The sequence below is a fragment of the Balaenoptera borealis genome (genome assembly GCF_965194805.1).
Source record: "Balaenoptera borealis genome assembly, chromosome: 6".
Lineage (NCBI taxonomy): Eukaryota > Metazoa > Chordata > Mammalia > Artiodactyla > Balaenopteridae > Balaenoptera > Balaenoptera borealis.
This window is the reverse complement of record NC_138863.1, coordinates 110,127,921-110,200,009: the sequence shown is the minus strand read 5'-3', so window position 1 is coordinate 110,200,009 and position 72,089 is coordinate 110,127,921.

The window sequence follows — 72,089 nt, the reverse complement described above, 5'->3', positions numbered from 1 at the left end:
TGGGTCCAAAATCTCCAGGTTCAAGGGCATCTTCCTACATCGAAAACATGCATGAGAAACCCAGAAGATGGTACACCGTGTGATCGGGAAAGGTTTCTAAAACGCACCTCATTTCTCATCTCCTTGTGCTCGAGCTCGCCATTCCAGCCGCTTTACTAGCAATCTCCCTCCTTGGAGAATGAGCACCTTTAACCTCCTGTTCTGTACAGGTTGCAAATTTGTCCTGAGGATGAACGGGAAGAGGGGGAACCAATGAGAGACTAGGTCTAGGTGTGGGGACAGGCACAGGTCACTCTATTTTCCCATCAGGAAGAAGAATTAACCACAGGCTCAGCCTGCCGCCCAGAACCACAATAGGGCCTGAAGCAATCCTTCGCTTTTGCGGCCAGCTCCCAAGAAAGCGAGTTGAAAAATGGAGCTCAGGGGCACTGCAATTCACAAACCTGCAGATTTAGAAATGATAACTCTCGTCCACAAATATATTGAGGGAAGGCAACAAAGAGGATTAGAAAGCAAGGCAGAATTGCAGGAAACAGATTTCAGGAGGTAGATTCGAATCGCCTTTAAAGCACAGGAAAAGCGGCAAAACCTCGACCATGATGCCCTTGGCCAAAAAGGGCGTATGCGTTTTTTCCTGAATATATTCAGGAAAAAACGCATACGCCCTTTTTGGCCAACCAAGCAACCTGGAAAGGCAAATCAGCGCTACAAAGAAGTCTCGCTTCCCATCGGTCAAAAGGGCCATGCTGAATAAAGTGTCAAAACCAGAAATGCAGGACAGGCCATGGAGAAATGGGAGGCTTGCTACGCTGATGGGCGGGATGTAAATTGCCAACAGCCACTCTGGAGAAGTGTACGGTGTGTCCTGAAACATCTAAAACACTCAGCTTAGAGAGCATAGGGCACTTCCACTCATGGGCGTATAAATTGGGAAAACTAAAAATCAGCAAGACACAGGCACCCCAAAGTTTAGGGCTGCTCTGTTGACAAGAACCTCCACTTCATTACACCTTAAATATCCCAGGAAAGAGAAAAATGGATAAAGAAGTTGTGGTCCTTATGTACAATGGAATATCACTCAGGCATGAAATCAACGTCATAAGGCTAGTAGCAGCATGATGAGAGGATTTAGGTACGACGATTCTAAGTGAAATAAGTCACACAGAAAAAGACACTTATCATAAGATATCACTTAGAGAGGGAATGTAAAAACCGCTACACTTGAACTGAATTACAAAACAGAACAGCGTCACACGTTTAGAAGACACACTATGGCTGCTTAACGGGAAAGGTGAGGTGGTGTGATGCATAAAACAAGGGTTTCAAATTAGCTCAGATACCGTTCCATAAACCCAATATGTAATAGACAAGACCTACTCCTTGCTCAGTGAACTGGACTCAACACCCCCTGTTCACCGCCCAAGAATATTTCTGACTAGTAAGACTCTTAAAACCAATGTATTGATATCCCTCTGTAAGTGAGTCAAGTGGGTGTAAAGCGGCATAAACACAGCAGTGAAAAGCAGCTAAACCCCATTATAAAAATCAATTACTTTTAAAAACCCGTGAAACAAAGACAGTGAAAGAGAGAGAAATTCATACAGAATTCGTTCAGGGGTAGGGATGCCACCTTTATTGACCATCTCTAGACCCACAGCTGATTGAGTCATAAGGGTGGACACTCTTGGGGCTGAGAGGTTTGGTGAGGTTGGGTGAGCAAACGCAGACCCTTTAAAGTAATACTGCGTGGTATCCATCCCATGGGTCCAAAATCTCCAGGTTCAAGGGCATCTTCCTACATCGAAAACATGCATGAGAAACCCAGAAGATGGTACACCGTGTGATCGGGAAAGGTTTCTAAAACGCACCTCATTTCTCATCTCCTTGTGCTGGGGTTGGCCATTACAGCCGCTTTATTAGCAATCTCCCTCCTTGGAGAATCAGCCCCTTTAACCTTCTGTTCCGTACAGGTTGCAATTTGTCCTGAGGATAAACGGGAAGAGGGGGAACCAATGAGAGACTTGCTCTAGGTGTTGGGACAGCCACATGTCACTCTATTTTCCCATCAGGAAGAAGGATTAACCACAGGCTCAGCCTGCCGCCCGGAAGCAGAACAGCGCCTGAAGCAATCCTGTGCTTTTGCGGCCAGCTCCCAAAAAAGCGAGTTGAAAAATGGAGCTCAGGGGCACTGCAATTCACAAACCTGAAGAGTTATAAATGGTAACTCTCGTCCACAAATATATTGAGGGAAGGCAACGAAGAGGATTTGAAAGCATAGCAGAATTGCAGGAAACTGATTTCAGGAGGTAGAGTCGAATCGCCTTTAAAGCACAGGAAAAGCGGCAAAACCTCGACCATGATGCCCTTGGCCAAAAAGGGCGTATGCGTTTTTTCCTGAATATATTCAGGAAAAAACGCATACGCCCTTTTTGGCCAACCAAGCAACCTGGAAAGGCAAATCAGCGCTACAAAGAAGTCTCGCTTCCCATCGGTCAAAAGGGCCATGCTGAATAAAGTGTCAAAACCAGAAATGCAGGACAGGCCATGGAGAAACGGGAGCCTTGCTACGCTGATGGGCGGGATGTAAATTGCCAACAGCCACTCTGGAGAAGTGTACGGTGTGTCCTGAAACATCTAAAAAACTCAGATTAGAGAGCATAGGGCACTTCCACTCATGGGCGTATAAATTGGGAAAACTAAAAATCAGCAAGACACAGGCACCCCAAAGTTTAGGGCTGCTCTGTTGACAAGAACCTCCACTTCGTTACACCTTAAATATCCAATGAAAGAGAAAAATGGATAAAGAAGTTGTGGTCCATATGTATAATGGCATATCACTCAGCAATGAAATCAACATCATAAGGCTAGTAGCAGCATGATGAGAAGATTTAGGTACGACGATTCTAAGTGAAATAAGTCACACAGAAAAAGGCACTTATCATAAGATATGACTTATAGAGGGAATGTAAAAACCGCTACACTTGAACTGAATTACAAAACAGAACAGCGTCACACGTTTAGAAAACACACTATGGCTGCTTAACGGGAAAGGTGAGGTGGGGTGTTGCATAAAACAAGGGTATCAAATTAGCTCAGATACTGTTCCATAAACCCAATATGTAACAGACAAGACCTACTCCTTGCTCAGTGAACTGGATTCAACACCCCCTGTTCACCGCCCAAGAATATATCTGCCTAGTAAGACTCTTAAAACCAATGTATTGATATCTCTCTGTAAGTGAGTCAAGTGGGTGTAAAGAGGCATAAACACAGCAGTGAAAAGCAGCTAAACCCCATTATAAAAATCAATTACTTTTAAAAACCCGTGAAACAAAGACAGTGAAAGAGAGAGAAATTCATACAGAATTCGTTCAGGGGCTGGGATGCCACCTTTATTGACCATCTCTAGACCCACAGCTGATTGAGACATAAGGGTGGACACTCTTCGGGCTGAGAGGTTTGGTGAGGTTGGGTGAGCAAACGCAGACCCTTTAAAGTAATACTGCGTGGTACCCATCCCATGGGTCCAAAATCTCCAGATTCAAGGGCATCTTCCTACATCGAAAACATGCATGCGAAACCCAGAAGATGGTACACCGTGTGATCGGGAAAGGTTTCTAAAACGCACCTCATTTCTCATCTCCTTGTGCTCGGGTTGGCCATTACAGCCGCTTTACTAGCAATCTCCCTCCTTTGAGAATCAGCACCTTTAACCTTCTGTTCCGTACAGGTTGCAATTTGTCCTGAGGATAAACGGGAAGAGGGGGAACCAATGAGAGACTAGCTCTAGGTGTTGGGACAGCCACATGTCACTCTATTTTCCCATCAGGAAGAAGGATTAACCACAGGCTCAGCCTGCCGCCCGGAAGCGGAACAGGGCCTGAAGCAATACTTTGCTTTTGCGGCCAGCTCCCAAAAAAGCGAGTTGAAAAATGGAGCTCAGGGGCACTGCAATTCACAAACCTGCAGAGTTATAAATGGTAACTCTCGTCCACAAATATATTGAGGGAAGGCAACGAAGAGGATTTGAAAGCATAGCAGAATTGCAGGAAACTGATTTCAGGAGGTAGAGTCGAATCGCCTTTAAAGCACAGGAAAAGCGGCAAAACCTCGACAATGATGCCCTTGGCCAAAAAGGGCGTATGCGTTTTTTCCTGAATATATTCAGGAAAAAACGCATACGCCCTTTTTGGCCAACCAAGCAACCTGGAAAGGCAAATCAGCGCTACAAAGAAGTCTCGCTTCCCATCGGTCAAAAGGGCCATGCTGAATAAAGTGTCAAAACCAGAAATGCAGGACAGGCCATGGAGAAACGGGAGCCTTGCTACGCTGATGGGCGGGATGGAAATTGCCAACAGCCACTCTGGAGAAGTGTACGGTGTGTCCTGAAACATCTAAAAAACTCAGATTAGAGAGCATAGGGCACTTCCACTCATGGGCGTATAAATTGGGAAAACTAAAAATCAGCAAGACACAGGCACCCCAAAGTTTAGGGCTGCTCTGTTGACAAGAACCTCCACTTCATTACACCTTAAATATCCCAGGAAAGAGAAAAATGGATAAAGAAGTTGTAGTCCTTATGTACAATGGAATATCACTCAGGCATGAAATCAACGTCATAAGGCTGGTAGCAGCATGATGAGTGGATTTCGGTACGACGATTCTAAGTGAAATAAGTCACAGAGAAAGACACTTATCGTAAGATATCACTTATAGAGGGAATGTAAAATCCGCTACACTTGAACTGAATTACAAAACAGAACAGCGTCACACGTTTAGAAAACACACTATGGCTGCTTAACGGGAAAGGTGAGGTGGGGTGATGCATAAAACAAGGGTATCAAATTAGCTCAGATACTGTTCCATAAACCCAAAATGTAACAGACAAGACCTACTCCTTGCTCAGTGAACTGGACTCAACACCCCCTGTTCACCGCCCAAGAATATATCTGACTAGTAAGACTCTTAAAACCAATGTATTGATATCTCTCTGTAAGTGAATCAAGTGGGTGTAAATCGGCATAAACACAGCAGTGAAAAGCAGCTAAACCCCATTATAAAAGTCAATTACTTTTAAAAACCCGTGAAACAAAGACAGTGAAAGAGAGAGAAATTCATACAGAATTCGTTCAGTGGCTGGGATGCCACCTTTATTGACCATCTCTAGACCCACAGCTGATTGAGACATAAGGGTGGACACTCTTCGGGCTGAGAGGTTTGGTGAGGTTGGGTGAGCAAATGCAGACCCTTTAAAGTAATACTGTGTGGTACCCATCCCATGGGTCCAAAATCTCCAGGTTCAAGGGCATCTTCCTACATCGAAAACATGCATGAGAAACCCAGAAGACGGTACACCGTGTGATCGGGAAAGGTTTCTAAAACGCACCTCATTTCTCATCTCCTTGTGCTCGGGCTCGCCATTACAGCCACTTTACTAGCAATCTCCCTCCTTGGAGAATCAGCACCTTTAACCTCCTGTTCCGAACAGGTTGCAATTTGTCCTGAGGATGAACGGGAAGAGGGGGAACCAATGAGAGACTAGGTCTAGGTGTGGGGACAGGCACAGGTCACTCTATTTTCCCATCAGGAAGAAGAATTAACCACAGGCTCAGCCTGCCGCCCGGAACCACAATAGGGCCTGAAGCAATCCTGCGCTTTTGCGGCCAGCTCCCAAGAAAGCGAGTTGAAAAATGGAGCTCAGGGGCACTGCAATTCACAAACCTGCAGAGTTAGAAATGATAACTCTCGTCCACAAATATATTGAGGGAAGGCAACGAAGAGGATTTGAAAGCAAGGCAGAATTGCAGGAAACAGATTTCAGGAGGTAGATTCGAATCGCCTTTAAAGCACAGGAAAAGCGGCAAAACCTCGACCATGATGCCCTTGGCCAAAAAGGGCGTATGCGTTTTTTCCTGAATATATTCAGGAAAAAACGCATACGCCCTTTTTGGCCAACCAAGCAACCTGGAAAGGCAAATCAGCGCTACAAAGAAGTCTCGCTTCCCATCGGTCAAAAGGGCCATGCTGAATAAAGTGTCAAAACCAGAAATGCAGGACAGGCCATGGAGAAACGGGAGCCTTGCTACGCTGATGGGCGGGATGTAAATTGCCAACAGCCACTCTGGAGAAGTGTACGGTGTGTCCTGAAACATCTAAAAAACTCAGATTAGAGAGCATAGGGCACTTCCACTCATGGGCGTATAAATTGGGAAAACTAAAAATCAGCAAGACACAGGCACCCCAAAGCTTAGGGCTGCTCTGTTGACAAGAACCTCCACTTCGTTACACCTTAAATATCCCAGGAAAGAGAAAAATGGATAAAGAAGTTGTGGTCCATATGTATAATGGCATATCACTCAGCAATGAAATCAACATCATAAGGCTAGTAGCAGCATGATGAGAAGATTTAGGTACGACGATTCTAAGTGAAATAAGTCACACAGAAAAAGACACTTATCATAAGATATCACTTAGAGAGGGAATGTAAAAACCGCTACACTTGAACTGAATTACAAAACAGAACAGCGTCACACGTTTAGAAGACACACTATGGCTGCTTAACGGGAAAGGTGAGGTGGGGTGATGCATAAAACAAGGGTTTCAAATGAGCTCAGATACCGTTCCATAAACCCAATATGTAATAGACAAGACCTACTCCTTGCTCAGTGAACTGGACTCAACACCCCCTGTTCACCGCCCAAGAATATATCTGACTAGTAAGAATCTTAAAACCAATGTATTGATATCCCTCTGTAAGTGAGTCAAGTGGGTGTAAACCGGCATAAACACAGCAGTGAAAAGCAGCTAAACCCCATTATAAAAATCAATTACTTTTAAAAACCCGTGAAACAAAGACAGTGAAAGAGAGAGAAATTCTTACAAAATTCGTTCAGGGGCTGTGATGCCACCTGGATTGACCATCTCTAGACCCACAGCTGATTGAGACATAAGGGTGGACACTCTTCGGGCTGAGAGGTTTGGTGAGGTTGGGTGAGCAAACGCAGACCCTTTAAAGTAATACTGCGTGGTACCCATCCCATGGGTCCAAAATCTCCAGGTTCAAGGGCATCTTCCTACATCGAAAACATGCATGAGAAACCCAGAAGACGGTACACCGTGTGATCGGGAAAGGTTTCTAAAACGCACCTCATTTCTCATCTCCTTGTGCTCGGGCTCGCCATTCCAGCCGCTTTACTAGCAATCTCCCTCCTTGGAGAATGAGCACCTTTAACCTCCTGTTCTGTACAGGTTGCAAATTTGTCCTGAGGATGAACGGGAAGAGGGGGAACCAATGAGAGACTAGGTCTAGGTGTGGGGACAGGCACAGGTCACTCTATTTTCCCATCAGGAAGAAGAATTAACCACAGGCTCAGCCTGCCGCCCGGAACCACAATAGGGCCTGAAGCAATCCTGCGCTTTTGCGGCCAGCTCCCAAGAAAGCGAGTTGAAAAATGGAGCTCAGGGGCACTGCAATTCACAAACCTGCAGAGTTAGAAATGATAACTCTCGTCCACAAATATATTGAGGGAAGGCAACGAAGAGGATTTGAAAGCAAGGCAGAATTGCAGGAAACAGATTTCAGGAGGTAGATTCGAATCGCCTTTAAAGCACAGGAAAAGCGGCAAAACCTCGACCATGATGCCCTTGGCCAAAAAGGGCGTATGCGTTTTTTCCTGAATATATTCAGGAAAAAACGCATACGCCCTTTTTGGCCAACCAAGCAACCTGGAAAGGCAAATCAGCGCTACAAAGAAGTCTCGCTTCCCATCGGTCAAAAGGGCCATGCTGAATAAAGTGTCAAAACCAGAAATGCAGGACAGGCCATGGAGAAACGGGAGCCTTGCTACGCTGATGGGCGGGATTTAAATTGCCAACAGCCACTCTGGAGAAGTGTACGGTGTGTCCTGAAACATCTAAAACACTCAGCTTAGAGAGCATAGGGCACTTCCACTCATGGGCGTATAAATTGGGAAAACTAAAAATCAGCAAGACACAGGCACCCCAAAGTTTAGGGCTGCTCTGATGACAAGAACCTCCACTTCATTACACCTTAAATATCCCAGGAAAGAGATAAATGGATAAAGAAGTTGTGGTCCTTATGTACAATGGAATATCACTCAGGCATGAAATCAACATCATAAGGCTTTTAGCAGCATGATGAGAAGATTTAGGTACGACGATTCTAAGTGAAATAAGTCACACAGAAAAAGACACTTATCATAAGATATCACTTATAGAGGGAATGTAAAAACCGCTACACTTGAACTGAATTACAAAACAGAACAGCGTCACACGTTTAGAAAACACACTATGGCTGCTTAACGGGAAAGGTGAGGTGGGGTGATGCATAACACAAGGGTTTCAAATTAGCTCAGATACTGTTCCATAAACCCAATATGTAAAAGACAAGACCTACTCCTTGCTCAGTGAACTGGATTCAACACCGCCTGTTCACCGCCCAAGAATATATCTGACTAGTAAGACTCTTAAAACCAATGTATTGATATCTCTCTGTAAGTGAGTCAAGTGGGTGTAAAGCGGCATAAACACAGCAGTGAAAAGCAGCTAAACCCCATTATAAAAATCAATTACTTTTAAAAACCCGTGAAACAAAGACAGTGAAAGAGAGAGAAATTCATACAGAATTCGTTCAGGGGCTGGGATGCCACCTTTATTGACCATCTCTAGACCCACAGCTGATTGAGACATAAGGGTGGACACTCTTCGGGCTGAGAGGTTTGGTGAGGTTGGGTGAGCAAACGCAGACCCTTTAAAGTAATACTGCGTGGTACCCATCCCATGGGTCCAAAATCTCCAGGTTCAAGGGCATCTTCCTACATCGAAAACATGCATGAGAAACCCAGAAGATGGTACACCGTGTGATCGGGAAAGGTTTCTAAAACGCACCTCATTTCTCATCTCCTTGTGCTCGGGCTCGCCATTCCAGCCGCTTTACTAGCAATCTCCCTCCTTGGAGAATGAGCACCTTTAACCTCCTGTTCTGTACAGGTTGCAAATTTGTCCTGAGGATGAACGGGAAGAGGGGGAACCAATGAGAGACTAGGTCTAGGTGTGGGGACAGGCACAGGTCACTCTATTTTCCCATCAGGAAGAAGAATTAACCACAGGCTCAGCCTGCCGCCCGGAACCACAATAGGGCCTGAAGCAATCCTGCGCTTTTGCGGCCAGCTCCCAAGAAAGCGAGTTGAAAAATGGAGCTCAGGGGCACTGCAATTCACAAACCTGCAGAGTTAGAAATGATAACTCTCGTCCACAAATATATTGAGGGAAGGCAACAAAGAGGATTAGAAAGCAAGGCAGAATTGCAGGAAACAGATTTCAGGAGGTAGATTCGAATCGCCTTTAAAGCACAGGAAAAGCAGCAAATCCTCGACCATGATGCCCTTGGCCAAAAAGGGCGTATGCGTTTTTTCCTGAATATATTCAGGAAAAAACGCATACGCCCTTTTTGGCCAACCAAGCAACCTGGAAAGTCAAATCAGCGCTACAAAGAAGTCTCGCTTCCCATCGGTCAAAAGGGCCATGCTGAATAAAGTGTCATAACCAGAAATGCAGGACAGGCCATGGAGAAACGGGAGCCTTGCTACGCTGATGGGCGGGATGTAAATTGCCAACAGCCACTCTGGAGAAGTGTACGGTGTGTCCTGAAACATCTAAAACACTCAGCTTAGAGAGCATAGGGCACTTCCACTCATGGGCGTATAAATTGGGAAAACTAAAAATCAGCAAGACACAGGCACCCCAAAGTTTAGGACTGCTCTGTTGACAAGAACCTCCACTTCATTACACCTTAAACATCCCAGGAAAGAGAAAAATGGATAAAGAAGTTGTGGTCCTTATGTACAATGGAATATCACTCAGGCATGAAATCAACGTCATAAGGCTAGTAGCAGCATGATGAGAGGATTTAGGTACGACGATTCTAAGTGAAATAAGTCACACAGAAAAAGACACTTATCATAAGATATCACTTAGAGAGGGAATGTAAAAACCGCTACACTTGAACTGAATTACAAAACAGAACAGCGTCACACGTTTAGAAGACACACTATGGCTGCTTAACGGGAAAGGTGAGGTGGTGTGATGCATAAAACAAGGGTTTCAAATTAGCTCAGATACCGTTCCATAAACCCAATATGTAATAGACAAGACCTACTCCTTGCTCAGTGAACTGGACTCAACACCCCCTGTTCACCGCCCAAGAATATTTCTGACTAGTAAGACTCTTAAAACCAATGTATTGATATCCCTCTGTAAGTGAGTCAAGTGGGTGTAAAGCGGCATAAACACAGCAGTGAAAAGCAGCTAAACCCCATTATAAAAATCAATTACTTTTAAAAACCCGTGAAACAAAGACAGTGAAAGAGAGAGAAATTCATACAGAATTCGTTCAGGGGCTGGGATGCCACCTTTATTGACTATCTCTAGACCCACAGCTGATTGAGTCATAAGGGTGGACACTCTTGGGGCTGAGAGGTTTGGTGAGGTTGGGTGAGCAAACGCAGACCCTTTAAAGTAATACTGCGTGGTATCCATCCCATGGGTCCAAAATCTCCAGGTTCAAGGGCATCTTCCTACATCGAAAACATGCATGAGAAACCCAGAAGATGGTACACCGTGTGATCGGGAAAGGTTTCTAAAACGCACCTCATTTCTCATCTCCTTGTGCTCGGGCTCGCCATTCCAGCCGCTTTACTAGCAATCTCCCTCCTTGGAGAATGAGCACCTTTAACCTCCTGTTCTGTACAGGTTGCAAATTTGTCCTGAGGATGAACGGGAAGAGGGGGAACCAATGAGAGACTAGGTCTAGGTGTGGGGACAGGCACAGGTCACTCTATTTTCCCATCAGGAAGAAGAATTAACCACAGGCTCAGCCTGCCGCCCAGAACCACAATAGGGCCTGAAGCAATCCTTCGCTTTTGTGGCCAGCTCCCAAGAAAGCGAGTTGAAAAATGGAGCTCAGGGGCACTGCAATTCACAAACCTGCAGAGTTAGAAATGATAACTCTCGTCCACAAATATATTGAGGGAAGGCAACAAAGAGGATTAGAAAGCAAGGCAGAATTGCAGGAAACAGATTTCAGGAGGTAGATTCGAATCGCCTTTAAAGCACAGGAAAAGCGGCAAAACCTCGACCATGATGCCCTTGGCCAAAAAGGGCGTATGCGTTTTTTCCTGAATATATTCAGGAAAAAACGCATACGCCCTTTTTGGCCAACCAAGCAACCTGGAAAGGCAAATCAGCGCTACAAAGAAGTCTCGCTTCCCATCGGTCAAAAGGGCCATGCTGAATAAAGTGTCAAAACCAGAAATGCAGGACAGGCCATGGAGAAATGGGAGGCTTGCTACGCTGATGGGCGGGATGTAAATTGCCAACAGCCACTCTGGAGAAGTGTACGGTGTGTCCTGAAACATCTAAAACACTCAGCTTAGAGAGCATAGGGCACTTCCACTCATGGGCGTATAAATTGGGAAAACTAAAAATCAGCAAGACACAGGCACCCCAAAGTTTAGGGCTGCTCTGTTGACAAGAACCTCCACTTCATTACACCTTAAATATCCCAGGAAAGAGAAAAATGGATAAAGAAGTTGTGGTCCTTATGTACAATGGAATATCACTCAGGCATGAAATCAACGTCATAAGGCTAGTAGCAGCATGATGAGAGGATTTAGGTACGACGATTCTAAGTGAAATAAGTCACACAGAAAAAGACACTTATCATAAGATATCACTTAGAGAGGGAATGTAAAAACCGCTACACTTGAACTGAATTACAAAACAGAACAGCGTCACACGTTTAGAAGACACACTATGGCTGCTTAACGGGAAAGGTGAGGTGGTGTGATGCATAAAACAAGGGTTTCAAATTAGCTCAGATACCGTTCCATAAACCCAATATGTAATAGACAAGACCTACTCCTTGCTCAGTGAACTGGACTCAACACCCCCTCTTCACCGCCCAAGAATATTTCTGACTAGTAAGTCTCTTAAAACCAATGTATTGATATCCCTCTGTAAGTGAGTCAAGTGGGTGTAAAGCGGCATAAACACAGCAGTGAAAAGCAGCTAAACCCCATTATAAAAATCAATTACTTTTAAAAACCCGTGAAACAAAGACAGTGAAAGAGAGAGAAATTCATACAGAATTCGTTCAGGGGTAGGGATGCCACCTTTATTGACCATCTCTAGACCCACAGCTGATTGAGTCATAAGGGTGGACACTCTTGGGGCTGAGAGGTTTGGTGAGGTTGGGTGAGCAAACGCAGACCCTTTAAAGTAATACTGCGTGGTATCCATCCCATGGGTCCAAAATCTCCAGGTTCAAGGGCATCTTCCTACATCGAAAACATGCATGAGAAACCCAGAAGATGGTACACCGTGTGATCGGGAAAGGTTTCTAAAACGCACCTCATTTCTCATCTCCTTGTGCTGGGGTTGGCCATTACAGCCGCTTTATTAGCAATCTCCCTCCTTGGAGAATCAGCCCCTTTAACCTTCTGTTCCGTACAGGTTGCAATTTGTCCTGAGGATAAACGGGAAGAGGGGGAACCAATGAGAGACTTGCTCTAGGTGTTGGGACAGCCACATGTCACTCTATTTTCCCATCAGGAAGAAGGATTAACCACAGGCTCAGCCTGCCGCCCGGAAGCAGAACAGCGCCTGAAGCAATCCTGTGCTTTTGCGGCCAGCTCCCAAAAAAGCGAGTTGAAAAATGGAGCTCAGGGGCACTGCAATTCACAAACCTGAAGAGTTATAAATGGTAACTCTCGTCCACAAATATATTGAGGGAAGGCAACGAAGAGGATTTGAAAGCATAGCAGAATTGCAGGAAACTGATTTCAGGAGGTAGAGTCGAATCGCCTTTAAAGCACAGGAAAAGCGGCAAAACCTCGACCATGATGCCCTTGGCCAAAAAGGGCGTATGCGTTTTTTCCTGAATATATTCAGGAAAAAACGCATACGCCCTTTTTGGCCAACCAAGCAACCTGGAAAGGCAAATCAGCGCTACAAAGAAGTCTCGCTTCCCATCGGTCAAAAGGGCCATGCTGAATAAAGTGTCAAAACCAGAAATGCAGGACAGGCCATGGAGAAACGGGAGCCTTGCTACGCTGATGGGCGGGATGTAAATTGCCAACAGCCACTCTGGAGAAGTGTACGGTGTGTCCTGAAACATCTAAAAAACTCAGATTAGAGAGCATAGGGCACTTCCACTCATGGGCGTATAAATTGGGAAAACTAAAAATCAGCAAGACACAGGCACCCCAAAGTTTAGGGCTGCTCTGTTGACAAGAACCTCCACTTCGTTACACCTTAAATATCCAATGAAAGAGAAAAATGGATAAAGAAGTTGTGGTCCATATGTATAATGGCATATCACTCAGCAATGAAATCAACATCATAAGGCTAGTAGCAGCATGATGAGAAGATTTAGGTACGACGATTCTAAGTGAAATAAGTCACACAGAAAAAGGCACTTATCATAAGATATGACTTATAGAGGGAATGTAAAAACCGCTACACTTGAACTGAATTACAAAACAGAACAGCGTCACACGTTTAGAAAACACACTATGGCTGCTTAACGGGAAAGGTGAGGTGGGGTGTTGCATAAAACAAGGGTATCAAATTAGCTCAGATACTGTTCCATAAACCCAATATGTAACAGACAAGACCTACTCCTTGCTCAGTGAACTGGATTCAACACCCCCTGTTCACCGCCCAAGAATATATCTGCCTAGTAAGACTCTTAAAACCAATGTATTGATATCTCTCTGTAAGTGAGTCAAGTGGGTGTAAAGAGGCATAAACACAGCAGTGAAAAGCAGCTAAACCCCATTATAAAAATCAATTACTTTTAAAAACCCGTGAAACAAAGACAGTGAAAGAGAGAGAAATTCATACAGAATTCGTTCAGGGGCTGGGATGCCACCTTTATTGACCATCTCTAGACCCACAGCTGATTGAGACATAAGGGTGGACACTCTTCGGGCTGAGAGGTTTGGTGAGGTTGGGTGAGCAAACGCAGACCCTTTAAAGTAATACTGCGTGGTACCCATCCCATGGGTCCAAAATCTCCAGATTCAAGGGCATCTTCCTACATCGAAAACATGCATGCGAAACCCAGAAGATGGTACACCGTGTGATCGGGAAAGGTTTCTAAAACGCACCTCATTTCTCATCTCCTTGTGCTCGGGTTGGCCATTACAGCCGCTTTACTAGCAATCTCCCTCCTTTGAGAATCAGCACCTTTAACCTTCTGTTCCGTACAGGTTGCAATTTGTCCTGAGGATAAACGGGAAGAGGGGGAACCAATGAGAGACTAGCTCTAGGTGTTGGGACAGCCACATGTCACTCTATTTTCCCATCAGGAAGAAGGATTAACCACAGGCTCAGCCTGCCGCCCGGAAGCGGAACAGGGCCTGAAGCAATACTTTGCTTTTGCGGCCAGCTCCCAAAAAAGCGAGTTGAAAAATGGAGCTCAGGGGCACTGCAATTCACAAACCTGCAGAGTTATAAATGGTAACTCTCGTCCACAAATATATTGAGGGAAGGCAACGAAGAGGATTTGAAAGCATAGCAGAATTGCAGGAAACTGATTTCAGGAGGTAGAGTCGAATCGCCTTTAAAGCACAGGAAAAGCGGCAAAACCTCGACAATGATGCCCTTGGCCAAAAAGGGCGTATGCGTTTTTTCCTGAATATATTCAGGAAAAAACGCATACGCCCTTTTTGGCCAACCAAGCAACCTGGAAAGGCAAATCAGCGCTACAAAGAAGTCTCGCTTCCCATCGGTCAAAAGGGCCATGCTGAATAAAGTGTCAAAACCAGAAATGCAGGACAGGCCATGGAGAAACGGGAGCCTTGCTACGCTGATGGGCGGGATGGAAATTGCCAACAGCCACTCTGGAGAAGTGTACGGTGTGTCCTGAAACATCTAAAAAACTCAGATTAGAGAGCATAGGGCACTTCCACTCATGGGCGTATAAATTGGGAAAACTAAAAATCAGCAAGACACAGGCACCCCAAAGTTTAGGGCTGCTCTGTTGACAAGAACCTCCACTTCATTACACCTTAAATATCCCAGGAAAGAGAAAAATGGATAAAGAAGTTGTAGTCCTTATGTACAATGGAATATCACTCAGGCATGAAATCAACGTCATAAGGCTGGTAGCAGCATGATGAGTGGATTTCGGTACGACGATTCTAAGTGAAATAAGTCACAGAGAAAGACACTTATCGTAAGATATCACTTATAGAGGGAATGTAAAATCCGCTACACTTGAACTGAATTACAAAACAGAACAGCGTCACACGTTTAGAAAACACACTATGGCTGCTTAACGGGAAAGGTGAGGTGGGGTGATGCATAAAACAAGGGTATCAAATTAGCTCAGATACTGTTCCATAAACCCAAAATGTAACAGACAAGACCTACTCCTTGCTCAGTGAACTGGACTCAACACCCCCTGTTCACCGCCCAAGAATATATCTGACTAGTAAGACTCTTAAAACCAATGTATTGATATCTCTCTGTAAGTGAATCAAGTGGGTGTAAATCGGCATAAACACAGCAGTGAAAAGCAGCTAAACCCCATTATAAAAGTCAATTACTTTTAAAAACCCGTGAAACAAAGACAGTGAAAGAGAGAGAAATTCATACAGAATTCGTTCAGTGGCTGGGATGCCACCTTTATTGACCATCTCTAGACCCACAGCTGATTGAGACATAAGGGTGGACACTCTTCGGGCTGAGAGGTTTGGTGAGGTTGGGTGAGCAAATGCAGACCCTTTAAAGTAATACTGTGTGGTACCCATCCCATGGGTCCAAAATCTCCAGGTTCAAGGGCATCTTCCTACATCGAAAACATGCATGAGAAACCCAGAAGACGGTACACCGTGTGATCGGGAAAGGTTTCTAAAACGCACCTCATTTCTCATCTCCTTGTGCTCGGGCTCGCCATTACAGCCACTTTACTAGCAATCTCCCTCCTTGGAGAATCAGCACCTTTAACCTCCTGTTCCGAACAGGTTGCAATTTGTCCTGAGGATGAACGGGAAGAGGGGGAACCAATGAGAGACTAGGTCTAGGTGTGGGGACAGGCACAGGTCACTCTATTTTCCCATCAGGAAGAAGAATTAACCACAGGCTCAGCCTGCCGCCCGGAACCACAATAGGGCCTGAAGCAATCCTGCGCTTTTGCGGCCAGCTCCCAAGAAAGCGAGTTGAAAAATGGAGCTCAGGGGCACTGCAATTCACAAACCTGCAGAGTTAGAAATGATAACTCTCGTCCACAAATATATTGAGGGAAGGCAACGAAGAGGATTTGAAAGCAAGGCAGAATTGCAGGAAACAGATTTCAGGAGGTAGATTCGAATCGCCTTTAAAGCACAGGAAAAGCGGCAAAACCTCGACCATGATGCCCTTGGCCAAAAAGGGCGTATGCGTTTTTTCCTGAATATATTCAGGAAAAAACGCATACGCCCTTTTTGGCCAACCAAGCAACCTGGAAAGGCAAATCAGCGCTACAAAGAAGTCTCGCTTCCCATCGGTCAAAAGGGCCATGCTGAATAAAGTGTCAAAACCAGAAATGCAGGACAGGCCATGGAGAAACGGGAGCCTTGCTACGCTGATGGGCGGGATGTAAATTGCCAACAGCCACTCTGGAGAAGTGTACGGTGTGTCCTGAAACATCTAAAAAACTCAGATTAGAGAGCATAGGGCACTTCCACTCATGGGCGTATAAATTGGGAAAACTAAAAATCAGCAAGACACAGGCACCCCAAAGCTTAGGGCTGCTCTGTTGACAAGAACCTCCACTTCGTTACACCTTAAATATCCCAGGAAAGAGAAAAATGGATAAAGAAGTTGTGGTCCATATGTATAATGGCATATCACTCAGCAATGAAATCAACATCATAAGGCTAGTAGCAGCATGATGAGAAGATTTAGGTACGACGATTCTAAGTGAAATAAGTCACACAGAAAAAGACACTTATCATAAGATATCACTTAGAGAGGGAATGTAAAAACCGCTACACTTGAACTGAATTACAAAACAGAACAGCGTCACACGTTTAGAAGACACACTATGGCTGCTTAACGGGAAAGGTGAGGTGGGGTGATGCATAAAACAAGGGTTTCAAATGAGCTCAGATACCGTTCCATAAACCCAATATGTAATAGACAAGACCTACTCCTTGCTCAGTGAACTGGACTCAACACCCCCTGTTCACCGCCCAAGAATATATCTGACTAGTAAGAATCTTAAAACCAATGTATTGATATCCCTCTGTAAGTGAGTCAAGTGGGTGTAAACCGGCATAAACACAGCAGTGAAAAGCAGCTAAACCCCATTATAAAAATCAATTACTTTTAAAAACCCGTGAAACAAAGACAGTGAAAGAGAGAGAAATTCTTACAAAATTCGTTCAGGGGCTGTGATGCCACCTGGATTGACCATCTCTAGACCCACAGCTGATTGAGACATAAGGGTGGACACTCTTCGGGCTGAGAGGTTTGGTGAGGTTGGGTGAGCAAACGCAGACCCTTTAAAGTAATACTGCGTGGTACCCATCCCATGGGTCCAAAATCTCCAGGTTCAAGGGCATCTTCCTACATCGAAAACATGCATGAGAAACCCAGAAGACGGTACACCGTGTGATCGGGAAAGGTTTCTAAAACGCACCTCATTTCTCATCTCCTTGTGCTCGGGCTCGCCATTCCAGCCGCTTTACTAGCAATCTCCCTCCTTGGAGAATGAGCACCTTTAACCTCCTGTTCTGTACAGGTTGCAAATTTGTCCTGAGGATGAACGGGAAGAGGGGGAACCAATGAGAGACTAGGTCTAGGTGTGGGGACAGGCACAGGTCACTCTATTTTCCCATCAGGAAGAAGAATTAACCACAGGCTCAGCCTGCCGCCCGGAACCACAATAGGGCCTGAAGCAATCCTGCGCTTTTGCGGCCAGCTCCCAAGAAAGTGAGTTGAAAAATGGAGCTCAGGGGCACTGCAATTCACAAACCTGCAGAGTTAGAAATGATAACTCTCGTCCACAAATATATTGAGGGAAGGCAACGAAGAGGATTTGAAAGCAAGGCAGAATTGCAGGAAACAGATTTCAGGAGGTAGATTCGAATCGCCTTTAAAGCACAGGAAAAGCGGCAAAACCTCGACCATGATGCCCTTGGCCAAAAAGGGCGTATGCGTTTTTTCCTGAATATATTCAGGAAAAAACGCATACGCCCTTTTTGGCCAACCAAGCAACCTGGAAAGGCAAATCAGCGCTACAAAGAAGTCTCGCTTCCCATCGGTCAAAAGGGCCATGCTGAATAAAGTGTCAAAACCAGAAATGCAGGACAGGCCATGGAGAAACGGGAAGCCTTGCTACGCTGATGGGCGGGATTTAAATTGCCAACAGCCACTCTGGAGAAGTGTACGGTGTGTCCTGAAAACATCTAAAACACTCAGCTTAGAGAGCATAGGACACTTCCACTCATGGGCGTATAAATTGGGAAAACTAAAAATCAGCAAGACACAGGCACCCCAAAGTTTAGGGCTGCTCTGATGACAAGAACCTCCACTTCATTACACCTTAAATATCCCAGGAAAGAGATAAATGGATAAAGAAGTTGTGGTCCTTATGTACAATGGAATATCACTCAGGCATGAAATCAACATCATAAGGCTTTTAGCAGCATGATGAGAAGATTTAGGTACGACGATTCTAAGTGAAATAAGTCACACAGAAAAAGACACTTATCATAAGATATCACTTATAGAGGGAATGTAAAAACCGCTACACTTGAACTGAATTACAAAACAGAACAGCGTCACACGTTTAGAAAACACACTATGGCTGCTTAACGGGAAAGGTGAGGTGGGGTGATGCATAACACAAGGTTTCAAATTAGCTCAGATACTGTTCCATAAACCCAATATGTAAAAGACAAGACCTACTCCTTGCTCAGTGAACTGGATTCAACACCGCCTGTTCACCGCCCAAGAATATATCTGACTAGTAAGACTCTTAAAACCAATGTATTGATATCTCTCTGTAAGTGAGTCAAGTGGGTGTAAAGCGGCATAAACACAGCAGTGAAAAGCAGCTAAACCCATTATAAAAATCAATTCTTTTAAAACCCGTGAAACAAAGGACAGTGAAAGAGAGAGAAATTCATACAGAATTCGTTCAGGGGCTGGGATGCCACCTTTATTGACCATCTCTAGACCACAGCTGATTGAGACATAAGGGTGGACACTCTTCGGGCTGAGAGGTTTGGTGAGGTTGGGTGAGCAAACGCAGACCCTTTAAAGTAATACTGCGTGGTACCCATCCCATGGGTCCAAAATCCTCCAGGTTCAAGGGCATCTTCCTACATCGAAAACATGCATGAGAAACCCAGAAGATGGTACACCGTGTGATCGGGAAAGGTTTCTAAAACGCACCTCATTTCTCATCTCCTTGTGCTCGGGCTCGCCATTCCAGCCGCTTTACTAGCAATCTCCCTCCTTGGAGAATGAGCACCTTTAACCTCCTGTTCTGTTACAGGTTGCAAATTTGTCCTGAGGATGAACGGGAAGAGGGGGAACCAATGAGAGACTAGGTCTAGGTGTGGGGACAGGCACCAGGTCACTCTATTTTCCCATCAGGAAGAAGAATTAACCACAGGCTCAGCCTGCCGCCCGGAACCACAATAGGGCCTGAAGCAATCCTGCGCTTTTGCGGCCAGCTCCCAAGAAAGCGAGTTGAAAAATGGAGCTCAGGGGCACTGCAATTCACAAACCTGCAGAGTTAGAAATGATAACTCTCGTCCACAAATATATTGAGGGAAGGCAACGAAGAGGATTTGAAAGCAAGGCAGAATTGCAGGAAACAGATTTCAGGAGGTAGAGTCGAATCGCCTTTAAAGCACAGGAAAAGCGGCAAAACCTCGACCATGATGCCCTTGGCCAAAAAGGGCGTATGCGTTTTTTCCTGAATATATTCAGGAAAAAACGCATACGCCCTTTTTGGCCAACCAAGCAACCTGGAAAGTCAAATCAGCGCTACAAAGAAGTCTCGCTTCCCATCGGTCAAAAGGGCCATGCTGAATAAAGTGTCATAACCAGAAATGCAGGACAGGCCATGGAGAAACGGGAGCCTTGCTACGCTGATGGGCGGGATGTAAATTGCCAACAGCCACTCTGGAGAAGTGTACGGTGTGTCCTGAAACATCTAAAACACTCAGCTTAGAGAGCATAGGGCACTTCCACTCATGGGCGTATAAATTGGGAAAACTAAAAATCAGCAAGACACAGGCACCCCAAAGTTTAGGACTGCTCTGTTGACAAGAACCTCCACTTCATTACACCTTAAACATCCCAGGAAAGAGAAAAATGGATAAAGAAGTTGTGGTCCTTATGTACAATGGAATATCACTCAGGCATGAAATCAACGTCATAAGGCTAGTAGCAGCATGATGAGAGGATTTAGGTACGACGATTCTAAGTGAAATAAGTCACACAGAAAAAGACACTTATCATAAGATATCACTTAGAGAGGGAATGTAAAAACCGCTACACTTGAACTGAATTACAAAACAGAACAGCGTCACACGTTTAGAAGACACACTATGGCTGCTTAACGGGAAAGGTGAGGTGGTGTGATGCATAAAACAAGGGTTTCAAATTAGCTCAGATACCGTTCCATAAACCCAATATGTAATAGACAAGACCTACTCCTTGCTCAGTGAACTGGACTCAACACCCCCTCTTCACCGCCCAAGAATATTTCTGACTAGTAAGACTCTTAAAACCAATGTATTGATATCCCTCTGTAAGTGAGTCAAGTGGGTGTAAAGCGGCATAAACACAGCAGTGAAAAGCAGCTAAACCCCATTATAAAAATCAATTACTTTTAAAAACCCGTGAAACAAAGACAGTGAAAGAGAGAGAAATTCATACAGAATTCGTTCAGGGGCTGGGATGCCACCTTTATTGACTATCTCTAGACCCACAGCTGATTGAGTCATAAGGGTGGACACTCTTGGGGCTGAGAGGTTTGGTGAGGTTGGGTGAGCAAACGCAGACCCTTTAAAGTAATACTGCGTGGTATCCATCCCATGGGTCCAAAATCTCCAGGTTCAAGGGCATCTTCCTACATCGAAAACATGCATGAGAAACCCAGAAGATGGTACACCGTGTGATCGGGAAAGGTTTCTAAAACGCACCTCATTTCTCATCTCCTTGTGCTCGGGCTCGCCATTCCAGCCGCTTTACTAGCAATCTCCCTCCTTGGAGAATGAGCACCTTTAACCTCCTGTTCTGTACAGGTTGCAAATTTGTCCTGAGGATGAACGGGAAGAGGGGGAACCAATGAGAGACTAGGTCTAGGTGTGGGGACAGGCACAGGTCACTCTATTTTCCCATCAGGAAGAAGAATTAACCACAGGCTCAGCCTGCCGCCCAGAACCACAATAGGGCCTGAAGCAATCCTTCGCTTTTGCGGCCAGCTCCCAAGAAAGCGAGTTGAAAAATGGAGCTCAGGGGCACTGCAATTCACAAACCTGCAGAGTTAGAAATGATAACTCTCGTCCACAAATATATTGAGGGAAGGCAACAAAGAGGATTAGAAAGCAAGGCAGAATTGCAGGAAACAGATTTCAGGAGGTAGATTCGAATCGCCTTTAAAGCACAGGAAAAGCGGCAAAACCTCGACCATGATGCCCTTGGCCAAAAAGGGCGTATGCGTTTTTTCCTGAATATATTCAGGAAAAAACGCATACGCCCTTTTTGGCCAACCAAGCAACCTGGAAAGGCAAATCAGCGCTACAAAGAAGTCTCGCTTCCCATCGGTCAAAAGGGCCATGCTGAATAAAGTGTCAAAACCAGAAATGCAGGACAGGCCATGGAGAAATGGGAGGCTTGCTACGCTGATGGGCGGGATGTAAATTGCCAACAGCCACTCTGGAGAAGTGTACGGTGTGTCCTGAAACATCTAAAACACTCAGCTTAGAGAGCATAGGGCACTTCCACTCATGGGCGTATAAATTGGGAAAACTAAAAATCAGCAAGACACAGGCACCCCAAAGTTTAGGGCTGCTCTGTTGACAAGAACCTCCACTTCATTACACCTTAAATATCCCAGGAAAGAGAACAATGGATAAAGAAGTTGTGGTCCTTATGTACAATGGAATATCACTCAGGCATGAAATCAACGTCATAAGGCTAGTAGCAGCATGATGAGAGGATTTAGGTACGACGATTCTAAGTGAAATAAGTCACACAGAAAAAGACACTTATCATAAGATATCACTTAGAGAGGGAATGTAAAAACCGCTACACTTGAACTGAATTACAAAACAGAACAGCGTCACACGTTTAGAAGACACACTATGGCTGCTTAACGGGAAAGGTGAGGTGGTGTGATGCATAAAACAAGGGTTTCAAATTAGCTCAGATACCGTTCCATAAACCCAATATGTAATAGACAAGACCTACTCCTTGCTCAGTGAACTGGACTCAACACCCCCTGTTCACCGCCCAAGAATATTTCTGACTAGTAAGACTCTTAAAACCAATGTATTGATATCCCTCTGTAAGTGAGTCAAGTGGGTGTAAAGCGGCATAAACACAGCAGTGAAAAGCAGCTAAACCCCATTATAAAAATCAATTACTTTTAAAAACCCGTGAAACAAAGACAGTGAAAGAGAGAGAAATTCATACAGAATTCGTTCAGGGGTAGGGATGCCACCTTTATTGACCATCTCTAGACCCACAGCTGATTGAGTCATAAGGGTGGACACTCTTGGGGCTGAGAGGTTTGGTGAGGTTGGGTGAGCAAACGCAGACCCTTTAAAGTAATACTGCATGGTATCCATCCCATGGGTCCAAAATCTCCAGGTTCAAGGGCATCTTCCTACATCGAAAACATGCATGAGAAACCCAGAAGATGGTACACCGTGTGATCGGGAAAGGTTTCTAAAACGCACCTCATTTCTCATCTCCTTGTGCTGGGGTTGGCCATTACAGCCGCTTTATTAGCAATCTCCCTCCTTGGAGAATCAGCCCCTTTAACCTTCTGTTCCGTACAGGTTGCAATTTGTCCTGAGGATAAACGGGAAGAGGGGGAACCAATGAGAGACTTGCTCTAGGTGTTGGGACAGCCACATGTCACTCTATTTTCCCATCAGGAAGAAGGATTAACCACAGGCTCAGCCTGCCGCCCGGAAGCAGAACAGCGCCTGAAGCAATCCTGTGCTTTTGCGGCCAGCTCCCAAAAAAGCGAGTTGAAAAATGGAGCTCAGGGGCACTGCAATTCACAAACCTGAAGAGTTATAAATGGTAACTCTCGTCCACAAATATATTGAGGGAAGGCAACGAAGAGGATTTGAAAGCATAGCAGAATTGCAGGAAACTGATTTCAGGAGGTAGAGTCGAATCGCCTTTAAAGCACAGGAAAAGCGGCAAAACCTCGACCATGATGCCCTTGGCCAAAAAGGGCGTATGCGTTTTTTCCTGAATATATTCAGGAAAAAACGCATACGCCCTTTTTGGCCAACCAAGCAACCTGGAAAGGCAAATCAGCGCTACAAAGAAGTCTCGCTTCCCATCGGTCAAAAGGGCCATGCTGAATAAAGTGTCAAAACCAGAAATGCAGGACAGGCCATGGAGAAACGGGAGCCTTGCTACGCTGATGGGCGGGATGTAAATTGCCAACAGCCACTCTGGAGAAGTGTACGGTGTGTCCTGAAACATCTAAAAAACTCAGATTAGAGAGCATAGGGCACTTCCACTCATGGGCGTATAAATTGGGAAAACTAAAAATCAGCAAGACACAGGCACCCCAAAGTTTAGGGCTGCTCTGTTGACAAGAACCTCCACTTCGTTACACCTTAAATATCCAATGAAAGAGAAAAATGGATAAAGAAGTTGTGGTCCATATGTATAATGGCATATCACTCAGCAATGAAATCAACATCATAAGGCTAGTAGCAGCATGATGAGAAGATTTAGGTACGACGATTCTAAGTGAAATAAGTCACACAGAAAAAGGCACTTATCATAAGATATGACTTATAGAGGGAATGTAAAAACCGCTACACTTGAACTGAATTACAAAACAGAACAGCGTCACACGTTTAGAAAACACACTATGGCTGCTTAACGGGAAAGGTGAGGTGGGGTGTTGCATAAAACAAGGGTATCAAATTAGCTCAGATACTGTTCCATAAACCCAATATGTAACAGACAAGACCTACTCCTTGCTCAGTGAACTGGATTCAACACCCCCTGTTCACCGCCCAAGAATATATCTGCCTAGTAAGACTCTTAAAACCAATGTATTGATATCTCTCTGTAAGTGAGTCAAGTGGGTGTAAAGAGGCATAAACACAGCAGTGAAAAGCAGCTAAACCCCATTATAAAAATCAATTACTTTTAAAAACCCGTGAAACAAAGACAGTGAAAGAGAGAGAAATTCATACAGAATTCGTTCAGGGGCTGGGATGCCACCTTTATTGACCATCTCTAGACCCACAGCTGATTGAGACATAAGGGTGGACACTCTTCGGGCTGAGAGGTTTGGTGAGGTTGGGTGAGCAAACGCAGACCCTTTAAAGTAATACTGCGTGGTACCCATCCCATGGGTCCAAAATCTCCAGATTCAAGGGCATCTTCCTACATCGAAAACATGCATGCGAAACCCAGAAGATGGTACACCGTGTGATCGGGAAAGGTTTCTAAAACGCACCTCATTTCTCATCTCCTTGTGCTCGGGTTGGCCATTACAGCCGCTTTACTAGCAATCTCCCTCCTTTGAGAATCAGCACCTTTAACCTTCTGTTCCGTACAGGTTGCAATTTGTCCTGAGGATAAACGGGAAGAGGGGGAACCAATGAGAGACTAGCTCTAGGTGTTGGGACAGCCACATGTCACTCTATTTTCCCATCAGGAAGAAGGATTAACCACAGGCTCAGCCTGCCGCCCGGAAGCGGAACAGGGCCTGAAGCAATACTTTGCTTTTGCGGCCAGCTCCCAAAAAAGCGAGTTGAAAAATGGAGCTCAGGGGCACTGCAATTCACAAACCTGCAGAGTTATAAATGGTAACTCTCGTCCACAAATATATTGAGGGAAGGCAACGAAGAGGATTTGAAAGCATAGCAGAATTGCAGGAAACTGATTTCAGGAGGTAGAGTCGAATCGCCTTTAAAGCACAGGAAAAGCGGCAAAACCTCGACAATGATGCCCTTGGCCAAAAAGGGCGTATGCGTTTTTTCCTGAATATATTCAGGAAAAAACGCATACGCCCTTTTTGGCCAACCAAGCAACCTGGAAAGGCAAATCAGCGCTACAAAGAAGTCTCGCTTCCCATCGGTCAAAAGGGCCATGCTGAATAAAGTGTCAAAACCAGAAATGCAGGACAGGCCATGGAGAAACGGGAGCCTTGCTACGCTGATGGGCGGGATGGAAATTGCCAACAGCCACTCTGGAGAAGTGTACGGTGTGTCCTGAAACATCTAAAAAACTCAGATTAGAGAGCATAGGGCACTTCCACTCATGGGCGTATAAATTGGGAAAACTAAAAATCAGCAAGACACAGGCACCCCAAAGTTTAGGGCTGCTCTGTTGACAAGAACCTCCACTTCATTACACCTTAAATATCCCAGGAAAGAGAAAAATGGATAAAGAAGTTGTAGTCCTTATGTACAATGGAATATCACTCAGGCATGAAATCAACGTCATAAGGCTGGTAGCAGCATGATGAGTGGATTTCGGTACGACGATTCTAAGTGAAATAAGTCACAGAGAAAGACACTTATCGTAAGATATCACTTATAGAGGGAATGTAAAATCCGCTACACTTGAACTGAATTACAAAACAGAACAGCGTCACACGTTTAGAAAACACACTATGGCTGCTTAACGGGAAAGGTGAGGTGGGGTGATGCATAAAACAAGGGTATCAAATTAGCTCAGATACTGTTCCATAAACCCAAAATGTAACAGACAAGACCTACTCCTTGCTCAGTGAACTGGACTCAACACCCCCTGTTCACCGCCCAAGAATATATCTGACTAGTAAGACTCTTAAAACCAATGTATTGATATCTCTCTGTAAGTGAATCAAGTGGGTGTAAATCGGCATAAACACAGCAGTGAAAAGCAGCTAAACCCCATTATAAAAGTCAATTACTTTTAAAAACCCGTGAAACAAAGACAGTGAAAGAGAGAGAAATTCATACAGAATTCGTTCAGTGGCTGGGATGCCACCTTTATTGACCATCTCTAGACCCACAGCTGATTGAGACATAAGGGTGGACACTCTTCGGGCTGAGAGGTTTGGTGAGGTTGGGTGAGCAAATGCAGACCCTTTAAAGTAATACTGTGTGGTACCCATCCCATGGGTCCAAAATCTCCAGGTTCAAGGGCATCTTCCTACATCGAAAACATGCATGAGAAACCCAGAAGACGGTACACCGTGTGATCGGGAAAGGTTTCTAAAACGCACCTCATTTCTCATCTCCTTGTGCTCGGGCTCGCCATTACAGCCACTTTACTAGCAATCTCCCTCCTTGGAGAATCAGCACCTTTAACCTCCTGTTCCGAACAGGTTGCAATTTGTCCTGAGGATGAACGGGAAGAGGGGGAACCAATGAGAGACTAGGTCTAGGTGTGGGGACAGGCACAGGTCACTCTATTTTCCCATCAGGAAGAAGAATTAACCACAGGCTCAGCCTGCCGCCCGGAACCACAATAGGGCCTGAAGCAATCCTGCGCTTTTGCGGCCAGCTCCCAAGAAAGCGAGTTGAAAAATGGAGCTCAGGGGCACTGCAATTCACAAACCTGCAGAGTTAGAAATGATAACTCTCGTCCACAAATATATTGAGGGAAGGCAACGAAGAGGATTTGAAAGCAAGGCAGAATTGCAGGAAACAGATTTCAGGAGGTAGATTCGAATCGCCTTTAAAGCACAGGAAAAGCGGCAAAACCTCGACCATGATGCCCTTGGCCAAAAAGGGCGTATGCGTTTTTTCCTGAATATATTCAGGAAAAAACGCATACGCCCTTTTTGGCCAACCAAGCAACCTGGAAAGGCAAATCAGCGCTACAAAGAAGTCTCGCTTCCCATCGGTCAAAAGGGCCATGCTGAATAAAGTGTCAAAACCAGAAATGCAGGACAGGCCATGGAGAAACGGGAGCCTTGCTACGCTGATGGGCGGGATGTAAATTGCCAACAGCCACTCTGGAGAAGTGTACGGTGTGTCCTGAAACATCTAAAAAACTCAGATTAGAGAGCATAGGGCACTTCCACTCATGGGCGTATAAATTGGGAAAACTAAAAATCAGCAAGACACAGGCACCCCAAAGCTTAGGGCTGCTCTGTTGACAAGAACCTCCACTTCGTTACACCTTAAATATCCCAGGAAAGAGAAAAATGGATAAAGAAGTTGTGGTCAATATGTATAATGGCATATCACTCAGCAATGAAATCAACATCATAAGGCTAGTAGCAGCATGATGAGAAGATTTAGGTACGACGATTCTAAGTGAAATAAGTCACACAGAAAAAGACACTTATCATAAGATATCACTTAGAGAGGGAATGTAAAAACCGCTACACTTGAACTGAATTACAAAACAGAACAGCGTCACACGTTTAGAAGACACACTATGGCTGCTTAACGGGAAAGGTGAGGTGGGGTGATGCATAAAACAAGGGTTTCAAATGAGCTCAGATACCGTTCCATAAACCCAATATGTAATAGACAAGACCTACTCCTTGCTCAGTGAACTGGACTCAACACCCCCTGTTCACCGCCCAAGAATATATCTGACTAGTAAGAATCTTAAAACCAATGTATTGATATCCCTCTGTAAGTGAGTCAAGTGGGTGTAAACCGGCATAAACACAGCAGTGAAAAGCAGCTAAACCCCATTATAAAAATCAATTACTTTTAAAAACCCGTGAAACAAAGACAGTGAAAGAGAGAGAAATTCTTACAAAATTCGTTCAGGGGCTGTGATGCCACCTGGATTGACCATCTCTAGACCCACAGCTGATTGAGACATAAGGGTGGACACTCTTCGGGCTGAGAGGTTTGGTGAGGTTGGGTGAGCAAACGCAGACCCTTTAAAGTAATACTGCGTGGTACCCATCCCATGGGTCCAAAATCTCCAGGTTCAAGGGCATCTTCCTACATCGAAAACATGCATGAGAAACCCAGAAGACGGTACACCGTGTGATCGGGAAAGGTTTCTAAAACGCACCTCATTTCTCATCTCCTTGTGCTCGGGCTCGCCATTCCAGCCGCTTTACTAGCAATCTCCCTCCTTGGAGAATGAGCACCTTTAACCTCCTGTTCTGTACAGGTTGCAAATTTGTCCTGAGGATGAACGGGAAGAGGGGGAACCAATGAGAGACTAGGTCTAGGTGTGGGGACAGGCACAGGTCACTCTATTTTCCCATCAGGAAGAAGAATTAACCACAGGCTCAGCCTGCCGCCCGGAACCACAATAGGGCCTGAAGCAATCCTGCGCTTTTGCGGCCAGCTCCCAAGAAAGCGAGTTGAAAAATGGAGCTCAGGGGCACTGCAATTCACAAACCTGCAGAGTTAGAAATGATAACTCTCGTCCACAAATATATTGAGGGAAGGCAACGAAGAGGATTTGAAAGCAAGGCAGAATTGCAGGAAACAGATTTCAGGAGGTAGATTCGAATCGCCTTTAAAGCACAGGAAAAGCGGCAAAACCTCGACCATGATGCCCTTGGCCAAAAAGGGCGTATGCGTTTTTTCCTGAATATATTCAGGAAAAAACGCATACGCCCTTTTTGGCCAACCAAGCAACCTGGAAAGGCAAATCAGCGCTACAAAGAAGTCTCGCTTCCCATCGGTCAAAAGGGCCATGCTGAATAAAGTGTCAAAACCAGAAATGCAGGACAGGCCATGGAGAAACGGGAGCCTTGCTACGCTGATGGGCGGGATTTAAATTGCCAACAGCCACTCTGGAGAAGTGTACGGTGTGTCCTGAAACATCTAAAACACTCAGCTTAGAGAGCATAGGGCACTTCCACTCATGGGCGTATAAATTGGGAAAACTAAAAATCAGCAAGACACAGGCACCCCAAAGTTTAGGGCTGCTCTGATGACAAGAACCTCCACTTCATTACACCTTAAATATCCCAGGAAAGAGATAAATGGATAAAGAAGTTGTGGTCCTTATGTACAATGGAATATCACTCAGGCATGAAATCAACATCATAAGGCTAGTAGCAGCATGACGAGAAGATTTAGGTACGACGATTCTAAGTGAAATAAGTCACACAGAAAAAGACACTTATCATAAGATATCACTTATAGAGGGAATGTAAAAACCGCTACACTTGAACTGAATTACAAAACAGAACAGCGTCACACGTTTAGAAAACACACTATGGCTGCTTAACGGGAAAGGTGAGGTGGGGTGATGCATAACACAAGGGTTTCAAATTAGCTCAGATACTGTTCCATAAACCCAATATGTAAAAGACAAGACCTACTCCTTGCTCAGTGAACTGGATTCAACACCGCCTGTTCACCGCCCAAGAATATATCTGACTAGTAAGACTCTTAAAACCAATGTATTGATATCTCTCTGTAAGTGAGTCAAGTGGGTGTAAAGCGGCATAAACACAGCAGTGAAAAGCAGCTAAACCCCATTATAAAAATCAATTACTTTTAAAAACCCGTGAAACAAAGACAGTGAAAGAGAGAGAAATTCATACAGAATTCGTTCAGGGGCTGGGATGCCACCTTTATTGACCATCTCTAGACCCACAGCTGATTGAGACATAAGGGTGGACACTCTTCGGGCTGAGAGGTTTGGTGAGGTTGGGTGAGCAAACGCAGACCCTTTAAAGTAATACTGCGTGGTACCCATCCCATGGGTCCAAAATCTCCAGGTTCAAGGGCATCTTCCTACATCGAAAACATGCATGAGAAACCCAGAAGATGGTACACCGTGTGATCGGGAAAGGTTTCTAAAACGCACCTCATTTCTCATCTCCTTGTGCTCGGGCTCGCCATTCCAGCCGCTTTACTAGCAATCTCCCTCCTTGGAGAATGAGCACCTTTAACCTCCTGTTCTGTACAGGTTGCAAATTTGTCCTGAGGATGAACGGGAAGAGGGGGAACCAATGAGAGACTAGGTCTAGGTGTGGGGACAGGCACAGGTCACTCTATTTTCCCATCAGGAAGAAGAATTAACCACAGGCTCAGCCTGCCGCCCGGAACCACAATAGGGCCTGAAGCAATCCTGCGCTTTTGCGGCCAGCTCCCAAGAAAGCGAGTTGAAAAATGGAGCTCAGGGGCACTGCAATTCACAAACCTGCAGAGTTAGAAATGATAACTCTCGTCCACAAATATATTGAGGGAAGGCAACAAAGAGGATTAGAAAGCAAGGCAGAATTGCAGGAAACAGATTTCAGGAGGTAGATTCGAATCGCCTTTAAAGCACAGGAAAAGCAGCAAATCCTCGACCATGATGCCCTTGGCCAAAAAGGGCGTATGCGTTTTTTCCTGAATATATTCAGGAAAAAACGCATACGCCCTTTTTGGCCAACCAAGCAACCTGGAAAGTCAAATCAGCGCAACAAAGAAGTCTCGCTTCCCATCGGTCAAAACGGCCATGCTGAATAAAGTGTCCTAACCAGAAATGCAGGACAGGCCATGGAGAAACGGGAGCCTTGCTACGCTGATGGGCGGGATGTAAATTGCCAACAGCCACTCTGGAGAAGTGTACGGTGTGTCCTGAAACATCTAAAACACTCAGCTTAGAGAGCATAGGGCACTTCCACTCATGGGCGTATAAATTGGGAAAACTAAAAATCAGCAAGACACAGGCACCCCAAAGTTTAGGACTGCTCTGTTGACAAGAACCTCCACTTCATTACACCTTAAACATCCCAGGAAAGAGAAAAATGGATAAAGAAGTTGTGGTCCTTATGTACAATGGAATATCACTCAGGCATGAAATCAACGTCATAAGGCTAGTAGCAGCATGATGAGAGGATTTAGGTACGACGATTCTAAGTGAAATAAGTCACACAGAAAAAGACACTTATCATAAGATATCACTTAGAGAGGGAATGTAAAAACCGCTACACTTGAACTGAATTACAAAACAGAACAGCGTCACACGTTTAGAAGACACACTATGGCTGCTTAACGGGAAAGGTGAGGTGGTGTGATGCATAAAACAAGGGTTTCAAATTAGCTCAGATACCGTTCCATAAACCCAATATGTAATAGACAAGACCTACTCCTTGCTCAGTGAACTGGACTCAACACCCCCTGTTCACCGCCCAAGAATATTTCTGACTAGTAAGACTCTTAAAACCAATGTATTGATATCCCTCTGTAAGTGAGTCAAGTGGGTGTAAAGCGGCATAAACACAGCAGTGAAAAGCAGCTAAACCCCATTATAAAAATCAATTACTTTTAAAAACCCGTGAAACAAAGACAGTGAAAGAGAGAGAAATTCATACAGAATTCGTTCAGGGGCTGGGATGCCACCTTTATTGACTATCTCTAGACCCACAGCTGATTGAGTCATAAGGGTGGACACTCTTGGGGCTGAGAGGTTTGGTGAGGTTGGGTGAGCAAACGCAGACCCTTTAAAGTAATACTGCGTGGTATCCATCCCATGGGTCCAAAATCTCCAGGTTCAAGGGCATCTTCCTACATCGAAAACATGCATGAGAAACCCAGAAGATGGTACACCGTGTGATCGGGAAAGGTTTCTAAAACGCACCTCATTTCTCATCTCCTTGTGCTCGGGCTCGCCATTCCAGCCGCTTTACTAGCAATCTCCCTCCTTGGAGAATGAGCACCTTTAACCTCCTGTTCTGTACAGGTTGCAAATTTGTCCTGAGGATGAACGGGAAGAGGGGGAACCAATGAGAGACTAGGTCTAGGTGTGGGGACAGGCACAGGTCACTCTATTTTCCCATCAGGAAGAAGAATTAACCACAGGCTCAGCCTGCCGCCCAGAACCACAATAGGGCCTGAAGCAATCCTTCGCTTTTGCGGCCAGCTCCCAAGAAAGCGAGTTGAAAAATGGAGCTCAGGGGCACTGCAATTCACAAACCTGCAGAGTTAGAAATGATAACTCTCGTCCACAAATATATTGAGGGAAGGCAACAAAGAGGATTAGAAAGCAAGGCAGAATTGCAGGAAACAGATTTCAGGAGGTAGATTCGAATCGCCTTTAAAGCACAGGAAAAGCGGCAAAACCTCGACCATGATGCCCTTGGCCAAAAAGGGCGTATGCGTTTTTTCCTGAATATATTCAGGAAAAAACGCATACGCCCTTTTTGGCCAACCAAGCAACCTGGAAAGGCAAATCAGCGCTACAAAGAAGTCTCGCTTCCCATCGGTCAAAAGGGCCATGCTGAATAAAGTGTCAAAACCAGAAATGCAGGACAGGCCATGGAGAAATGGGAGGCTTGCTACGCTGATGGGCGGGATGTAAATTGCCAACAGCCACTCTGGAGAAGTGTACGGTGTGTCCTGAAACATCTAAAACACTCAGCTTAGAGAGCATAGGGCACTTCCACTCATGGGCGTATAAATTGGGAAAACTAAAAATCAGCAAGACACAGGCACCCCAAAGTTTAGGGCTGCTCTGTTGACAAGAACCTCCACTTCATTACACCTTAAATATCCCAGGAAAGAGAAAAATGGATAAAGAAGTTGTGGTCCTTATGTACAATGGAATATCACTCAGGCATGAAATCAACGTCATAAGGCTAGTAGCAGCATGATGAGAGGATTTAGGTACGACGATTCTAAGTGAAATAAGTCACACAGAAAAAGACACTTATCATAAGATATCACTTAGAGAGGGAATGTAAAAACCGCTACACTTGAACTGAATTACAAAACAGAACAGCGTCACACGTTTAGAAGACACACTATGGCTGCTTAACGGGAAAGGTGAGGTGGTGTGATGCATAAAACAAGGGTTTCAAATTAGCTCAGATACCGTTCCATAAACCCAATATGTAATAGACAAGACCTACTCCTTGCTCAGTGAACTGGACTCAACACCCCCTGTTCACCGCCCAAGAATATTTCTGACTAGTAAGACTCTTAAAACCAATGTATTGATATCCCTCTGTAAGTGAGTCAAGTGGGTGTAAAGCGGCATAAACACAGCAGTGAAAAGCAGCTAAACCCCATTATAAAAATCAATTACTTTTAAAAACCCGTGAAACAAAGACAGTGAAAGAGAGAGAAATTCATACAGAATTCGTTCAGGGGTAGGGATGCCACCTTTATTGACCATCTCTAGACCCACAGCTGATTGAGTCATAAGGGTGGACACTCTTGGGGCTGAGAGGTTTGGTGAGGTTGGGTGAGCAAACGCAGACCCTTTAAAGTAATACTGCGTGGTATCCATCCCATGGGTCCAAAATCTCCAGGTTCAAGGGCATCTTCCTACATCGAAAACATGCATGAGAAACCCAGAAGATGGTACACCGTGTGATCGGGAAAGGTTTCTAAAACGCACCTCATTTCTCATCTCCTTGTGCTGGGGTTGGCCATTACAGCCGGTTTATTAGCAATCTCCCTCCTTGGAGAATCAGCCCCTTTAACCTTCTGTTCCGTACAGGTTGCAATTTGTCCTGAGGATAAACGGGAAGAGGGGGAACCAATGAGAGACTTGCTCTAGGTGTTGGGACAGCCACATGTCACTCTATTTTCCCATCAGGAAGAAGGATTAACCACAGGCTCAGCCTGCCGCCCGGAAGCAGAACAGCGCCTGAAGCAATCCTGTGCTTTTGCGGCCAGCTCCCAAAAAAGCGAGTTGAAAAATGGAGCTCAGGGGCACTGCAATTCACAAACCTGAAGAGTTATAAATGGTAACTCTCGTCCACAAATATATTGAGGGAAGGCAACGAAGAGGATTTGAAAGCATAGCAGAATTGCAGGAAACTGATTTCAGGAGGTAGAGTCGAATCGCCTTTAAAGCACAGGAAAAGCGGCAAAACCTCGACAATGATGCCCTTGGCCAAAAAGGGCGTATGCGTTTTTTCCTGAATATATTCAGGAAAAAACGCATACGCCCTTTTTGGCCAACCAAGCAACCTGGAAAGGCAAATCAGCGCTACAAAGAAGTCTCGCTTCCCATCGGTCAAAAGGGCCATGCTGAATAAAGTGTCAAAATCAGAAATGCAGGACAGGCCATGGAGAAACGGGAGCCTTGCTACGCTGATGGGCGGGATGTAAATTGCCAACAGCCACTCTGGAGAAGTGTACGGTGTGTCCTGAAACACCTAAAAAACTCAGCTTAGAGAGCATAGGGCACTTCCACTCATGGGCGTATAAATTGGGAAAACTAAAAATCAGCAAGACATAGGCACCCCAAAGTTTAGGGCTGCTCTGTTGACAAGAACCTCCACTTCATTACACCTTAAATATCCCAGGAAAGAGAAAAATGGATAAAGAAGTTGTGGTCCTTATGTACAATGGAATATCACTCAGGCATGAAATCAACGTCATAAGGCTAGTAGCAGCATGATGAGTGGATTTAGGTACGACGATTCTAAGTGAAATAAGTCACAGAGAAAGACACTTATCGTAAGATATCAATTATAGAGGGAATGTAAAATCCGCTACACTTGAACTGAATTACAAAACAGAACAGCGTCACACGTTTAGAAAACACACTATGGCTGCTTAACGGGAAAGGTGAGGTGGGGTGATGCATAAAACAAGGGTATCAAATTAGCTCAGATACTGTTCCATAAACCCAATATGTAACAGACAAGACCTACTCCTTGCTCAGTGAACTGGACTCAATACCCCCTGTTCACCGCCCAAGAATATATCTGACTAGTAAGACTCTTAAAACCAATGTATTGATATCTCTCTGTAAGTGAGTCAAGTGGGTGTAAATCGGCATAAACACAGCAGTGAAAAGCAGCTAAACCCCATTATAAAAGTCAATTACTTTTAAAAACCCGTGAAACAAAGACAGTGAAACAGAGAGAAATTCATACAGAATTCGTTCAGGGGCTGGGATGCCACCTTTATTGACCATCTCTAGACCCACAACTGATTGAGACATAAGGGTGGACACTCTTCGGGCTGAGAGGTTTGGTGAGGTTGGGTGAGCAAACGCAGACCCTTTAAAGTAATACTGCGTGGTACCCATCCCATGGGTCCAAAATCTCCAGGTTCAAGGGCATCTTCCTACATCGAAAACATGCATGAGAAACCCAGAAGACGGTACACCGTGTGATCGGGAAAGGTTTCTAAAACGCTCCTCATTTCTCATCTCCTTGTGCTCGGGCTCGCCATTACAGCCACTTTACTAGCAATCTCCCTCCTTGGAGAATCAGCACCTTTAACCTCCTGTTCCGAACAGGTTGCAATTTGTCCTGAGGATGAACGGGAAGAGGGGGAACCAATGAGAGACTAGGTCTAGGTGTGGGGACAGGCACAGGTCACTCTATTTTCCCATCAGGAAGAAGGATTAACCACAGGCTCAGCCTGCCGCCCGGAAGCAGAAGAGGGCCTGAAGCAATCCTGTGCTTTTGCGGCCAGCTCCCAAAAAAGCGAGTTGAAAAATCGAGCTCAGGGGCACTGCAATTCACAAACCTGCAGAGTTAGAAATGATAACTCTCGTCCACAAATATATTGAGGGAAGGCAACGAAGAGGATTTGAAAGCATAGCAGAATTGCAGGAAACAGATTTCAGGAGGTAGAGTCGAATCGCCTTTAAAGCACAGGAAAGGTGGCAAAACCTCGACAATGATGCCCTTGGCCAAAAAGGGCGTATGCTTTTTTTCCTGAATATATTCAGGAAAAAACGCATACGCCCTTTTTGGCCAACTAAGCAACCTGGAAAGGCAAATCAGCGCTACAAAGAAGTCTCGCTTCCCATCGGTCAAAAGGGCCATGCTGAATAAAGTGTCAAAACCAGAAATGCAGGACAGGCCATGGAGAAACGGGAGCCTTGCTACGCTGATGGGCGGGATGGAAATTGCCAACAGCCACTCTGGAGAAGTGTACGGTGTGTCCTGAAACATCTAAAAAACTCAGCTTAGAGAGCATAGGGCACTTCCACTCATGGGCGTATAAATTGGGAAAACTAAAAATCAGCAAGACACAGGAACCCCAAAGTTTAGGGCTGCTCTGTTGACAAGAACCTCCACTTCGTTACACCTTAAATATCCCAGGAAAGAGAAAAATGGATAAGGAAGTTGTGGTCCTTATGTACAATGGCATATCACTCAGCCATGAAATTAACGTCATAAGGCTAGTAGCAGCATGATGAGAGGATTTAGGTACGACGATTCTAAGTGAAATAAGTCACACAGAAAAAGACACTTATCATAAGATATCACTTAGAGAGGGAATGTAAAAACCGCTACACTTGAACTGAATTACAAAACAGAACAGCGTCACACGTTTAGAAGACACACTATGGCTGCTTAACGGGAAAGGTGAGGTGGGGTGATGCATAACACAAGGGTTTCAAATTAGCTCAGATACTGTTCCATAAACCCAATATGTAACAGACAAGACCTACTCCTTGCTCAGTGAACTGGATTCAACACCCCCTGTTCACCGCCCAAGAATATATCTGACTAGTAAGACTCTTAAAACCAATGTATTGATATCTCTCTGTAAGTGAGTCAAGTGGGTGTAAAGCGGCATAAACACAGCAGTGAAAAGCAGCTAAACCCCATTATAAAAATCAATTACTTTTAAAAACCCGTGAAACAAAGACAGTGAAAGAGAGAGAAATTCATACAGAATTCGTTCAGGGGCTGGGATGCCACATTTATTGACCATCTCTAGACCCACAGCTGATTGAGACATAAGGGTGGACACTCTTCGGGCTGAGAGGTTTGGTGAGGTTGGGTGAGCAAACGCAGACCCTTTAAAGTAATACTGCGTGGTACCCATCCCATGGGTCCAAAATCTCCAGGTTCAAGGGCATCTTCCTACATCGAAAACATGCATGAGAAACCCAGAAGATGGTACACCGTGTGATCGGGAAAGGTTTCTAAAACGCACCTCATTTCTCATCTCCTTGTGCTCGGGCTCGCCATTCCAGCCGCTTTACTAGCAATCTCCCTCCTTGGAGAATGAGCACCTTTAACCTCCTGTTCTGTACAGGTTGCAAATTTGTCCTGAGGATGAACGGGAAGAGGGGGAACCAATGAGAGACTAGGTCTAGGTGTGGGGACAGGCACAGGTCACTCTATTTTCCCATCAGGAAGAAGAATTAACCACAGGCTCAGCCTGCCGCCCGGAACCACAATAGGGCCTGAAGCAATCCTGCGCTTTTGCGGCCAGCTCCCAAGAAAGCGAGTTGAAAAATGGAGCTCAGGGGCACTGCAATTCACAAACCTGCAGAGTTAGAAATGATAACTCTCGTCCACAAATATATTGAGGGAAGGCAACAAAGAGGATTAGAAAGCAAGGCAGAATTGCAGGAAACAGATTTCAGGAGGTAGATTCGAATCGCCTTTAAAGCACAGGAAAAGCAGCAAATCCTCGACCATGATGCCCTTGGCCAAAAAGGGCGTATGCGTTTTTTCCTGAATATATTCAGGAAAAAACGCATACGCCCTTTTTGGCCAACCAAGCAACCTGGAAAGGCAAATCAGCGCTACAAAGAAGTCTCGCTTCCCATCGGTCAAAAGGGCCATGCTGAATAAAGTGTCAAAACCAGAAATGCAGGACAGGCCATGGAGAAACGGGAGCCTTGCTACGCTGATGGGCGGGATGGAAATTGCCAACAGCCACTCTGGAGAAGTGTACGGTGTGTCCTGAAACATCTAAAACACTCAGCTTAGAGAGCATAGGGCACTTCCACTCATGGGCGTATAAATTGGGAAAACTAAAAATCAGCAAGACACAGGCACCCCAAAGTTTAGGACTGCTCTGTTGACAAGAACCTCCACTTCATTACACCTTAAATATCCCAGGAAAGAGAAAAATGGATAAAGAAGTTGTGGTCCTTATGTACAATGGAATATCACTCAGGCATGAAATCAACGTCATAAGGCTAGTAGCAGCATGATGAGAGGATTTAGGTACGACGATTCTAAGTGAAATAAGTCACACAGAAAAAGACACTTATCATAAGATATCACTTAGAGAGGGAATGTAAAAACCGCTACACTTGAACTGAATTACAAAACAGAACAGCGTCACACGTTTAGAAGACACACTATGGCTGCTTAACGGGAAAGGTGAGGTGGTGTGATGCATAAAACAAGGGTTTCAAATTAGCTCAGATACCGTTCCATAAACCCAATATGTAATAGACAAGACCTACTCCTTGCTCAGTGAACTGGACTCAACACCCCCTGTTCACCGCCCAAGAATATTTCTGACTAGTAAGACTCTTAAAACCAATGTATTGATATCCCTCTGTAAGTGAGTCAAGTGGGTGTAAAGCGGCATAAACACAGCAGTGAAAAGCAGCTAAACCCCATTATAAAAATCAATTACTTTTAAAAACCCGTGAAACAAAGACAGTGAAAGAGAGAGAAATTCATACAGAATTCGTTCAGGGGCTGGGATGCCACCTTTATTGACTATCTCTAGACCCACAGCTGATTGAGTCATAAGGGTGGACACTCTTGGGGCTGAGAGGTTTGGTGAGGTTGGGTGAGCAAACGCAGACCCTTTAAAGTAATACTGCGTGGTATCCATCCCATGGGTCCAAAATCTCCAGGTTCAAGGGCATCTTCCTACATCGAAAACATGCATGAGAAACCCAGAAGATGGTACACCGTGTGATCGGGAAAGGTTTCTAAAACGCACCTCATTTCTCATCTCCTTGTGCTCGGGCTCGCCATTCCAGCCGCTTTACTAGCAATCTCCCTCCTTGGAGAATGAGCACCTTTAACCTCCTGTTCTGTACAGGTTGCAAATTTGTCCTGAGGATGAACGGGAAGAGGGGGAACCAATGAGAGACTAGGTCTAGGTGTGGGGACAGGCACAGGTCACTCTATTTTCCCATCAGGAAGAAGAATTAACCACAGGCTCAGCCTGCCGCCCAGAACCACAATAGGGCCTGAAGCAATCCTTCGCTTTTGCGGCCAGCTCCCAAAAAAGCGAGTTGAAAAATGGAGCTCAGGGGCACTGCAATTCACAAACCTGCAGAGTTAGAAATGATAACTCTCGTCCACAAATATATTGAGGGAAGGCAAAAAGAGGATTAGAAAGCAAGGCAGAATTGCAGGAAACAGATTTCAGGAGGTAGATTCGAATCGCCTTTAAAGCACAGGAAAAGCGGCAAAACCTCGACCATGATGCCCTTGGCCAAAAAGGGCGTATGCGTTTTTTCCTGAATATATTCAGGAAAAAACGCATACGCCCTTTTTGGCCAACCAAGCAACCTGGAAAGGCAAATCAGCGCTACAAAGAAGTCTCGCTTCCCATCGGTCAAAAGGGCCATGCTGAATAAAGTGTCAAAACCAGAAATGCAGGACAGGCCATGGAGAAATGGGAGGCTTGCTACGCTGATGGGCGGGATGTAAATTGCCAACAGCCACTCTGGAGAAGTGTACGGTGTGTCCTGAAACATCTAAAACACTCAGCTTAGAGAGCATAGGGCACTTCCACTCATGGGCGTATAAATTGGGAAAACTAAAAATCAGCAAGACACAGGCACCCCAAAGTTTAGGGCTGCTCTGTTGACAAGAACCTCCACTTCATTACACCTTAAATATCCCAGGAAAGAGAAAAATGGATAAAGAAGTTGTGGTCCTTATGTACAATGGAATATCACTCAGGCATGAAATCAACGTCATAAGGCTAGTAGCACCATGATGAGAGGATTTAGGTACGACGATTCTAAGTGAAATAAGTCACACAGAAAAAGACACTTATCATAAGATATCACTTAGAGAGGGAATGTAAAAACCGCTACACTTGAACTGAATTACAAAACAGAACAGCGTCACACGTTTAGAAGACACACTATGGCTGCTTAACGGGAAAGGTGAGGTGGTGTGATGCATAAAACAAGGGTTTCAAATTAGCTCAGATACCGTTCCATAAACCCAATATGTAATAGACAAGACCTACTCCTTGCTCAGTGAACTGGACTCAACACCCCCTGTTCACCGCCCAAGAATATTTCTGACTAGTAAGACTCTTAAAACCAATGTATTGATATCCCTCTGTAAGTGAGTCAAGTGGGTGTAAAGTGGCATAAACACAGCAGTGAAAAGCAGCTAAACCCCATTATAAAAATCAATTACTTTTAAAAACCCGTGAAACAAAGACAGTGAAAGAGAGAGAAATTCATACAGAATTCGTTCAGGGGTAGGGATGCCACCTTTATTGACCATCTCTAGACCCACAGCTGATTGAGTCATAAGGGTGGACACTCTTGGGGCTGAGAGGTTTGGTGAGGTTGGGTGAGCAAACGCAGACCCTTTAAAGTAATACTGCGTGGTATCCATCCCATGGGTCCAAAATCTCCAGGTTCAAGGGAATCTTCCTACATCGAAAACATGCATGAGAAACCCAGAAGATGGTACACCGTGTGATCGGGAAAGGTTTCTAAAACGCACCTCATTTCTCATCTCCTTGTGCTCGGGCTCGCCATTCCAGCCGCTTTACTAGCAATCTCCCTCCTTGGAGAATGAGCACCTTTAACCTCCTGTTCTGTACAGGTTGCAAATTTGTCCTGAGGATGAACGGGAAGAGGGGGAACCAATGAGAGACTAGGTCTAGGTGTGGGGACAGGCACAGGTCACTCTATTTTCCCATCAGGAAGAAGAATTAACCACAGGCTCAGCCTGCCGCCCGGAACCACAATAGGGCCTGAAGCAATCCTGCGCTTTTGCGGCCAGCTCCCAAGAAAGCGAGTTGAAAAATGGAGCTCAGGGGCACTGCAATTCACAAACCTGCAGAGTTAGAAATGATAACTCTCGTCCACAAATATATTGAGGGAAGGCAACAAAGAGGATTAGAAAGCAAGGCAGAATTGCAGGAAACAGATTTCAGGAGGTAGATTCGAATCGCCTTTAAAGCACAGGAAAAGCAGCAAATCCTCGACCATGATGCCCTTGGCCAAAAAGGGCGTATGCGTTTTTTCCTGAATATATTCAGGAAAAAACGCATACGCCCTTTTTGGCCAACCAAGCAACCTGGAAAGGCAAATCAGCGCTACAAAGAAGTCTCGCTTCCCATCGGTCAAAAGGGCCATGCTGAATAAAGTGTCAAAACCAGAAATGCAGGACAGGCCATGGAGAAACGGGAGCCTTGCTACGCTGATGGGCGGGATGGAAATTGCCAACAGCCACTCTGGAGAAGTGTACGGTGTGTCCTGAAACATCTAAAACACTCAGCTTAGAGAGCATAGGGCACTTCCACTCATGGGCGTATAAATTGGGAAAACTAAAAATCAGCAAGACACAGGCACCCCAAAGTTTAGGACTGCTCTGTTGACAAGAACCTCCACTTCATTACACCTTAAATATCCCAGGAAAGAGAAAAATGGATAAAGAAGTTGTGGTCCTTATGTACAATGGAATATCACTCAGGCATGAAATCAACGTCATAAGGCTAGTAGCAGCATGATGAGAGGATTTAGGTACGACGATTCTAAGTGAAATAAGTCACACAGAAAAAGACACTTATCATAAGATATCACTTAGAGAGGGAATGTAAAAACCGCTACACTTGAACTGAATTACAAAACAGAACAGCGTCACACGTTTAGAAGACACACTATGGCTGCTTAACGGGAAAGGTGAGGTGGTGTGATGCATAAAACAAGGGTTTCAAATTAGCTCAGATACCGTTCCATAAACCCAATATGTAATAGACAAGACCTACTCCTTGCTCAGTGAACTGGACTCAACACCCCCTGTTCACCGCCCAAGAATATTTCTGACTAGTAAGACTCTTAAAACCAATGTATTGATATCCCTCTGTAAGTGAGTCAAGTGGGTGTAAAGCGGCATAAACACAGCAGTGAAAAGCAGCTAAACCCCATTATAAAAATCAATTACTTTTAAAAACCCGTGAAACAAAGACAGTGAAAGAGAGAGAAATTCATACAGAATTCGTTCAGGGGCTGGGATGCCACCTTTATTGACTATCTCTAGACCCACAGCTGATTGAGTCATAAGGGTGGACACTCTTGGGGCTGAGAGGTTTGGTGAGGTTGGGTGAGCAAACGCAGACCCTTTAAAGTAATACTGCGTGGTATCCATCCCATGGGTCCAAAATCTCCAGGTTCAAGGGCATCTTCCTACATCGAAAACATGCATGAGAAACCCAGAAGATGGTACACCGTGTGATCGGGAAAGGTTTCTAAAACGCACCTCATTTCTCATCTCCTTGTGCTCGGGCTCGCCATTCCAGCCGCTTTACTAGCAATCTCCCTCCTTGGAGAATGAGCACCTTTAACCTCCTGTTCTGTACAGGTTGCAAATTTGTCCTGAGGATGAACGGGAAGAGGGGGAACCAATGAGAGACTAGGTCTAGGTGTGGGGACAGGCACAGGTCACTCTATTTTCCCATCAGGAAGAAGAATTAACCACAGGCTCAGCCTGCCGCCCAGAACCACAATAGGGCCTGAAGCAATCCTTCGCTTTTGCGGCCAGCTCCCAAGAAAGCGAGTTGAAAAATGGAGCTCAGGGGCACTGCAATTCACAAACCTGCAGAGTTAGAAATGATAACTCTCGTCCACAAATATATTGAGGGAAGGCAACAAAGAGGATTAGAAAGCAAGGCAGAATTGCAGGAAACAGATTTCAGGAGGTAGATTCGAATCGCCTTTAAAGCACAGGAAAAGCGGCAAAACCTCGACCATGATGCCCTTGGCCAAAAAGGGCGTATGCGTTTTTTCCTGAATATATTCAGGAAAAAACGCATACGCCCTTTTTGGCCAACCAAGCAACCTGGAAAGGCAAATCAGCGCTACAAAGAAGTCTCGCTTCCCATCGGTCAAAAGGGCCATGCTGAATAAAGTGTCAAAACCAGAAATGCAGGACAGGCCATGGAGAAATGGGAGGCTTGCTACGCTGATGGGCGGGATGTAAATTGCCAACAGCCACTCTGGAGAAGTGTACGGTGTGTCCTGAAACATCTAAAACACTCAGCTTAGAGAGCATAGGGCACTTCCACTCATGGGCGTATAAATTGGGAAAACTAAAAATCAGCAAGACACAGGCACCCCAAAGTTTAGGGCTGCTCTGTTGACAAGAACCTCCACTTCATTACACCTTAAATATCCCAGGAAAGAGAAAAATGGATAAAGAAGTTGTGGTCCTTATGTACAATGGAATATCACTCAGGCATGAAATCAACGTCATAAGGCTAGTAGCACCATGATGAGAGGATTTAGGTACGACGATTCTAAGTGAAATAAGTCACACAGAAAAAGACACTTATCATAAGATATCACTTAGAGAGGGAATGTAAAAACCGCTACACTTGAACTGAATTACAAAACAGAACAGCGTCACACGTTTAGAAGACACACTATGGCTGCTTAACGGGAAAGGTGAGGTGGTGTGATGCATAAAACAAGGGTTTCAAATTAGCTCAGATACCGTTCCATAAACCCAATATGTAATAGACAAGACCTACTCCTTGCTCAGTGAACTGGACTCAACACCCCCTGTTCACCGCCCAAGAATATTTCTGACTAGTAAGACTCTTAAAACCAATGTATTGATATCCCTCTGTAAGTGAGTCAAGTGGGTGTAAAGCGGCATAAACACAGCAGTGAAAAGCAGCTAAACCCCATTATAAAAATCAATTACTTTTAAAAACCCGTGAAACAAAGACAGTGAAAGAGAGAGAAATTCATACAGAATTCGTTCAGGGGTAGGGATGCCACCTTTATTGACCATCTCTAGACCCACAGCTGATTGAGTCATAAGGGTGGACACTCTTGGGGCTGAGAGGTTTGGTGAGGTTGGGTGAGCAAACGCAGACCCTTTAAAGTAATACTGCGTGGTATCCATCCCATGGGTCCAAAATCTCCAGGTTCAAGGGAATCTTCCTACATCGAAAACATGCATGAGAAACCCAGAAGATGGTACACCGTGTGATCGGGAAAGGTTTCTAAAACGCACCTCATTTCTCATCTCCTTGTGCTGGGGTTGGCCATTACAGCCGCTTTACTAGCAATCTCCCTCCTTGGAGAATCAGCCCCTTTAACCTTCTGTTCCGTACAGGTTGCAATTTGTCCTGAGGATAAACGGGAAGAGGGGGAACCAATGAGAGACTTGCTCTAGGTGTTGGGACAGCCACATGTCACTCTATTTTCCCATCAGGAAGAAGGATTAACCACAGGCTCAGCCTGCCGCCCGGAAGCAGAACAGCGCCTGAAGCAATCCTACGCTTTTGCGGCCAGCTCCCAAAAAAGCGAGTTGAAAAATGGAGCTCAGGGGCACTGCAATTCACAAACCTGCAGAGTTATAAATGGTAACTCTCGTCCACAAATATATTGAGGGAAGGCAACGAAGAGGATTTGAAAGCATAGCAGAATTGCAGGAAACTGATTTCAGGAGGTAGAGTCGAATCGCCTTTAAAGCACAGGAAAAGCGGCAAAACCTCGACAATGATGCCCTTGGCCAAAAAGGGCGTATGCGTTTTTTCCTGAATATATTCAGGAAAAAACGCATACGCCCTTTTTGGCCAAGCAAGCAACCTGGAAAGGCAAATCAGCGCTACAAAGAAGTCTCGCTTCCCATCGGTCAAAAGGGCCATGCTGAATAAAGTGTCAAAACCAGAAATGCAGGACAGGCCATGGAGAAACGGGAGCCTTGCTACGCTGATGGGCGGGATGTAAATTGCCAACAGCCACTCTGGAGAAGTGTACGGTGTGTCCTGAAACACCTAAAAAACTCAGCTTAGAGAGCATAGGGCACTTCCACTCATGGGCGTATAAATTGGGAAAACTAAAAATCAGCAAGACATAGGCACCCCAAAGTTTAGGGCTGCTCTGTTGACAAGAACCTCCACTTCATTACACCTTAAATATCCCAGGAAAGAGAAAAATGGATAAAGAAGTTGTGGTCCTTATGTACAATGGAATATCACTCAGGCATGAAATCAACGTCATAAGGCTAGTAGCAGCATGATGAGTGGATTTAGGTACGACGATTCTAAGTGAAATAAGTCACAGAGAAAGACACTTATCGTAAGATATCAATTATAGAGGGAATGTAAAATCCGCTACACTTGAACTGAATTACAAAACAGAACAGCGTCACACGTTTAGAAAACACACTATGGCTGCTTAACGGGAAAGGTGAGGTGGGGTGATGCATAAAACAAGGGTATCAAATTAGCTCAGATACTGTTCCATAAACCCAATATGTAACAGACAAGACCTACTCCTTGCTCAGTGAACTGGACTCAATACCCCCTGTTCACCGCCCAAGAATATATCTGACTAGTAAGACTCTTAAAACCAATGTATTGATATCTCTCTGTAAGTGAGTCAAGTGGGTGTAAATCGGCATAAACACAGCAGTGAAAAGCAGCTAAACCCCATTATAAAAGTCAATTACTTTTAAAAACCCGTGAAACAAAGACAGTGAAACAGAGAGAAATTCATACAGAATTCGTTCAGGGGCTGGGATGCCACCTTTATTGACCATCTCTAGACCCACAACTGATTGAGACATAAGGGTGGACACTCTTCGGGCTGAGAGGTTTGGTGAGGTTGGGTGAGCAAACGCAGACCCTTTAAAGTAATACTGCGTGGTACCCATCCCATGGGTCCAAAATCTCCAGGTTCAAGGGCATCTTCCTACATCGAAAACATGCATGAGAAACCCAGAAGACGGTACACCGTGTGATCGGGAAAGGTTTCTAAAACGCTCCTCATTTCTCATCTCCTTGTGCTCGGGCTCGCCATTACAGCCACTTTACTAGCAATCTCCCTCCTTGGAGAATCAGCACCTTTAACCTCCTGTTCCGAACAGGTTGCAATTTGTCCTGAGGATGAACGGGAAGAGGGGGAACCAATGAGAGACTAGGTCTAGGTGTGGGGACAGGCACAGGTCACTCTATTTTCCCATCAGGAAGAAGGATTAACCACAGGCTCAGCCTGCCGCCCGGAAGCAGAAGAGGGCCTGAAGCAATCCTGTGCTTTTGCGGCCAGCTCCCAAAAAAGCGAGTTGAAAAATCGAGCTCAGGGGCACTGCAATTCACAAACCTGCAGAGTTAGAAATGATAACTCTCGTCCACAAATATATTGAGGGAAGGCAACGAAGAGGATTTGAAAGCATAGCAGAATTGCAGGAAACAGATTTCAGGAGGTAGAGTCGAATCGCCTTTAAAGCACAGGAAAGGTGGCAAAACCTCGACAATGATGCCCTTGGCCAAAAAGGGCGTATGCTTTTTTTCCTGAATATATTCAGGAAAAAACGCATACGCCCTTTTTGGCCAACTAAGCAACCTGGAAAGGCAAATCAGCGCTACAAAGAAGTCTCGCTTCCCATCGGTCAAAAGGGCCATGCTGAATAAAGTGTCAAAACCAGAAATGCAGGACAGGCCATGGAGAAACGGGAGCCTTGCTACGCTGATGGGCGGGATGGAAATTGCCAACAGCCACTCTGGAGAAGTGTACGGTGTGTCCTGAAACATCTAAAAAACTCAGCTTAGAGAGCATAGGGCACTTCCACTCATGGGCGTATAAATTGGGAAAACTAAAAATCAGCAAGACACAGGAACCCCAAAGTTTAGGGCTGCTCTGTTGACAAGAACCTCCACTTCGTTACACCTTAAATATCCCAGGAAAGAGAAAAATGGATAAGGAAGTTGTGGTCCTTATGTACAATGGCATATCACTCAGCCATGAAATTAACGTCATAAGGCTAGTAGCAGCATGATGAGAGGATTTAGGTACGACGATTCTAAGTGAAATAAGTCACACAGAAAAAGACACTTATCATAAGATATCACTTAGAGAGGGAATGTAAAAACCGCTACACTTGAACTGAATTACAAAACAGAACAGCGTCACACGTTTAGAAGACACACTATGGCTGCTTAACGGGAAAGGTGAGGTGGGGTGATGCATAACACAAGGGTTTCAAATTAGCTCAGATACTGTTCCATAAACCCAATATGTAACAGACAAGACCTACTCCTTGCTCAGTGAACTGGATTCAACACCCCCTGTTCACCGCCCAAGAATATATCTGACTAGTAAGACTCTTAAAACCAATGTATTGATATCTCTCTGTAAGTGAGTCAAGTGGGTGTAAAGCGGCATAAACACAGCAGTGAAAAGCAGCTAAACCCCATTATAAAAATCAATTACTTTTAAAAACCCGTGAAACAAAGACAGTGAAAGAGAGAGAAATTCATACAGAATTCGTTCAGGGGCTGGGATGCCACATTTATTGACCATCTCTAGACCCACAGCTGATTGAGACATAAGGGTGGACACTCTTCGGGCTGAGAGGTTTGGTGAGGTTGGGTGAGCAAACGCAGACCCTTTAAAGTAATACTGCGTGGTACCCATCCCATGGGTCCAAAATCTCCAGGTTCAAGGGCATCTTCCTACATCGAAAACATGCATGAGAAACCCAGAAGATGGTACACCGTGTGATCGGGAAAGGTTTCTAAAACGCACCTCATTTCTCATCTCCTTGTGCTCGGGCTCGCCATTCCAGCCGCTTTACTAGCAATCTCCCTCCTTGGAGAATGAGCACCTTTAACCTCCTGTTCTGTACAGGTTGCAAATTTGTCCTGAGGATGAACGGGAAGAGGGGGAACCAATGAGAGACTAGGTCTAGGTGTGGGGACAGGCACAGGTCACTCTATTTTCCCATCAGGAAGAAGAATTAACCACAGGCTCAGCCTGCCGCCCGGAACCACAATAGGGCCTGAAGCAATCCTGCGCTTTTGCGGCCAGCTCCCAAGAAAGCGAGTTGAAAAATGGAGCTCAGGGGCACTGCAATTCACAAACCTGCAGAGTTAGAAATGATAACTCTCGTCCACAAATATATTGAGGGAAGGCAACAAAGAGGATTAGAAAGCAAGGCAGAATTGCAGGAAACAGATTTCAGGAGGTAGATTCGAATCGCCTTTAAAGCACAGGAAAAGCAGCAAATCCTCGACCATGATGCCCTTGGCCAAAAAGGGCGTATGCGTTTTTTCCTGAATATATTCAGGAAAAAACGCATACGCCCTTTTTGGCCAACCAAGCAACCTGGAAAGGCAAATCAGCGCTACAAAGAAGTCTCGCTTCCCATCGGTCAAAAGGGCCATGCTGAATAAAGTGTCAAAACCAGAAATGCAGGACAGGCCATGGAGAAACGGGAGCCTTGCTACGCTGATGGGCGGGATGGAAATTGCCAACAGCCACTCTGGAGAAGTGTACGGTGTGTCCTGAAACATCTAAAACACTCAGCTTAGAGAGCATAGGGCACTTCCACTCATGGGCGTATAAATTGGGAAAACTAAAAATCAGCAAGACACAGGCACCCCAAAGTTTAGGACTGCTCTGTTGACAAGAACCTCCACTTCATTACACCTTAAATATCCCAGGAAAGAGAAAAATGGATAAAGAAGTTGTGGTCCTTATGTACAATGGAATATCACTCAGGCATGAAATCAACGTCATAAGGCTAGTAGCAGCATGATGAGAGGATTTAGGTACGACGATTCTAAGTGAAATAAGTCACACAGAAAAAGACACTTATCATAAGATATCACTTAGAGAGGGAATGTAAAAACCGCTACACTTGAACTGAATTACAAAACAGAACAGCGTCACACGTTTAGAAGACACACTATGGCTGCTTAACGGGAAAGGTGAGGTGGTGTGATGCATAAAACAAGGGTTTCAAATTAGCTCAGATACCGTTCCATAAACCCAATATGTAATAGACAAGACCTACTCCTTGCTCAGTGAACTGGACTCAACACCCCCTGTTCACCGCCCAAGAATATTTCTGACTAGTAAGACTCTTAAAACCAATGTATTGATATCCCTCTGTAAGTGAGTCAAGTGGGTGTAAAGCGGCATAAACACAGCAGTGAAAAGCAGCTAAACCCCATTATAAAAATCAATTACTTTTAAAAACCCGTGAAACAAAGACAGTGAAAGAGAGAGAAATTCATACAGAATTCGTTCAGGGGCTGGGATGCCACCTTTATTGACTATCTCTAGACCCACAGCTGATTGAGTCATAAGGGTGGACACTCTTGGGGCTGAGAGGTTTGGTGAGGTTGGGTGAGCAAACGCAGACCCTTTAAAGTAATACTGCGTGGTATCCATCCCATGGGTCCAAAATCTCCAGGTTCAAGGGCATCTTCCTACATCGAAAACATGCATGAGAAACCCAGAAGATGGTACACCGTGTGATCGGGAAAGGTTTCTAAAACGCACCTCATTTCTCATCTCCTTGTGCTCGGGCTCGCCATTCCAGCCGCTTTACTAGCAATCTCCCTCCTTGGAGAATGAGCACCTTTAACCTCCTGTTCTGTACAGGTTGCAAATTTGTCCTGAGGATGAACGGGAAGAGGGGGAACCAATGAGAGACTAGGTCTAGGTGTGGGGACAGGCACAGGTCACTCTATTTTCCCATCAGGAAGAAGAATTAACCACAGGCTCAGCCTGCCGCCCAGAACCACAATAGGGCCTGAAGCAATCCTTCGCTTTTGCGGCCAGCTCCCAAAAAAGCGAGTTGAAAAATGGAGCTCAGGGGCACTGCAATTCACAAACCTGCAGAGTTAGAAATGATAACTCTCGTCCACAAATATATTGAGGGAAGGCAAAAAGAGGATTAGAAAGCAAGGCAGAATTGCAGGAAACAGATTTCAGGAGGTAGATTCGAATCGCCTTTAAAGCACAGGAAAAGCGGCAAAACCTCGACCATGATGCCCTTGGCCAAAAAGGGCGTATGCGTTTTTTCCTGAATATATTCAGGAAAAAACGCATACGCCCTTTTTGGCCAACCAAGCAACCTGGAAAGGCAAATCAGCGCTACAAAGAAGTCTCGCTTCCCATCGGTCAAAAGGGCCATGCTGAATAAAGTGTCAAAACCAGAAATGCAGGACAGGCCATGGAGAAATGGGAGGCTTGCTACGCTGATGGGCGGGATGTAAATTGCCAACAGCCACTCTGGAGAAGTGTACGGTGTGTCCTGAAACATCTAAAACACTCAGCTTAGAGAGCATAGGGCACTTCCACTCATGGGCGTATAAATTGGGAAAACTAAAAATCAGCAAGACACAGGCACCCCAAAGTTTAGGGCTGCTCTGTTGACAAGAACCTCCACTTCATTACACCTTAAATATCCCAGGAAAGAGAAAAATGGATAAAGAAGTTGTGGTCCTTATGTACAATGGAATATCACTCAGGCATGAAATCAACGTCATAAGGCTAGTAGCACCATGATGAGAGGATTTAGGTACGACGATTCTAAGTGAAATAAGTCACACAGAAAAAGACACTTATCATAAGATATCACTTAGAGAGGGAATGTAAAAACCGCTACACTTGAACTGAATTACAAAACAGAACAGCGTCACACGTTTAGAAGACACACTATGGCTGCTTAACGGGAAAGGTGAGGTGGTGTGATGCATAAAACAAGGGTTTCAAATTAGCTCAGATACCGTTCCATAAACCCAATATGTAATAGACAAGACCTACTCCTTGCTCAGTGAACTGGACTCAACACCCCCTGTTCACCGCCCAAGAATATTTCTGACTAGTAAGACTCTTAAAACCAATGTATTGATATCCCTCTGTAAGTGAGTCAAGTGGGTGTAAAGTGGCATAAACACAGCAGTGAAAAGCAGCTAAACCCCATTATAAAAATCAATTACTTTTAAAAACCCGTGAAACAAAGACAGTGAAAGAGAGAGAAATTCATACAGAATTCGTTCAGGGGTAGGGATGCCACCTTTATTGACCATCTCTAGACCCACAGCTGATTGAGTCATAAGGGTGGACACTCTTGGGGCTGAGAGGTTTGGTGAGGTTGGGTGAGCAAACGCAGACCCTTTAAAGTAATACTGCGTGGTATCCATCCCATGGGTCCAAAATCTCCAGGTTCAAGGGAATCTTCCTACATCGAAAACATGCATGAGAAACCCAGAAGATGGTACACCGTGTGATCGGGAAAGGTTTCTAAAACGCACCTCATTTCTCATCTCCTTGTGCTCGGGCTCGCCATTCCAGCCGCTTTACTAGCAATCTCCCTCCTTGGAGAATGAGCACCTTTAACCTCCTGTTCTGTACAGGTTGCAAATTTGTCCTGAGGATGAACGGGAAGAGGGGGAACCAATGAGAGACTAGGTCTAGGTGTGGGGACAGGCACAGGTCACTCTATTTTCCCATCAGGAAGAAGAATTAACCACAGGCTCAGCCTGCCGCCCGGAACCACAATAGGGCCTGAAGCAATCCTGCGCTTTTGCGGCCAGCTCCCAAGAAAGCGAGTTGAAAAATGGAGCTCAGGGGCACTGCAATTCACAAACCTGCAGAGTTAGAAATGATAACTCTCGTCCACAAATATATTGAGGGAAGGCAACAAAGAGGATTAGAAAGCAAGGCAGAATTGCAGGAAACAGATTTCAGGAGGTAGATTCGAATCGCCTTTAAAGCACAGGAAAAGCAGCAAATCCTCGACCATGATGCCCTTGGCCAAAAAGGGCGTATGCGTTTTTTCCTGAATATATTCAGGAAAAAACGCATACGCCCTTTTTGGCCAACCAAGCAACCTGGAAAGGCAAATCAGCGCTACAAAGAAGTCTCGCTTCCCATCGGTCAAAAGGGCCATGCTGAATAAAGTGTCAAAACCAGAAATGCAGGACAGGCCATGGAGAAACGGGAGCCTTGCTACGCTGATGGGCGGGATGTAAATTGCCAACAGCCACTCTGGAGAAGTGTACGGTGTGTCCTGAAACATCTAAAACACTCAGCTTAGAGAGCATAGGGCACTTCCACTCATGGGCGTATAAATTGGGAAAACTAAAAATCAGCAAGACACAGGCACCCCAAAGTTTAGGACTGCTCTGTTGACAAGAACCTCCACTTCATTACACCTTAAATATCCCAGGAAAGAGAAAAATGGATAAAGAAGTTGTGGTCCTTATGTACAATGGAATATCACTCAGGCATGAAATCAACGTCATAAGGCTAGTAGCAGCATGATGAGAGGATTTAGGTACGACGATTCTAAGTGAAATAAGTCACACAGAAAAAGACACTTATCATAAGATATCACTTAGAGAGGGAATGTAAAAACCGCTACACTTGAACTGAATTACAAAACAGAACAGCGTCACACGTTTAGAAGACACACTATGGCTGCTTAACGGGAAAGGTGAGGTGGTGTGATGCATAAAACAAGGGTTTCAAATTAGCTCAGATACCGTTCCATAAACCCAATATGTAATAGACAAGACCTACTCCTTGCTCAGTGAACTGGACTCAACACCCCCTGTTCACCGCCCAAGAATATTTCTGACTAGTAAGACTCTTAAAACCAATGTATTGATATCCCTCTGTAAGTGAGTCAAGTGGGTGTAAAGCGGCATAAACACAGCAGTGAAAAGCAGCTAAACCCCATTATAAAAATCAATTACTTTTAAAAACCCGTGAAACAAAGACAGTGAAAGAGAGAGAAATTCATACAGAATTCGTTCAGGGGCTGGGATGCCACCTTTATTGACTATCTCTAGACCCACAGCTGATTGAGTCATAAGGGTGGACACTCTTGGGGCTGAGAGGTTTGGTGAGGTTGGGTGAGCAAACGCAGACCCTTTAAAGTAATACTGCGTGGTATCCATCCCATGGGTCCAAAATCTCCAGGTTCAAGGGCATCTTCCTACATCGAAAACATGCATGAGAAACCCAGAAGATGGTACACCGTGTGATCGGGAAAGGTTTCTAAAACGCACCTCATTTCTCATCTCCTTGTGCTCGGGCTCGCCATTCCAGCCGCTTTACTAGCAATCTCCCTCCTTGGAGAATGAGCACCTTTAACCTCCTGTTCTGTACAGGTTGCAAATTTGTCCTGAGGATGAACGGGAAGAGGGGGAACCAATGAGAGACTAGGTCTAGGTGTGGGGACAGGCACAGGTCACTCTATTTTCCCATCAGGAAGAAGAATTAACCACAGGCTCAGCCTGCCGCCCAGAACCACAATAGGGCCTGAAGCAATCCTTCGCTTTTGCGGCCAGCTCCCAAGAAAGCGAGTTGAAAAATGGAGCTCAGGGGCACTGCAATTCACAAACCTGCAGAGTTAGAAATGATAACTCTCGTCCACAAATATATTGAGGGAAGGCAACAAAGAGGATTAGAAAGCAAGGCAGAATTGCAGGAAACAGATTTCAGGAGGTAGATTCGAATCGCCTTTAAAGCACAGGAAAAGCGGCAAAACCTCGACCATGATGCCCTTGGCCAAAAAGGGCGTATGCGTTTTTTCCTGAATATATTCAGGAAAAAACGCATACGCCCTTTTTGGCCAACCAAGCAACCTGGAAAGGCAAATCAGCGCTACAAAGAAGTCTCGCTTCCCATCGGTCAAAAGGGCCATGCTGAATAAAGTGTCAAAACCAGAAATGCAGGACAGGCCATGGAGAAATGGGAGGCTTGCTACGCTGATGGGCGGGATGTAAATTGCCAACAGCCACTCTGGAGAAGTGTACGGTGTGTCCTGAAACATCTAAAACACTCAGCTTAGAGAGCATAGGGCACTTCCACTCATGGGCGTATAAATTGGGAAAACTAAAAATCAGCAAGACACAGGCACCCCAAAGTTTAGGGCTGCTCTGTTGACAAGAACCTCCACTTCATTACACCTTAAATATCCCAGGAAAGAGAAAAATGGATAAAGAAGTTGTGGTCCTTATGTACAATGGAATATCACTCAGGCATGAAATCAACGTCATAAGGCTAGTAGCAGCATGATGAGAGGATTTAGGTACGACGATTCTAAGTGAAATAAGTCACACAGAAAAAGACACTTATCATAAGATATCACTTAGAGAGGGAATGTAAAAACCGCTACACTTGAACTGAATTACAAAACAGAACAGCGTCACACGTTTAGAAGACACACTATGGCTGCTTAACGGGAAAGGTGAGGTGGTGTGATGCATAAAACAAGGGTTTCAAATTAGCTCAGATACCGTTCCATAAACCCAATATGTAATAGACAAGACCTACTCCTTGCTCAGTGAACTGGACTCAACACCCCCTGTTCACCGCCCAAGAATATTTCTGACTAGTAAGACTCTTAAAACCAATGTATTGATATCCCTCTGTAAGTGAGTCAAGTGGGTGTAAAGCGGCATAAACACAGCAGTGAAAAGCAGCTAAACCCCATTATAAAAATCAATTACTTTTAAAAACCCGTGAAACAAAGACAGTGAAAGAGAGAGAAATTCATACAGAATTCGTTCAGGGGTAGGGATGCCACCTTTATTGACCATCTCTAGACCCACAGCTGATTGAGTCATAAGGGTGGACACTCTTGGGGCTGAGAGGTTTGGTGAGGTTGGGTGAGCAAACGCAGACCCTTTAAAGTAATACTGCGTGGTATCCATCCCATGGGTCCAAAATCTCCAGGTTCAAGGGAATCTTCCTACATCGAAAACATGCATGAGAAACCCAGAAGATGGTACACCGTGTGATCGGGAAAGGTTTCTAAAACGCACCTCATTTCTCATCTCCTTGTGCTGGGGTTGGCCATTACAGCCGCTTTACTAGCAATCTCCCTCCTTGGAGAATCAGCCCCTTTAACCTTCTGTTCCGTACAGGTTGCAATTTGTCCTGAGGATAAACGGGAAGAGGGGGAACCAATGAGAGACTTGCTCTAGGTGTTGGGACAGCCACATGTCACTCTATTTTCCCATCAGGAAGAAGGATTAACCACAGGCTCAGCCTGCCGCCCGGAAGCAGAACAGCGCCTGAAGCAATCCTACGCTTTTGCGGCCAGCTCCCAAAAAAGCGAGTTGAAAAATGGAGCTCAGGGGCACTGCAATTCACAAACCTGCAGAGTTATAAATGGTAACTCTCGTCCACAAATATATTGAGGGAAGGCAACGAAGAGGATTTGAAAGCATAGCAGAATTGCAGGAAACTGATTTCAGGAGGTAGAGTCGAATCGCCTTTAAAGCACAGGAAAAGCGGCAAAACCTCGACAATGATGCCCTTGGCCAAAAAGGGCGTATGCGTTTTTTCCTGAATATATTCAGGAAAAAACACATACGCCCTTTTTGGCCAACCAAGCAACCTGGAAAGGCAAATCAGCGCTACAAAGAAGTCTCGCTTCCCATCGGTCAAAAGGGCCATGCTGAATAAAGTGTCAAAACCAGAAATGCAGGACAGGCCATGGAGAAACGGGAGCCTTGCTACGCTGATGGGCGGGATGTAAATTGCCAACAGCCACTCTGGAGAAGTGTACGGTGTGTCCTGAAACACCTAAAAAACTCAGCTTAGAGAGCATAGGGCACTTCCACTCATGGGCGTATAAATTGGGAAAACTAAAAATCAGCAAGACACAGGCACCCCAAAGTTTAGGGCTGCTCTGTTGACAAGAACCTCCACTTCATTACACCTTAAATATCCCAGGAAAGAGAAAAATGGATAAAGAAGTTGTGGTCCTTATGTACAATGGAATATCACTCAGGCATGAAATCAACGTCATAAGGCTAGTAGCAGCATGATGAGTGGATTTAGGTACGACGATTCTAAGTGAAATAAGTCACAGAGAAAGACACTTATCGTAAGATATCACTTATAGAGGGAATGTAAAATCCGCTACACTTGAACTGAATTACAAAACAGAACAGCGTCACACGTTTAGAAAACACACTATGGCTGCTTAACGGGAACGGTGAGGTGGGGTGATGCATAAAACAAGGGTATCAAATTAGCTCAGATACTGTTCCATAAACCCAATATGTAACAGACAAGACCTACTCCTTGCTCAGTGAACTGGACTCAATACCCCCTGTTCACCGCCCAAGAATATATCTGACTAGTAAGACTCTTAAAACCAATGTATTGATATCTCTCTGTAAGTGAGTCAAGTGGGTGTAAATCGGCATAAACACAGCAGTGAAAAGCAGCTAAACCCCATTATAAAAGTCAATTACTTTTAAAAACCCGTGAAACAAAGACAGTGAAACAGAGAGAAATTCATACAGAATTCGTTCAGGGGCTGGGATGCCACCTTTATTGACCATCTCTAGACCCACAGCTGATTGAGACATAAGGGTGGACACTCTTCGGGCTGAGAGGTTTGGTGAGGTTGGGTGAGCAAACGCAGACCCTTTAAAGTAATACTGCGTGGTACCCATCCCATGGGTCCAAAATCTCCAGGTTCAAGGGCATCTTCCTACATCGAAAACATGCATGAGAAACCCAGAAGACGGTACACCGTGTGATCGGGAAAGGTTTCTAAAACGCTCCTCATTTCTCATCTCCTTGTGCTCGGGCTCGCCATTACAGCCACTTTACTAGCAATCTCCCTCCTTGGAGAATCAGCACCTTTAACCTCCTGTTCCGAACAGGTTGCAATTTGTCCTGAGGATGAACGGGAAGAGGGGGAACCAATGAGAGACTAGGTCTAGGTGTGGGGACAGGCACAGGTCACTCTATTTTCCCATCAGGAAGAAGGATTAACCACAGGCTCAGCCTGCCGCCCGGAAGCAGAAGAGGGCCTGAAGCAATCCTGTGCTTTTGCGGCCAGCTCCCAAAAAAGCGAGTTGAAAAATCGAGCTCAGGGGCACTGCAATTCACAAACCTGCAGAGTTAGAAATGATAACTCTCGTCCACAAATATATTGAGGGAAGGCAACGAAGAGGATTTGAAAGCATAGCAGAATTGCAGGAAACAGATTTCAGGAGGTAGAGTCGAATCGCCTTTAAAGCACAGGAAAGGTGGCAAAACCTCGACAATGATGCCCTTGGCCAAAAAGGGCGTATGCGTTTTTTCCTGAATATATTCAGGAAAAAACGCATACGCCCTTTTTGGCCAACTAAGCAACCTGGAAAGGCAAATCAGCGCTACAAAGAAGTCTCGCTTCCCATCGGTCAAAAGGGCCATGCTGAATAAAGTGTCAAAACCAGAAATGCAGGACAGGCCATGGAGAAACGGGAGCCTTGCTACGCTGATGGGCGGGATGGAAATTGCCAACAGCCACTCTGGAGAAGTGTACGGTGTGTCCTGAAACATCTAAAAAACTCAGCTTAGAGAGCATAGGGCACTTCCACTCATGGGCGTATAAATTGGGAAAACTAAAAATCAGCAAGACACAGGAACCCCAAAGTTTAGGGCTGCTCTGTTGACAAGAACCTCCACTTCGTTACACCTTAAATATCCCAGGAAAGAGAAAAATGGATAAAGAAGTTGTGGTCCTTATGTACAATGGCATATCACTCAGCCATGAAATTAACGTCATAAGGCTAGTAGCAGCATGATGAGAGGATTTAGGTACGACGATTCTAAGTGAAATAAGTCACACAGAAAAAGACACTTATCATAAGATATCACTTAGAGAGGGAATGTAAAAACCGCTACACTTGAACTGAATTACAAAACAGAACAGCGTCACACGTTTAGAAGACACACTATGGCTGCTTAACGGGAAAGGTGAGGTGGGGTGATGCATAAAACAAGGGTATCAAATTAGCTCAGATACTGTTCCATAAACCCAATATGTAACAGACAAGACCTACTCCTTGCTCAGTGAACTGGACTCAATACCCCCTGTTCACCGCCCAAGAATATATCTGACTAGTAAGACTCTTAAAACCAATGTATTGATATCTCTCTGTAAGTGAGTCAAGTGGGTGTAAATCGGCATAAACACAGCAGTGAAAAGCAGCTAAACCCCATTATAAAAGTCAATTACTTTTAAAAACCCGTGAAACAAAGACAGTGAAACAGAGAGAAATTCATACAGAATTCGTTCAGGGGCTGGGATGCCACCTTTATTGACCATCTCTAGACCCACAGCTGATTGAGACATAAGGGTGGACACTCTTCGGGCTGAGAGGTTTGGTGAGGTTGGGTGAGCAAACGCAGACCCTTTAAAGTAATACTGCGTGGTACCCATCCCATGGGTCCAAAATCTCCAGGTTCAAGGGCATCTTCCTACATCGAAAACATGCATGAGAAACCCAGAAGACGGTACACCGTGTGATCGGGAAAGGTTTCTAAAACGCACCTCATTTCTCATCTCCTTGTGCTCGGGCTCGCCATTACAGCCACTTTACTAGCAATCTCCCTCCTTGGAGAATCAGCACCTTTAACCTCCTGTTCCGAACAGGTTGCAATTTGTCCTGAGGATGAACGGGAAGAGGGGGAACCAATGAGAGACTAGGTCTAGGTGTGGGGACAGGCACAGGTCACTCTATTTTCCCATCAGGAAGAAGGATTAACCACAGGCTCAGCCTGCCGCCCGGAAGCAGAACAGCGCCTGAAGCAATCCTGTGCTTTTGCGGCCAGCTCCCAAAAAAGCGAGTTGAAAAATGAAGCTCAGGGGCACTGCAATTCACAAACCTGCAGAGTTATAAATGGTAACTCTCGTCCACAAATATATTGAGGGAAGGCAACGAAGAGGATTTGAAAGCATAGCAGAATTGCAGGAAACTGATTTCAGGAGGTAGAGTCGAATCGCCTTTAAAGCACAGGAAAAGCGGCAAAACCTCGACAATGATGCCCTTGGCCAAAAAGGGCGTATGCGTTTTTTCCTGAGGAAAAAACGCATACGCCCTTTTTGGCCAACCAAGCAACCTGGAAAGGCAAATCAGCGCTACAAAGAAGTCTCGCTTCCCATCGGTCAAAAGGGCCATGCTGAATAAAGTGTCAAAACCAGAAATGCAGGACAGGCCATGGAGAAACGGGAGCCTTGCTACGCTGATGGGCGGGATGTAAATTGCCAACAGCCACTCTGGAGAAGTGTACGGTGTGTCCTGAAACACCTAAAAAACTCAGCTTAGAGAGCATAGGGCACTTCCACTCATGGGCGTATAAATTGGGAAAACTAAAAATCAGCAAGACACAGGCACCCCAAAGTTTAGGGCTGCTCTGTTGACAAGAACCTCCACTTCATTACACCTTAAATATCCCAGGAAAGAGAAAAATGGATAAAGAAGTTGTGGTCCTTATGTACAATGGAATATCACTCAGGCATGAAATCAACGTCATAAGGCTAGTAGCAGCATGATGAGTGGATTTAGGTACGACGATTCTAAGTGAAATAAGTCACAGAGAAAGACACTTATCGTAAGATATCACTTATAGAGGGAATGTAAAATCCGCTACACTTGAACTGAATTACAAAACAGAACAGCGTCACACGTTTAGAAAACACACTATGGCTGCTTAACGGGAAAGGTGAGGTGGGGTGATGCATAAAACAAGGGTATCAAATTAGCTCAGATACTGTTCCATAAACCCAATATGTAACAGACAAGACCTACTCCTTGCTCAGTGAACTGGACTCAATACCCCCTGTTCACCGCCCAAGAATATATCTGACTAGTAAGACTCTTAAAACCAATGTATTGATATCTCTCTGTAAGTGAGTCAAGTGGGTGTAAATCGGCATAAACACAGCAGTGAAAAGCAGCTAAACCCCATTATAAAAGTCAATTACTTTTAAAAACCCGTGAAACAAAGACAGTGAAACAGAGAGAAATTCATACAGAATTCGTTCAGGGGCTGGGATGCCACCTTTATTGACCATCTCTAGACCCACAGCTGATTGAGACATAAGGGTGGACACTCTTCGGGCTGAGAGGTTTGGTGAGGTTGGGTGAGCAAACGCAGACCCTTTAAAGTAATACTGCGTGGTACCCATCCCATGGGTCCAAAATCTCCAGGTTCAAGGGCATCTTCCTACATCGAAAACATGCATGAGAAACCCAGAAGACGGTACACCGTGTGATCGGGAAAGGTTTCTAAAACGCACCTCATTTCTCATCTCCTTGTGCTCGGGCTCGCCATTACAGCCACTTTACTAGCAATCTCCCTCCTTGGAGAATCAGCACCTTTAACCCCCTGTTCCGAACAGGTTGCAATTTGTCCTGAGGATGAACGGGAAGAGGGGGAACCAATGAGAGACTAGGTCTAGGTGTGGGGACAGGCACAGGTCACTCTATTTTCCCATCAGGAAGAAGGATTAACCACAGGCTCAGCCTGCCGCCCGGAAGCAGAAGAGGGCCTGAAGCAATCCTGTGCTTTTGCGGCCAGCTCCCAAAAAAGCGAGTTGAAAAATCGAGCTCAGGGGCACTGCAATTCACAAACCTGCAGAGTTAGAAATGATAACTCTCGTCCACAAATATATTGAGGGAAGGCAACGAAGAGGATTTGAAAGCATAGCAGAATTGCAGGAAACAGATTTCAGGAGGTAGAGTCGAATCGCCTTTAAAGCACAGGAAAGGCGGCAAAACCTCGACAATGATGCCCTTGGCCAAAAAGGGCGTATGCGTTTTTTCCTGAATATATTCAGGAAAAAACGCATACGCCCTTTTTGGCCAACTAAGCAACCTGGAAAGGCAAATCAGCGCTACAAAGAAGTCTCGCTTCCCATCGGTCAAAAGGGCCATGCTGAATAAAGTGTCAAAACCAGAAATGCAGGACAGGCCATGGAGAAACGGGAGCCTTGCTACGCTGATGGGCGGGATGGAAATTGCCAACAGCCACTCTGGAGAAGTGTACGGTGTGTCCTGAAACATCTAAAAAACTCAGCTTAGAGAGCATAGGGCACTTCCACTCATGGGCGTATAAATTGGGAAAACTAAAAATCAGCAAGACACAGGAACCCCAAAGTTTAGGGCTGCTCTGTTGACAAGAACCTCCACTTCGTTACACCTTAAATATCCCAGGAAAGAGAAAAATGGATAAGGAAGTTGTGGTCCTTATGTACAATGGCATATCACTCAGCCATGAAATTAACGTCATAAGGCTAGTAGCAGCATGATGAGAGGATTTAGGTACGACGATTCTAAGTGAAATAAGTCACACAGAAAAAGACACTTATCATAAGATATCACTTAGAGAGGGAATGTAAAAACCGCTACACTTGAACTGAATTACAAAACAGAACAGCGTCACACGTTTAGAAGACACACTATGGCTGCTTAACGGGAAAGGTGAGGTGGGGTGATGCATAACACAAGGGTTTCAAATTAGCTCAGATACTGTTCCATAAACCCAATATGTAACAGACAAGACCTACTCCTTGCTCAGTGAACTGGATTCAACACCCCCTGTTCACCGCCCAAGAATATATCTGACTAGTAAGACTCTTAAAACCAATGTATTGATATCTCTCTGTAAGTGAGTCAAGTGGGTGTAAAGCGGCATAAACACAGCAGTGAAAAGCAGCTAAACCCCATTATAAAAATCAATTACTTTTAAAAACCCGTGAAACAAAGACAGTGAAAGAGAGAGAAATTCATACAGAATTCGTTCAGGGGCTGGGATGCCACATTTATTGACCATCTCTAGACCCACAGCTGATTGAGACATAAGGGTGGACACTCTTCGGGCTGAGAGGTTTGGTGAGGTTGGGTGAGCAAACGCAGACCCTTTAAAGTAATACTGCGTGGTACCCATCCCATGGGTCCAAAATCTCCAGGTTCAAGGGCATCTTCCTACATCGAAAACATGCATGAGAAACCCAGAAGATGTTACACCGTGTGATCGGGAAAGGTTTCTAAAACGCACCTCATTTCTCATCTCCTTGTGCTCGGGCTCGCCATTCCAGCCGCTTTACTAGCAATCTCCCTCCTTGGAGAATGAGCACCTTTAACCTCCTGTTCTGTACAGGTTGCAAATTTGTCCTGAGGATGAACGGGAAGAGGGGGAACCAATGAGAGACTAGGTCTAGGTGTGGGGACAGGCACAGGTCACTCTATTTTCCCATCAGGAAGAAGAATTAACCACAGGCTCAGCCTGCCGCCCGGAACCACAATAGGGCCTGAAGCAATCCTGCGCTTTTGCGGCCAGCTCCCAAGAAAGCGAGTTGAAAAATGGAGCTCAGGGGCACTGCAATTCACAAACCTGCAGAGTTAGAAATGATAACTCTCGTCCACAAATATATTGAGGGAAGGCAACAAAGAGGATTAGAAAGCAAGGCAGAATTGCAGGAAACAGATTTCAGGAGGTAGATTCGAATCGCCTTTAAAGCACAGGAAAAGCAGCAAATCCTCGACCATGATGCCCTTGGCCAAAAAGGGCGTATGCGTTTTTTCCTGAATATATTCAGGAAAAAACGCATACGCCCTTTTTGGCCAACCAAGCAACCTGGAAAGGCAAATCAGCGCTACAAAGAAGTCTCGCTTCCCATCGGTCAAAAGGGCCATGCTGAATAAAGTGTCAAAACCAGAAATGCAGGACAGGCCATGGAGAAACGGGAGCCTTGCTACGCTGATGGGCGGGATGGAAATTGCCAACAGCCACTCTGGAGAAGTGTACGGTGTGTCCTGAAACATCTAAAACACTCAGCTTAGAGAGCATAGGGCACTTCCACTCATGGGCGTATAAATTGGGAAAACTAAAAATCAGCAAGACACAGGCACCCCAAAGTTTAGGACTGCTCTGTTGACAAGAACCTCCACTTCATTACACCTTAAATATCCCAGGAAAGAGAAAAATGGATAAAGAAGTTGTGGTCCTTATGTACAATGGAATATCACTCAGGCATGAAATCAACGTCATAAGGCTAGTAGCAGCATGATGAGAGGATTTAGGTACGACGATTCTAAGTGAAATAAGTCACACAGAAAAAGACACTTATCATAAGATATCACTTAGAGAGGGAATGTAAAAACCGCTACACTTGAACTGAATTACAAAACAGAACAGCGTCACACGTTTAGAAGACACACTATGGCTGCTTAACGGGAAAGGTGAGGTGGTGTGATGCATAAAACAAGGGTTTCAAATTAGCTCAGATACCGTTCCATAAACCCAATATGTAATAGACAAGACCTACTCCTTGCTCAGTGAACTGGACTCAACACCCCCTGTTCACCGCCCAAGAATATTTCTGACTAGTAAGACTCTTAAAACCAATGTATTGATATCCCTCTGTAAGTGAGTCAAGTGGGTGTAAAGCGGCATAAACACAGCAGTGAAAAGCAGCTAAACCCCATTATAAAAATCAATTACTTTTAAAAACCCGTGAAACAAAGACAGTGAAAGAGAGAGAAATTCATACAGAATTCGTTCAGGGGCTGGGATGCCACCTTTATTGACTATCTCTAGACCCACAGCTGATTGAGTCATAAGGGTGGACACTCTTGGGGCTGAGAGGTTTGGTGAGGTTGGGTGAGCAAACGCAGACCCTTTAAAGTAATACTGCGTGGTATCCATCCCATGGGTCCAAAATCTCCAGGTTCAAGGGCATCTTCCTACATCGAAAACATGCATGAGAAACCCAGAAGATGGTACACCGTGTGATCGGGAAAGGTTTCTAAAACGCACCTCATTTCTCATCTCCTTGTGCTCGGGCTCGCCATTCCAGCCGCTTTACTAGCAATCTCCCTCCTTGGAGAATGAGCACCTTTAACCTCCTGTTCTGTACAGGTTGCAAATTTGTCCTGAGGATGAACGGGAAGAGGGGGAACCAATGAGAGACTAGGTCTAGGTGTGGGGACAGGCACAGGTCACTCTATTTTCCCATCAGGAAGAAGAATTAACCACAGGCTCAGCCTGCCGCCCAGAACCACAATAGGGCCTGAAGCAATCCTTCGCTTTTGCGGCCAGCTCCCAAAAAAGCGAGTTGAAAAATGGAGCTCAGGGGCACTGCAATTCACAAACCTGCAGAGTTAGAAATGATAACTCTCGTCCACAAATATATTGAGGGAAGGCAAAAAGAGGATTAGAAAGCAAGGCAGAATTGCAGGAAACAGATTTCAGGAGGTAGATTCGAATCGCCTTTAAAGCACAGGAAAAGCGGCAAAACCTCGACCATGATGCCCTTGGCCAAAAAGGGCGTATGCGTTTTTTCCTGAATATATTCAGGAAAAAACGCATACGCCCTTTTTGGCCAACCAAGCAACCTGGAAAGGCAAATCAGCGCTACAAAGAAGTCTCGCTTCCCATCGGTCAAAAGGGCCATGCTGAATAAAGTGTCAAAACCAGAAATGCAGGACAGGCCATGGAGAAATGGGAGGCTTGCTACGCTGATGGGCGGGATGTAAATTGCCAACAGCCACTCTGGAGAAGTGTACGGTGTGTCCTGAAACATCTAAAACACTCAGCTTAGAGAGCATAGGGCACTTCCACTCATGGGCGTATAAATTGGGAAAACTAAAAATCAGCAAGACACAGGCACCCCAAAGTTTAGGGCTGCTCTGTTGACAAGAACCTCCACTTCATTACACCTTAAATATCCCAGGAAAGAGAAAAATGGATAAAGAAGTTGTGGTCCTTATGTACAATGGAATATCACTCAGGCATGAAATCAACGTCATAAGGCTAGTAGCACCATGATGAGAGGATTTAGGTACGACGATTCTAAGTGAAATAAGTCACACAGAAAAAGACACTTATCATAAGATATCACTTAGAGAGGGAATGTAAAAACCGCTACACTTGAACTGAATTACAAAACAGAACAGCGTCACACGTTTAGAAGACACACTATGGCTGCTTAACGGGAAAGGTGAGGTGGTGTGATGCATAAAACAAGGGTTTCAAATTAGCTCAGATACCGTTCCATAAACCCAATATGTAATAGACAAGACCTACTCCTTGCTCAGTGAACTGGACTCAACACCCCCTGTTCACCGCCCAAGAATATTTCTGACTAGTAAGACTCTTAAAACCAATGTATTGATATCCCTCTGTAAGTGAGTCAAGTGGGTGTAAAGTGGCATAAACACAGCAGTGAAAAGCAGCTAAACCCCATTATAAAAATCAATTACTTTTAAAAACCCGTGAAACAAAGACAGTGAAAGAGAGAGAAATTCATACAGAATTCGTTCAGGGGTAGGGATGCCACCTTTATTGACCATCTCTAGACCCACAGCTGATTGAGTCATAAGGGTGGACACTCTTGGGGCTGAGAGGTTTGGTGAGGTTGGGTGAGCAAACGCAGACCCTTTAAAGTAATACTGCGTGGTATCCATCCCATGGGTCCAAAATCTCCAGGTTCAAGGGAATCTTCCTACATCGAAAACATGCATGAGAAACCCAGAAGATGGTACACCGTGTGATCGGGAAAGGTTTCTAAAACGCACCTCATTTCTCATCTCCTTGTGCTCGGGCTCGCCATTCCAGCCGCTTTACTAGCAATCTCCCTCCTTGGAGAATGAGCACCTTTAACCTCCTGTTCTGTACAGGTTGCAAATTTGTCCTGAGGATGAACGGGAAGAGGGGGAACCAATGAGAGACTAGGTCTAGGTGTGGGGACAGGCACAGGTCACTCTATTTTCCCATCAGGAAGAAGAATTAACCACAGGCTCAGCCTGCCGCCCGGAACCACAATAGGGCCTGAAGCAATCCTGCGCTTTTGCGGCCAGCTCCCAAGAAAGCGAGTTGAAAAATGGAGCTCAGGGGCACTGCAATTCACAAACCTGCAGAGTTAGAAATGATAACTCTCGTCCACAAATATATTGAGGGAAGGCAACAAAGAGGATTAGAAAGCAAGGCAGAATTGCAGGAAACAGATTTCAGGAGGTAGATTCGAATCGCCTTTAAAGCACAGGAAAAGCAGCAAATCCTCGACCATGATGCCCTTGGCCAAAAAGGGCGTATGCGTTTTTTCCTGAATATATTCAGGAAAAAACGCATACGCCCTTTTTGGCCAACCAAGCAACCTGGAAAGGCAAATCAGCGCTACAAAGAAGTCTCGCTTCCCATCGGTCAAAAGGGCCATGCTGAATAAAGTGTCAAAACCAGAAATGCAGGACAGGCCATGGAGAAACGGGAGCCTTGCTACGCTGATGGGCGGGATGTAAATTGCCAACAGCCACTCTGGAGAAGTGTACGGTGTGTCCTGAAACATCTAAAACACTCAGCTTAGAGAGCATAGGGCACTTCCACTCATGGGCGTATAAATTGGGAAAACTAAAAATCAGCAAGACACAGGCACCCCAAAGTTTAGGACTGCTCTGTTGACAAGAACCTCCACTTCATTACACCTTAAATATCCCAGGAAAGAGAAAAATGGATAAAGAAGTTGTGGTCCTTATGTACAATGGAATATCACTCAGGCATGAAATCAACGTCATAAGGCTAGTAGCAGCATGATGAGAGGATTTAGGTACGACGATTCTAAGTGAAATAAGTCACACAGAAAAAGACACTTATCATAAGATATCACTTAGAGAGGGAATGTAAAAACCGCTACACTTGAACTGAATTACAAAACAGAACAGCGTCACACGTTTAGAAGACACACTATGGCTGCTTAACGGGAAAGGTGAGGTGGTGTGATGCATAAAACAAGGGTTTCAAATTAGCTCAGATACCGTTCCATAAACCCAATATGTAATAGACAAGACCTACTCCTTGCTCAGTGAACTGGACTCAACACCCCCTGTTCACCGCCCAAGAATATTTCTGACTAGTAAGACTCTTAAAACCAATGTATTGATATCCCTCTGTAAGTGAGTCAAGTGGGTGTAAAGCGGCATAAACACAGCAGTGAAAAGCAGCTAAACCCCATTATAAAAATCAATTACTTTTAAAAACCCGTGAAACAAAGACAGTGAAAGAGAGAGAAATTCATACAGAATTCGTTCAGGGGCTGGGATGCCACCTTTATTGACTATCTCTAGACCCACAGCTGATTGAGTCATAAGGGTGGACACTCTTGGGGCTGAGAGGTTTGGTGAGGTTGGGTGAGCAAACGCAGACCCTTTAAAGTAATACTGCGTGGTATCCATCCCATGGGTCCAAAATCTCCAGGTTCAAGGGCATCTTCCTACATCGAAAACATGCATGAGAAACCCAGAAGATGGTACACCGTGTGATCGGGAAAGGTTTCTAAAACGCACCTCATTTCTCATCTCCTTGTGCTCGGGCTCGCCATTCCAGCCGCTTTACTAGCAATCTCCCTCCTTGGAGAATGAGCACCTTTAACCTCCTGTTCTGTACAGGTTGCAAATTTGTCCTGAGGATGAACGGGAAGAGGGGGAACCAATGAGAGACTAGGTCTAGGTGTGGGGACAGGCACAGGTCACTCTATTTTCCCATCAGGAAGAAGAATTAACCACAGGCTCAGCCTGCCGCCCAGAACCACAATAGGGCCTGAAGCAATCCTTCGCTTTTGCGGCCAGCTCCCAAGAAAGCGAGTTGAAAAATGGAGCTCAGGGGCACTGCAATTCACAAACCTGCAGAGTTAGAAATGATAACTCTCGTCCACAAATATATTGAGGGAAGGCAACAAAGAGGATTAGAAAGCAAGGCAGAATTGCAGGAAACAGATTTCAGGAGGTAGATTCGAATCGCCTTTAAAGCACAGGAAAAGCGGCAAAACCTCGACCATGATGCCCTTGGCCAAAAAGGGCGTATGCGTTTTTTCCTGAATATATTCAGGAAAAAACGCATACGCCCTTTTTGGCCAACCAAGCAACCTGGAAAGGCAAATCAGCGCTACAAAGAAGTCTCGCTTCCCATCGGTCAAAAGGGCCATGCTGAATAAAGTGTCAAAACCAGAAATGCAGGACAGGCCATGGAGAAATGGGAGGCTTGCTACGCTGATGGGCGGGATGTAAATTGCCAACAGCCACTCTGGAGAAGTGTACGGTGTGTCCTGAAACATCTAAAACACTCAGCTTAGAGAGCATAGGGCACTTCCACTCATGGGCGTATAAATTGGGAAAACTAAAAATCAGCAAGACACAGGCACCCCAAAGTTTAGGGCTGCTCTGTTGACAAGAACCTCCACTTCATTACACCTTAAATATCCCAGGAAAGAGAAAAATGGATAAAGAAGTTGTGGTCCTTATGTACAATGGAATATCACTCAGGCATGAAATCAACGTCATAAGGCTAGTAGCACCATGATGAGAGGATTTAGGTACGACGATTCTAAGTGAAATAAGTCACACAGAAAAAGACACTTATCATAAGATATCACTTAGAGAGGGAATGTAAAAACCGCTACACTTGAACTGAATTACAAAACAGAACAGCGTCACACGTTTAGAAGACACACTATGGCTGCTTAACGGGAAAGGTGAGGTGGTGTGATGCATAAAACAAGGGTTTCAAATTAGCTCAGATACCGTTCCATAAACCCAATATGTAATAGACAAGACCTACTCCTTGCTCAGTGAACTGGACTCAACACCCCCTGTTCACCGCCCAAGAATATTTCTGACTAGTAAGACTCTTAAAACCAATGTATTGATATCCCTCTGTAAGTGAGTCAAGTGGGTGTAAAGCGGCATAAACACAGCAGTGAAAAGCAGCTAAACCCCATTATAAAAATCAATTACTTTTAAAAACCCGTGAAACAAAGACAGTGAAAGAGAGAGAAATTCATACAGAATTCGTTCAGGGGTAGGGATGCCACCTTTATTGACCATCTCTAGACCCACAGCTGATTGAGTCATAAGGGTGGACACTCTTGGGGCTGAGAGGTTTGGTGAGGTTGGGTGAGCAAACGCAGACCCTTTAAAGTAATACTGCGTGGTATCCATCCCATGGGTCCAAAATCTCCAGGTTCAAGGGAATCTTCCTACATCGAAAACATGCATGAGAAACCCAGAAGATGGTACACCGTGTGATCGGGAAAGGTTTCTAAAACGCACCTCATTTCTCATCTCCTTGTGCTGGGGTTGGCCATTACAGCCGCTTTACTAGCAATCTCCCTCCTTGGAGAATCAGCCCCTTTAACCTTCTGTTCCGTACAGGTTGCAATTTGTCCTGAGGATAAACGGGAAGAGGGGGAACCAATGAGAGACTTGCTCTAGGTGTTGGGACAGCCACATGTCACTCTATTTTCCCATCAGGAAGAAGGATTAACCACAGGCTCAGCCTGCCGCCCGGAAGCAGAACAGCGCCTGAAGCAATCCTACGCTTTTGCGGCCAGCTCCCAAAAAAGCGAGTTGAAAAATGGAGCTCAGGGGCACTGCAATTCACAAACCTGCAGAGTTATAAATGGTAACTCTCGTCCACAAATATATTGAGGGAAGGCAACGAAGAGGATTTGAAAGCATAGCAGAATTGCAGGAAACTGATTTCAGGAGGTAGAGTCGAATCGCCTTTAAAGCACAGGAAAAGCGGCAAAACCTCGACAATGATGCCCTTGGCCAAAAAGGGCGTATGCGTTTTTTCCTGAATATATTCAGGAAAAAACACATACGCCCTTTTTGGCCAACCAAGCAACCTGGAAAGGCAAATCAGCGCTACAAAGAAGTCTCGCTTCCCATCGGTCAAAAGGGCCATGCTGAATAAAGTGTCAAAACCAGAAATGCAGGACAGGCCATGGAGAAACGGGAGCCTTGCTACGCTGATGGGCGGGATGTAAATTGCCAACAGCCACTCTGGAGAAGTGTACGGTGTGTCCTGAAACACCTAAAAAACTCAGCTTAGAGAGCATAGGGCACTTCCACTCATGGGCGTATAAATTGGGAAAACTAAAAATCAGCAAGACACAGGCACCCCAAAGTTTAGGGCTGCTCTGTTGACAAGAACCTCCACTTCATTACACCTTAAATATCCCAGGAAAGAGAAAAATGGATAAAGAAGTTGTGGTCCTTATGTACAATGGAATATCACTCAGGCATGAAATCAACGTCATAAGGCTAGTAGCAGCATGATGAGTGGATTTAGGTACGACGATTCTAAGTGAAATAAGTCACAGAGAAAGACACTTATCGTAAGATATCACTTATAGAGGGAATGTAAAATCCGCTACACTTGAACTGAATTACAAAACAGAACAGCGTCACACGTTTAGAAAACACACTATGGCTGCTTAACGGGAACGGTGAGGTGGGGTGATGCATAAAACAAGGGTATCAAATTAGCTCAGATACTGTTCCATAAACCCAATATGTAACAGACAAGACCTACTCCTTGCTCAGTGAACTGGACTCAATACCCCCTGTTCACCGCCCAAGAATATATCTGACTAGTAAGACTCTTAAAACCAATGTATTGATATCTCTCTGTAAGTGAGTCAAGTGGGTGTAAATCGGCATAAACACAGCAGTGAAAAGCAGCTAAACCCCATTATAAAAGTCAATTACTTTTAAAAACCCGTGAAACAAAGACAGTGAAACAGAGAGAAATTCATACAGAATTCGTTCAGGGGCTGGGATGCCACCTTTATTGACCATCTCTAGACCCACAGCTGATTGAGACATAAGGGTGGACACTCTTCGGGCTGAGAGGTTTGGTGAGGTTGGGTGAGCAAACGCAGACCCTTTAAAGTAATACTGCGTGGTACCCATCCCATGGGTCCAAAATCTCCAGGTTCAAGGGCATCTTCCTACATCGAAAACATGCATGAGAAACCCAGAAGACGGTACACCGTGTGATCGGGAAAGGTTTCTAAAACGCTCCTCATTTCTCATCTCCTTGTGCTCGGGCTCGCCATTACAGCCACTTTACTAGCAATCTCCCTCCTTGGAGAATCAGCACCTTTAACCTCCTGTTCCGAACAGGTTGCAATTTGTCCTGAGGATGAACGGGAAGAGGGGGAACCAATGAGAGACTAGGTCTAGGTGTGGGGACAGGCACAGGTCACTCTATTTTCCCATCAGGAAGAAGGATTAACCACAGGCTCAGCCTGCCGCCCGGAAGCAGAAGAGGGCCTGAAGCAATCCTGTGCTTTTGCGGCCAGCTCCCAAAAAAGCGAGTTGAAAAATCGAGCTCAGGGGCACTGCAATTCACAAACCTGCAGAGTTAGAAATGATAACTCTCGTCCACAAATATATTGAGGGAAGGCAACGAAGAGGATTTGAAAGCATAGCAGAATTGCAGGAAACAGATTTCAGGAGGTAGAGTCGAATCGCCTTTAAAGCACAGGAAAGGTGGCAAAACCTCGACAATGATGCCCTTGGCCAAAAAGGGCGTATGCGTTTTTTCCTGAATATATTCAGGAAAAAACGCATACGCCCTTTTTGGCCAACTAAGCAACCTGGAAAGGCAAATCAGCGCTACAAAGAAGTCTCGCTTCCCATCGGTCAAAAGGGCCATGCTGAATAAAGTGTCAAAACCAGAAATGCAGGACAGGCCATGGAGAAACGGGAGCCTTGCTACGCTGATGGGCGGGATGGAAATTGCCAACAGCCACTCTGGAGAAGTGTACGGTGTGTCCTGAAACATCTAAAAAACTCAGCTTAGAGAGCATAGGGCACTTCCACTCATGGGCGTATAAATTGGGAAAACTAAAAATCAGCAAGACACAGGAACCCCAAAGTTTAGGGCTGCTCTGTTGACAAGAACCTCCACTTCGTTACACCTTAAATATCCCAGGAAAGAGAAAAATGGATAAAGAAGTTGTGGTCCTTATGTACAATGGCATATCACTCAGCCATGAAATTAACGTCATAAGGCTAGTAGCAGCATGATGAGAGGATTTAGGTACGACGATTCTAAGTGAAATAAGTCACACAGAAAAAGACACTTATCATAAGATATCACTTAGAGAGGGAATGTAAAAACCGCTACACTTGAACTGAATTACAAAACAGAACAGCGTCACACGTTTAGAAGACACACTATGGCTGCTTAACGGGAAAGGTGAGGTGGGGTGATGCATAAAACAAGGGTATCAAATTAGCTCAGATACTGTTCCATAAACCCAATATGTAACAGACAAGACCTACTCCTTGCTCAGTGAACTGGACTCAATACCCCCTGTTCACCGCCCAAGAATATATCTGACTAGTAAGACTCTTAAAACCAATGTATTGATATCTCTCTGTAAGTGAGTCAAGTGGGTGTAAATCGGCATAAACACAGCAGTGAAAAGCAGCTAAACCCCATTATAAAAGTCAATTACTTTTAAAAACCCGTGAAACAAAGACAGTGAAACAGAGAGAAATTCATACAGAATTCGTTCAGGGGCTGGGATGCCACCTTTATTGACCATCTCTAGACCCACAGCTGATTGAGACATAAGGGTGGACACTCTTCGGGCTGAG